Consider the following 72,089-nt stretch of genomic DNA (forward strand, 5'->3'; position numbering starts at 1 on the left):
TCGGACGGAAATTGCCGATTATTACTGGTCCTGTCTTCGTATACAGAGGAATAAGGTCAGTAATTCGGTCGAAAATGTGCTTCCGTGATGTAGTCGAAAGAAGTCCAAAATAAATAGATCCTAATTTTTCCATTTTTTTGCGCAAATTCGTGTAGAACGAGTGCTTTATTGGCACTTTTTCAATGCTAGAATACATTGTGTATGAAATGAGTATACACCCTATAGGTTACAACACACTAAATAGTTTTTCTTCTTTATTCTTTATAAAATTGACATATTTCCAATGACAGCAGCACACATCAGGACTGATCTTAAATGTCTGTAACTTACATTTTCTTGAAGAATATTGTCAGTGCTGAATAAAAATCAAAAGAAATGTGGGAGTTTGATGCAAGAAAAATATTGCCAGTCAAACACACAAACTGCAAAATCAGCTAAAGAAATGAGACCCCAAATTGTAGTGGTGTTGTATGACCTAAGTTTCCATGGCAAAATCTGTCATGTTATTATTATGAAAATGCTACCTACATGTCAAGCAGAGATCTGTCCTGTATTTCAGCAAACAATAATGCAAAGAAAATAAGGAAAATAGCTCTACAGAGCAAATAAACTGAGGACTATTTGAATCCGCCATTATGCGGCTACCATTCTTTCGCGCCATTTTCCTATTTAGTGTCTGTATGCCTAGTGATGTTCTATAAAGATATGTTAAGACGACACCACACGGTACTTAAAGACTGAAATTGTAATAGTTTATAAAATTAACAAGAATATCTTTTGATAGCTTGAAATAATAACAGACTCGGTTTGATTGAGTTTGTTTATAAGAGGTAATAAAATGGGCAACACCCTTCACGTACCCTTATGCCTATAGACCTAAACCACAATCTGTCCGGCGGCTCTCCAGCCTAATTTACCTGGTGTTATATACAGTTACTAGCAAAAACCGCATGTTATTTGACGCCATATCTCATATTTAAAGTTTCATTTTAATTTTCAATTTTTAGATTATCAAATGATGCTGAATGTGATAAATCTGTGCTGAATGTGATAAATCTGTGACATGGGACGCAAGTTCAAACTGCCAACACTCTCTTTAAATTTACATGTCTCTCGTAACCACGAGATGCACCTACAATGTAAATCGTTTGATTTTTTGAAAGCGCTGTACGAACGAGTCCACAATAACAGATACTTAGATCTATTTGTGCCTAAAATAAACACACCTTTTAATGTAACATGCAATATATACTAGTTATAAGACCGTAAACAGCTCTGTCTGTAAATCTATAAATGGGATATGTTATTTTATTATACACCTATATAAACTCTGTCAAAATCACGGTCTGTATTTTACAAGTAATTACGGTCAGGCAGAAAAAAACCCATATTTTATCTTACCGATAAACTGTTAAACAGGATAACAAAACGACAAAAAAGCAACAACAACAAAAATGTGGAGGTATAAAAAGGCTTGTGTGCCTCGTGTTATCCGACCTGACAAAATTCACTCGTACATGTATTATAATAACCCTATAATATTGTATTTGTTAAACATACCAATATACTTGCTAAATATACTGGCCGACTTGTAAACAGTGTCATTCGTGATAAAGGCTTGTCATTTCATTCAGCGTTGTTAAAGACACAGACTAAACAAATTTGCATTTCATCCAATGCATAAATGTTTTCAAGTAATCTGATTTGCCAACTTAGTCACATTGCATCGGACATTGTAGGTCATGAAAACGAGTTTAATGCGGCCACGTCGAAAAAGAGCTTTGAGATGAAATTTCGTTTCTTTAAAAGTATGCATTCAAGATATTAGTTGATTTAGGTATTACGTAACTGGTAATTGCCTTTGCATCATATCGTTGCATCATAAAGTTTCCCATTTCCCATTTTTGCGGTTGTTCAGAACTCCATTTTTGACCGTCGTAGGACGATTTTATAAAAAAAACTTTTATAACAAATATCCTAAAAACTTTCAAATAGTATATGTTACATAGCCATGTATTCTTTAAAACAATAAAATAAATGTATGCTCTATGTAGTCAATCCAATATCACAAAACAAAATTGAACACCGATATGTTTTAGTTTTATTCACGGCATAGTCCAGTTCTTTAAAGGATACTACGGTGTTCCGTTAGGGCCAGCGCCAGCTCTCACTGAACGCGAAGCGCGAAGGTACGGCGGTACGATGGCGAAGAGCGATAGTACGATGGTGACAACACGACAGCACGATGGCGAAGCGCGACAGTACGATGGTGACACTACGATGATGACGTGCGACAGTGCGATGGCGAAGCACGACAGTCTACGGATCGCGGGGTCGTGAGTTCGATCCTCCGACTGGGCGTATGTTCTCCGTGACTATTTGATAGACGACATTGTGTCTGAAATCATTAGTCCTCCACCTCTGATTCATGTGGGGAAGTTGGCGGTTACTTGCGGAGAACAGGTTTGTACTGGTACAGAATCCAGGAACACTGGTTAGGCTAACTGCCCGCCGTTAGATTACTTATAAGATCTTACTAGAACTGAGTACTTGTTTTATTTTTCTTTCTTTTTTACTTTCTTTTTGTTCTGTCTTTTCTTTTGTTTAGCACCGTCTTTCAATAGTACTTCAATTACATAATGAACAATGAACCTAACCAGTGTACCTTTATTCTGTACCAGTGCAAACGTGTTCTTCACAAGTGATTCCAACTTCTAAACATGAATCAGATGTGGGGGACGAATGGTGATTTATCAAACCGTCACGGAGAACATTAGCCCCACCCGCTCGCGATCCGTAGATCTGCGTTTTCTCTATTGAGCTAAGCGGTCGGGCAAGTACTACTTTGTATGCCAGCTGGTTTCGTAATCAGACAGTGTTATCACTGGACCATTTGTTCCGCTGTAACTTGAAACTCACCTTATTATTTCTATTTATATAGCATGAAACCACACCCTTTGCTGTACAAAAACTGGTTCTGCATGTTCCGTAATGCAGCTACGATTGGACAATAGTTATCCGCTATACTGTGTAACTATTCATGTATTTGTTGTGGAAAGACATACCTTTCAAGTGTCTCTGTATAGTGAAAATAGCTATGTGATAAAAATGAATTATTAAAACATTTGTAATTTTGTGATTGACAATATAAAGTCGAAAAAAATTTAAGAGCCATGTCTTAAATGTGTTGATATTATAACAGTTTACTACTGACTGCTGAATATCGAAAAAGTACAGTCGATACTCTTTTATTAGAGAACAGAAAATTAGAGCGTATTAATATCTGTTTATTACTATATCAAACGGGTTTCAATTCATAACCTTTTTCATTTTTCAAACGAAGATTTCTGTAATACAATAATACTTTGTCAGTACACTTCTACCGGATTTTGATATTAGACATTTGATACGTAAATCTGCTGCGCACAAAATACCCTGCTGAATGTCACCCAATGATTTTAACTTCCTCCTACTACACTGAATGGGCTCCATGAAGCGTTACATATTGAGAAGATCTACCCCATTTATGTCTTCGGTTAGCTCACGTATACCTAAACGACACTTGTAGGCATATACCTTACTTCTCCTGTTCCGTTCTGGTAGTTTCGCTTTTAAGCGCAGTTTTGGAAGTTAATATAAAAGTTGTTTCTTACCTGAATCAGCTATATTTCATTAGGAACGCCTTTAACATTTAACTGGAGAAGGTAAGTTAAATAATTATTCAACTTAAATGCGTATTTTTGAATAAACCTACGCGCTTTGAAATTAACAACACAACCAGAAATTTAATAATGTCAAAAAATGTTAATTTTAGGGAAAGCCGCATGCATTTCATTAAGCCATTTTGGTGAGGAAGCGAGTGTAATGATCAGTATTTTGTTAAATTAGTTTTACTGTATGAGTGCTTGTTTTACTTGGTTTAAAGCCGTTTTGATATGCAGATGTCAGCTAATCATTGTTCCTGGATACTTGGATACTTGGTCCCCGCAAGTAACCGACAACTTCCACTTAGGACTCAAATGTTTCACACAAGTCGTTTTGTGATAAATCGACAATGTGGTGGAATTCGCGACATTTCATTTGAAAGTAATTGACGCACGGAGATATGTTTCCAACAGCTATTGAATTGTTTAACAAAAGAAAACCATTATGCACTTATTCAATTTAAATGAATAATACTGGTTTTTGTTTCCTCTGATATTTCTTAAGGACAGACATACATAGTAAGATCCATTCCCCACTCACCCTCTAACGATTCCTTTGTGTGAAATTACATTGATTATTCATTTCATAGTCTATATACAAGCAATAACATGACTGCGAACATTACGACTTTTTACACTTATACAATTTTAGATATTTTTTAAAACATGGGTAATTAGGTTGCCGTATACAATACCAACGTAAAGATTATTCTGAATAGAACTGACACGGGCCAATGAGTTTCAAAAATGTCTTGTAATATGATACTTTTATACGATATTTTTTGTATTATCATGTGTATAAATGGTTTTTAAGTTCAAAATATTTTGTAAAGTCAGTGAAACACAATACCAAGTATAGTTCGTTTCTTTCTTTTGTACAGCTTTTTTCAGATAAGATGAAAATTTAAGGCCCAGGAAATTGTCCTGTATTAGGTACAGACAAGGTAGTGGCAGTGAGATTAGGAGTATAAGTGAATTTTCTTTCAAGGGGTGGATGTTGGGGAGGGGATTGGCTGGTATCTAACACCATTTCCACCAGTTAACAGCGTCAGATACCAGTATCAGTATTTCTTCATTATGTAACAGGATTTGGCTGTTCTCCGCAAGTAACTGCCAACATTCGAACAAGGAGGAATAACGTCAAACTGAATATTTTTGGCTAATCGTGTTACAGTACATTCCTAATTCCTTCTCCATACATCCGATTCGCCGCCAGGCGTTTAATAATGAAATGTGCCGCACCATGAGAAAACCAACAAAGTGCGTTTGCGACCTGCATGGATCCAGATAAGTCTGCGCATCCGCGAAGTCTGGTCAGGATCCGTGCTGTTCGCTTTCGAAGCCTATTGCAATTGGAGAAACCGTTAGCGAACAACATGGATCCTGACCAGACTGCGCGCAGGTTAGTCTGGATCCATGCTGCTCGCAAACGCACTATATTGGTTTTCTCATAGTGCCGCTCAAATGGTCGTCTGCCTGCTTGGCTTATCGGTGTCGAATATCAGTATATTGCAGTTAAAAGAAAAAAAGACGAAGTTATTTGTTTAATATTGTCAAACAACAAAGTCGAAAACACAATGAAATAGAGCTGGAAATATTTATAAAACAAAATCTGGCGCAAGCGTTCACAAAAGTTTCAGTTCCCCACCCCCCCCCCCTCCCTCCCTCCCTCTGTTCTGATGCATTTCACTATTCTTTCAGAACATATTTGGACATATGTACGCACATGCATCTGCATAATCGGTCAAATCTTGACATTGTGTTGAAATGTGTTTTTTTTTCAGCTGGAAAAAAAACGCAGTAAAATCATGGTATGAAGTAGCCATTTAGATTGTCCGTTATATTCAAATGTCCAAAGACGCATAAATACGATGACGTGACCAATCGGGATGGAGATGACACAATTTCTACAGGATGACCTGGCTCGCATGGACGATCTGTCCATCAACAGCATCCAGAAATGTTTGAGGGCGAGATATGAAAGAGATCTGATTTACGTAAGTAATTGCTCTACTAGTCTATATGCCTGTTATTGTAAACACACAGGGAAAGCATTAGACCAGTGTCCAAGCAACTGTTCATCGTAATATCTCACGCCGTTATATATAGCGATGCGCCTTCAGCATCTGTTACGCGTGAAAACAGTAATTGGAAGGCAAAAAGAACGTTTCAAAATAATTTGCAGGTCGAACATTAACACGCTTCCAATACCTGGCGTTAACCAAAACAGAGCAGAACATTTTGATGAACTTCCTCATGTCCAATGGCCTTTGACAAGGATTTATAAAATGCCGTTATTGTAAATACACCAGGATCGGAAGTGTTATGAATACGGAAATCCTAGCCTGATGTTTATCAATAGAATACCTAGAAGAGGAGAGAAATGACCATCCCTAATTTTAGTTGCATTAATTCAAAATATGTGTGTAGGCTAGACTTATATTTGATATAATCTACTACTGCACTGTTTAACATAAGCAAACTGACTTTCATTATTATAAATACATCTGTACTTAAACTGTTTAAACTGACCATTATGTCCGATCATTAGCTATATTAAATAAACAAGCCACTTGTTTGTTGTATGATTAACTTTCGTTTCAAATTTCATATAAATCTCAAGAAGCATAAAAATGTTTTTAATTTACTTGATTCGTTTTTTTTTTGTTTTTTTTTTTTTTGTTAACCAGTTTTGAAGAAGAAATGGGTGTGATTTAAATTCATCACTACCTGTCTTTCAAGGCATTTAAAACAGTTGCAATAATGAAAATTGTCTGTTATTGTGCATAATTAATGATGTAGTATTTAAGGAAAAAATTATTGTTGAACATGCTTGAAAAACGTGATCAGATCAGGAAGTGTTGAACAATAGTAAAATAATGTCGTCAAGGAACGCCGATCACGCGCTTTATATAACAATGACATTGTCGGTATTTAGATTTCTGGTAGTTTTCCAATACCCGACAATTGGTTTGGTATATTAAACTGCATTTTATACTACCTTAAAACCGATCATACAAGCGTTTAAACAAACTATTACAACATTAGATCAATGTTTAATCTTGAGAACTTCCTGAATCTCTGACACGATTTGGCACTGAAAATGGATATATGAGCCACACCATGAATAAATCAGCATAGTGCATTTGCGACCAGCATGGATCCAGACAAGCCTGCACATTCGCGCAGTCTCGTCAGGATCTAAGTTGTTCGCTAACGGTTTCTCTAATTGCGACCGGCTTTGAAAGCGAACAGCATGAATCCTGACAAGACTGCGCGGATGCGCAGGCTGGTCTAGATCTATGCTGGTCGCAAGCGCACTATGTTGGTTTTCTCATGGTGCGGCTCAGTTATAACTTCAAATTTACCTACCTTAGGAGATTGAAGCCAAATAACCACCGGGTTCTATGCTAAACTGTATACAACTATATATTCAAATCATATTTCATGTTTTTTTCTTTCACGCTGTTCCGGTTTTAAATTTTTTGTAAGATATGCAAATAAAATATTTCATTGTCCTTTTTAAATTAATATGTAAACTTAGACAACTTATACATAACTTTTTCTGTAACAAAATTGCTTACAAAATATGTTCATAGCAGACAAGGTTTAAGATCAGTTCTGAATGTCGTTATGTTGTTCCAAGCATTTAGCGTTAGAAGTTTTTGTTAGTTTTTTACATTTCATCATTTATATCTTTAAGGTTTGCTAAATTAAATGTACGACGCCATTGAATATGTTATTGTATAGAAGTAGGTGTTTAATCAAATTAATCAGTTTCAGTCTCATTTGATCCATTATTATCACATTTGTTATATTTTTTCAAACCTACATATGTGTTGACTATAATCGAAATTTAAATAATTCAATATAAATTTGTAAATTTTATTGTGATTCTGTGAGTAATAAAAATATATTAGTTACATAGAAATCACAGCATTTCAGAAAGTAAATGTTTCACTAGAACTATGTTAAAAAAGGCAAGGACAAAATTCAAACAGGAAAGACCACATTCAAAGAACATAACTGAGCGCCAGTAAAATATAGCCTATCGTGGCAGTGACATCAAGGTCCCGTGTTCACAAAACATTTTTCGATCTCAGCTGAGCTTGAGTTTGAAATTCTAATATCAGTTTTATTAAAATTTCAAGCTTAAATTCCAAATGAGACAGACCATCAGTACCGAATAATCACTTTAAAATAGTCACTAACTTAAAATTTAGTCTTAAACATGCTATTTGGATATAAATGAGAAATTAAAGGCGTACGCTAGAATTCCCTCTATATGAGATGGGCGAAAATTTTCCCTACAACAGAATTTCTTTAAACTTTGGATATTGAAGGACAATCATCTAAGAAACAAAAAATTGCAATAAAAATCATAGGTCACCGGATTCGAAAAAGAGTTATCTGCCCTTGAAAACGTCATTTCCCCCCATAACTCTTTTTATATTTTAAGTAATTCTTCATGTTATTAGATATGAAATTTGGATCTAAGATACCTTTAAATATGCCAAATCAAGAAAATAAAAGATGTCCGCGTCGGGAATCGAACCCGGTCTAACCGCGGCAGTAAAATCTTTTATGCTACCTCGAGTAAATTCTAAATTATTAGTAAAATACAACTAATTCTTATGCGTTTCCATAACTTATAGGATTTTATCTTAAAAGATATAGCATTAATTTCCTGATACCTAAATATTTCTTGTTGTTTTTGTTGTTGTTGACGTACGATCTGGGAGCAAGTTCATTTAAGGTATTGCCTTGTATTAGATAAAGAAATATAACTGAAATTAGCTCAATGGCCAAGCCATAGTTATTTTTTATTATTTGCTGTAAAACTTTCCTTTAAAGCAGCCGTTTTTATGACCGCACATAGATTTGTCAAATTCAAATGTTAACGTATTTTTGAGAATGAAATGCTCAATATAATCAATGAAAACGCCCACGTTAAACCTCTAAATTATATATTCATAATATTTTGCAAATGTCATGCACAGCGGGTCTTGGAAAAGATTTACAAATGTTAATTTCAAAGTACAGTTGTATTCAATTTTATGGTTTGATAGTCTGTGCATAAACCATTTAAACAAATACAATACAACCAAACAGTCCTTAATACTTATATATGATACAAGTGATTATATCAATATATAACGAGCCATTTTTGTAGAATTTTTATTCCAGTTTTGTGTCCTCGAAGCGTTAGATCGTCTGACTCAAATTCCGACAATGGCGGATTCAGATCCCAACGAGTGTAGTATCGTTTTGTGCAGCTTTCAGACTTAAAATTAATTTTCAAAAAAAAGTCCTTGATTATCGAGACATAGCGGGTAAATGTTGAGTCTCTTTATCCTCTTATTGCGGGTTAGGATTGTTTACTCTAAGAATGTACGATCGGCTTTCCGTGACGACATTATTTTACTATTGTTCAACACTTCCTGTTTAACTAAGTCATACATAAATGGTGTAAAAGATTTTGTTTATAAACAATTTAAAAATGCCTAATCCAGAAAAAAAGATTACTGCGTTGCGAATCGAACCCGGGCCACCGCGGCAATAAAGAAGTTTTCTGGGCCCAGTTGTTCGAAACTTTAACCGGCTGTTAATCTAACCGGCGGTTAACTTTTGATTCAAAAGAAAAGTCTTGGTGGGAAACATTAGTTTAATGTTTTAATTCTACGTTAAAGACTTTTCAGTGTTCATAATATTTAACTCTTACATATGTTTTATCAAGTCTTCTAAATTGTTGAAATATAACCCTAAAAGTTAATCGACCGTTAGCTTAATCACCTGTTAAAGTTTCGAACAACTGGGCCCAGGTCGTTAAAACAACAAGTTCTCGTGTGTTTTTCTAACATATAGTCTATTAGTACTTAAGTTTCAAAGCATTCTTAAGAAATATACCATTTTTTCTGAAAAAAATATATATCTTTTGTTGTCGGACGATCTGGAGGCCAATCCCTTTAAAAATCATTTGCTTTATATTTATAGGAATATTGCTCAGCACGTGAAGTTGTGAATCTTGGGTTTTATGTGGGATTTACCCCATCCCTTCCCATCCTACCACCAAAAATCTCTTTTACTTTATTTCAGCTTGTATTTCTTTATTTTAGTTTGTAGTAGACGCCCCCACTCCTCCTTCCCTCCACAACAGAATCGTTAAAATACACATCAACTTAAGGTGACATGAAGGTTTACTTAGTCATGCAGTGTCAACAAATAACGTATTACCACGCAGTAATGTGATGGAAATATGGGTACCAGCTAGTGTCCTATGAACATATATCTGGCTTTTCGGGAGACTAACGGAACCATTTTAAATTTAAGAAGAAAAAATGTGCATAACATTTTTACAATTTTAAAGATGTAGGATACATAGCGACAGATATGACGTCTTAACCAGGGCCTGTATTCATCGATGTTTTAAGTATGAAATAAAGGATAAGACCAAAATTCTCCTACCATATGGCTTTGTACACATTGCGTCAATACTGCTAAAGATCGTTCATAGATTTAAGAGGACCCTTGATTCTACAGATTGTCATGATAATCATTGCCTTTTTTCCTATATAAAACCAGGACAAACAAAAATTCGAGCTAGATCGTTGATGAATATGACACCAGATGGTTCCTAACCGCGATAAGAGGAATAGAAACTCAACATGTACCGCTATGTCTCGTAAATCAAGGACATTTTTTTATAAACTCATTTAAAGCCCGAAAGCCGCGCGAAACGATACTGCACTCATTAGTTAAACATATTTATTTCGAAAATAACATCAAATCAAACTTTTACATGTATTATACACAAACAACACTACGAAAGGAATTAGAACGCGAGAAAACTTGTATAGTTTCTCTCCCTAAATAACAGGCGGATTATCATTTCATTCAGTTAAAGAGTTAAGGATTTTTACAGATATTTTGACTTAATAAACATTCAAATAGAAAATAAATAACAACGCAAAGGATATTTGGAATTAAAATGATGAAAAATAAGACAAAGTATCATTGATATGACATTGATATTTAACAAAAAAGACAGATTTGATAAAGAGTCTTAAGAAATTTAAGTAACAAATGAAAAAAATAATAGTTACTGTACATCATGTATTGGGATTTGAACCCGCCGATTTCGGATCTTGTGTCGGATGATCTAACGCCTAGCTACTGGGCCTGTCTGATTTTCTTAACAAGAGTATCTAGGATTTCGCAAAATAAAAATTAACGAGAAGTTATATGTTATTCAATGTATAAGCTGTTTAGTTTTGATTTGAATATGTCTCAGACTTAATATATAAATGTGTCATTAATCTACAGCTGCAACATAAAATGGACTATGGGATTCTGACTTGCAAAGTCACGTAAGAATGTATTCAATTTATTGACTTACTAGTATAACGATGATATTTTAACGAAATATACACACTTTACTTACATATAAGACATGTCATGTGTTTTCATATTTATGTACGCTTCAAAACATTAATGCACGTAAATAGTAAAATGATATTTTCCTAACCTATCGCATATCAACCCTGGTCGCATGGTGTGTTAGAAGAATAAAATTTATCTTTTTTTTTTGACAAAATTAATGTATCATAATAAAGCGGTTAAAAATGAAAATGACGTTTTGTACAATAATTTTAAAATGAAATGATTCCAGTTCAAATACTATAGAACGGTACAACTGATGGGAAAACTGAAGTTTGCCTGTTGTATAGAGCTTTGAGCGGTTAATAAAGATAAATAATTCTTGTGGAGAAGAAAGCTTTTGGCCGTGGAGCTAAGCTATTTACTCTCAGGAAATGTCGTTAACATAAGGTTATGTGTAATATTTACGTAAAAACTTAATCATTAACGAAACGGTATATAGACATAGTAAATAAACAATTAGTCGCATCTCATAATTCATCAGTTCATGATATATATTTTTCTTCATGTCCTTATTAAACATATGTGTCCGACATCAATCGAATGACTATATCAAGCTATTCTGAGCAAAACTGACAATGTCCATACAGACAATCTTTTGCACCCTATTCGTCCGTCTTACAGCCGATATAAATATTTCTATTGTCCTTCCGTAAATTTAGGAAAACATGTAACACTATCAATAAACTCCGAGTGAAAGATAATTATGACTCTTTATAATGATAAAGACCACATGAAGCTAAAAAGTTATTCGAATTTTTATAATAGATCCAGACAGTATTCAAAAGTACCTCTCTTGCTTTCTGTATGACAAAATAGGATGAATATAGTTACCCTCAATACGTATACCTAATAGAAAAACAGTTCCTCTGTAACAACATACCAAAAACGTGAAAAATGGTACCGGTAGCTCCCTTGCTTAGCGCTCAGATTTAAAAGAGAAACAGGTTTCTCTTCTATCATACCCACGTGGCGGTGAGTTCTATCAGGAATGATGTGTCGAGAGTGATTAAAGACGTGTCAGGGAATAAGTTGTAGCGCAGAGAATTTTCTAAACTCCAGCTTGTATGCGCTTTAAGATATAATAAAATAAAAACAACCTTTATTAGTATCGGTTGCCGTGCTAACTATTGTACTTCGACTATTTTTGAACACTTGTATTTGGCATGTCATTTAATAAAAAAAGGCGAAACAAAATGTAAATGTAAGTTACCAAATATCATAAAACTATATATCATACTTGAAAATAGAATAGCCAAGTAATAATATTCCAAGATATTCGATAACATCTGAACGTTATTTTAAAAAAAAGTTATAATTTCAGCCGCACGTGGTCTATATGTAAAATCTGGAATAACCATATCTGTATCAGTTAGTCCAGATAAAATTTAAGTGTATAAATAAAAAATAATCCCAGCGCGGAGAAACGTACATTTTTCTTCTATATAATTATACCTCAACATATTTGACACTAGAAAATGTTAAAAACCCTATAGCTCGCCTTGCTTGTTTCCAAAATATATAACATTTAATTACCTACATTTTGAATTTTTGAAATTTTTGATATTTCTGCACATATTTTTGTTAATGATGCGATGTTTTACTCTTTGAAACACTTTCAATCTTCCCATCTCACAATATCTCAGTGAAAAGATATTTTAAACTATCAAAATTATTGCAAGTAATGAATTATTTCAAATGCTAGAGACAATGTCCGCTGCTTTCAATTGTTTCACCATTTCATCTGATAAAACATCACCTATCAAGCAACTCATATCTAGCTACAATCGAATTGTTTAATATGTGTATAAATATTTATTGATAAAGTGATCAATTCAGTGTGTCTGCTAAATTTTCCTCATTTACAATTTAACAACTGTTTGTAACATAAAAGTGAATGCACAAAAAGATGCGCATTGGCAACTCCCAGGTATGTCTTTAATGTGGGTTGTAGAACTTGCTTCACAATCGACCTAAAACAAATTAGTATAAACTGTAAACTGAACAGTAAGTGGTCAAGATTACGGTCCAAATTCCATACTGATTTAAATGTTTAATACTAGTAGTGACTTTCAAAAGACGTCAGATTATAGCCCATTTCAAACTGTTATGGGCTAACAACACTTTTTGGTCAGTAAGTAACGTAAGTGCTTTTCATCTGGCACGCTGAAGAACCGAGGAAAAATCAAATTCTTGGTCTGGAATGTCTTCTGTATCTTGCACTATACTCTCACTAGAATTACTATCAGTCTCCCTCATGTGGGTATCTGGTAGCGGCTATAAATAAGTCAATATGGGGGAAGATAACGCCATATATTAGAGACTTACCCTAAGCCTTCTTTATACAAGGGAAACAATCCGTTTATATAGTGAAATTATTGAGTGAACACCGTTTCTTAATCCTAATCCTGTCCATGTTATATCAGTGCAAAGGAAAAGTAACCTATCTATGATAAATGCCATGTATGATCACACAGTTATGCATCTAACAGTCTAGAAATTGATTTCTTCGATTTTCTCATATTTCTAGATATTTATCCCATACTTTGACGCATATGTATGGGTAGTTGAGATCGTTCTCTTTCCAGCAGTAGCCTATTCAACACATTTCACTTTGTGAAATTCTGTGGGTTTTGACTTTTTAAAAAAAATCGTCTGTTTGTTGACAAATTTCACCACAAAAAATACCCTACTTTCCCCAGGGCAATCAATTATTTATCTTTACATAGTTTTGTATTCAGGTTGCTAATCCATGTGGCAAGTATGCATGCGTTTTTCATGATTAGAGGTAAAAAGTGGGTAGTTTGCATGAGGTTCTAGGTCAATAGTCACCTAAGCCTATCATAAAGTCTTTGCGGAGTTGTCTCCATTTTTTCCAAATATTTCATCCGGGATCATTTTTTTTTCAGCTCAAATAACTCTTTTTCAGGAAATGATATTTTAATATTTTTTTCAGTCCTTGTATTTTGATGCAGTTAACTTCACATACATCTAATATAGATAGCTCCTACTTGAAGTTTGTATTTTCAGTTACAATGCCTACATATATGAAAAACAACTTAGCTAACCTTAATCACCATAGTGACTTTGGAACCGTGCTGTGTCAGCTCTTTCGTTTCTTATTTTGATATATTCAACGACAGAAATGTTTAGTTATTGTACCCGTATATGAGCGCACATACAGTCCTCTCATCTGTTTTCTTTCAGACAAACGTCAGTGACATATTGATTGCCATTAACCCACGGAAGGAACTCAAGATTTATGACGAAAAGGTACGTACTTTAATTTTGCTATATTACTCGTACAATTAGTTAAAGACATAACTCGAGAATTGTAATTGATACTAATATTGGATTCTAAAGAAAACAAATCTGCGCTCCGTCTTCCATGTGAGATGTTATTAATTAACGCTGTACATTTTGACTCTGTATTTCATATTTTGCATAGGCTAATGTTTTTACAGGTATACAACTACTTCGGATTTTGAATATGCAATTGTGTTATTTAGATACTTTGACAACGTGACTGCAGTAAGCAAACCTATCAGCAATTTTATCTTTAACAGAATCAAAACTTCCTGAATACAGTATCATATTATTCGTGTAACATGTCCTTCGAAAGTTTATTAAATTTCTTTCATTTAAAATTCGTGTTTGAAAGTATTACACCATTTATGCCTTGCCCTAAGCAATGCACAATGTATAAACATGTTTTAATAGCATATATATTACATGTAGAAAGATATAAAATAATCAGAAAAAATCATACAAAGGGTCCACCTTTATATCTAGGCAGAGTTTTGTTTCTAGTAGTGGAAGGTAAAGGTTGGAGTAAAATCAGATGTATGACTGAATCTTTAAATGCACGAATCGGTGGTGAAACCTTGAAATTCTTGTGTAAATAAGAAGAAAAAATAAATAATTACAAAGTTACAAAATGTTTTCATTCATCTTTTCTTACAAATATGACTTGCCTTGTTCTCGGTGCTTCCGAGGGATCTACATTCCAGATTTTATTCACATTTTATAGACCCACGACAAATACCATGCTGACAAATATGGGACAGAAGTGGAACCGCATATTTTTCAAATTGCATCAACAGCCTACAGGCGCATGCGTGAAAATGATGCAAATCAGGTTTATTTTTAATGTTGTTTTATAAAGCAAGTATACATGACATAGTCTACGAAGTAGCTGTGTTTCAAATTAAAAAAAAAAAAAGAAGATTGTATGCCATAATTACCTGTTTTTGTTTGCAACCTATGCATTTCTTTATTGTAAATATTTTCTCGTATATGCATGAATTAATGTATTGATATATTCAAATACTCTGTGCATTTTCATTTTATTGCGCACTGATATATTTTTTTACCAGCATCTGGCTAAAGAGAACACATTTTTCGTTTTTAACATTCATGTTATAGTTCACTATTTCGTACTTATATTTTTAATCTTATATTTTTATATTTCTTCCACTATATATGAGATTCAGTCCTTTATTTTGCTAGTATTGTTGTTGTTGTCTATATTAATCATTAGTCTTTTATCTGATACATGGCAACGTAATTAATTCAACTGTTTCTTTTGTATTGTGAATAGAGTATACTACATAGAATGATTACCTTTACAATAAAAGTATATTTGAGCCGCGCCATGAGAAAGCCAACATAGTGGGTATGCGACCAGCATGAATCCAGACCAGCCTGCGCATCCGCGCAGTCTGGTCAGGCTCCATGCTGTTCGCTTTTAAAGTCTATTGGAATTGGAGAAACTATTAGCGAACAGCATGGATCCTGACCAGACTGCGCGAATGCGCAGGCTGGTCTGGATCCATGCTGGTCGCATACCCACTATGTTGGTTTTCCCATGGCACGGCCAGTATGTGCATTAGTCTAAGCAAACACCAAAACAAATCTTGCAAACTCCGTAGTCATTGAGAAATTATTTGTAAATGGTGAATTCTCAAAGAAATTGAATTCTGTCAAAATTTCTCAATAGAGAGAAGTAACGGCTAAATTTTTCTAGGTCATTATTGTGTCTGGAGAAAGTGGAGCCGGAAAAACAGAGAGCACCAAACATATGGTGAAACATATGGTCCATATGAGCCAGAAAGCAGATATGGAACTACACGAGAAAATCGTGAAGGTAAGGCCTAACGACAGCTAGAATTGGTACTAAGACCTCGAAAAGAAAAACACAGCGGGAATTAACAAGTTACTGTATTCGTTCTTAATTGCTACGTGTATACGTAAAGAATTTTAACTTTAAAATATGAGCCTTTTGGGAATCATTCTAGTAACTTAAAAGGTATACTGTAATAAGGCTGAAGATTTATTAAGATGAATGAACACAAACTGTACAACAAGAGTCAAATCTGCATGGTTCAGATAGAACTAAATAAAGAAAAAATACATTGATTATACAAGCAATGGTTTTTGCAGATCAACTTTTGTTAAATTGTATGCGTGTTATTCATTTTAATACCTTAGAAATTTATTGTTAAATGTATGTTCGTGTTGCACGTTTCATTCACATATTGTCGAATTTCACTTCCTAAAATATCTTTTTTGCAATACATGTTGTAAATTGCGTTCTGTTTGTACAATAATTATACCGTTTTTGAACAAAGTGGAATCTGCTGAAACTTCCATTTTCATTGATAAAATTCACAAAAAATACCCAAAATATCATCGGCATGTACAGCTTTTTTAAGGTGGCTAATTTAGTACAGAACATTTCATTATGTTGCGTTTGCGCTTGCGCGGTTTACGTAGAACATTTCATAGTTTTACATTTTGTTTCATGATCTAGAACTGTATTTACTTTCATGACTTTTTAAGATGTCCAACAATTGTACCTGGTAACCGAATACGTCCAGACGAGTGACCTTCTCATTTTAGAACGTAAATGTTAGAGTTTCGACAATAAAATACGCATTATTATAGAATAAGTTTCAATGAGTAGGCTATGCATTATTACCAAAAAATATTACCGTAAAATATTGACATATATATTTCATTCTTGCACTGCCTTTTGATAAATATTTATAGTTTGAAATTAAAATATTTATTAATACAACACATACTAACACTATTTTTAGATCAACCCTCTGCTTGAAGCTTTCGGCAATGCTAAAACAATTATGAATGACAACTCAAGCAGATACGCTAAATATCTTGAGATAAGCTTTAAAGACGGTGGCGAGCTAGCTGGAGGTAAAATCTGTTTATCTTTTGATATTTTTTTTTTTCATTTTTGCTGTAAAGGAAAGAAAACATTTTAATATCAGATTGCTCAGAATTTGTACTTGAGGCCCTACAAAAGGAGTGATTTGTGCCCGCCTGTAATTAATGAAAGAACCATTTTGAAGAATAAGAAACTTACAACTTACGAAAGGTTTATGTTCAGCTCTTATTAAAACCAAAGGTGAATAAATACTGTAAAAATGACCCTCTGATCAGGTTACCTTAAGACAAAAGCATATGAAAATGCAACAGTTTCTCATTTCAATAGTTAACGAGCGTGAAATATAAAACTGTTTTTCGTAGCACTAAACAATTTTGCTTTTCGCAATTTATTCTGATACGGAGTCCAGACACTGTTTGATAAATAATTATACATTATCTGGCTTTTATCGTTCAAAGGTTGCAAAACCTGTACTTTCAAGAAATTGCAATTATAAATATTATTTACTGGCGATGGTGAGGGGGCTATGTATTTAAAGAAATCACTTGTATCACAACTTTATATCAGCTTTTTGTACGAGACTATAATTAGGACCTTAATTAACGTTTTTAATACTAATTTTCAGCGGTGGTTAGGGACTATATGTTGGAGAAATCACGTGTTGTTCATCAGAATGATGGTGAAGGAAACTTCCACATTTTCTATGCATTGTTTGCTGGATGCCATCAAGAGGCCCTTGATGACTTATTTCTCAACGAACCCGCAGACCGTTACAGGTGATCACCCTTTTAGCTCTCCTAAACTTTGATCAGCGGCGTGCTATTAGTATAGACAGATGGTCCATCGCCCACCCTTCTGCAATAAAACCTTGTCTCAAACATCTTCAGTGGCCAGAATTGTACATTGTAAAGAAACTTTAAACGACTTCTTCTTGAAGATGTGATATGTAGCATGCTTTTATAGACTTATTGCAAAAGCAGACGGCATGAACATAAGAGCTGAAAATATTTTAAACTACTTTTTCTTAGGGAAAGCATGATAGAATCTACTAAACCTAGGTCTGAAACAAAGGCCAGGTGGGCAGCTAAATTCCAATACTGTCCACTTGCTATGGACAAAGTTTAACCTTTATGATAGAAAACTGTGACAATAAAAATGCATAAATGTGCCACACCATGAGAAAACCAATATAGTGCATTTGCGACCAGCATGGATCCAGACCAGCTTACGCATCCGCACAGTCTGGTCAAGATCCATACTGTTCGCTTTCAAAGTCTATTGCAATTAGAAAAAACAGTTTGCGAACAACGTGGATCCTGACCAGATTGCGCGGTAGCGCTGACTGGTCTAGATTCATGCTAGTCGTAAACGCACTATGTTGGTTTTCTTAGGTTCGGCTCAAATGTCATACTGTGTGTCTCAAATACTTCAGTCAGTTTGATATCATGCATAGAAAACAATCTTGACCCGTAATTTCGTGGTATCTCTTTGGATTTATATATAAAAGGCTCTAACAAGCAGTACTTTTTGCAACATTGAAGACAATCAATTCTCAGATGCGTTGCTTTTTTCTTAATGCGTTTGAATTCAAAATCTGATTGAGCATAGACAGTTATATTTGAAACGCATGTAATAAAATATATAAAGAAAGAAATCTAGACAAGTATTTATTCAGTTAATTGTTCAATTCTGTAGGATTATGCAAAGTGACCCAATCAATCTCGGTGAGACTGAAAAATATAAACAGATGTATTATGAAAGTATGGACATTCTGCAAAAGATCAATGTTGTAAGTATAGCATTTTTGGTAGTCTATTGCATTATTGACACGCAATCCATCCATGTTATTCTGAAAACTATAAAAACTCAAATAAACGAGTATAAAAAAGCAACATTGGTATGTTCACACATATGGCAAGGGGAACGGTTGTTTGTTAGTTAACTCGGAGGTCGTAGGTTCCATGGGGTTACAGCCACTCCTCGCATGACAACGGTACTGATTAAAATAAGCTTTAAGCTTTCATTACAATCGGGCTAAAGTAAATAAGTATAAACTAAATTAACACAGATGTTTTCCGGTTTTGAACGGAAATGAGATTTGCAGGTGAAGCTGTTCTTCGAAGTTTATCAATATTTTTTTCCTCTAGTTTTATTCTAATAAGGAAATATATCTCTGTTCCATTTCTCTTAAACAGAACAGTGAAATACTTCAAGCGATGCTTGCCGCGGTAATTCTCATTTCTGAGATAGAATTTGATGAGGATAACAGAGGAGCTTCTCAAATAGTGGATGCAGCAACATTTGCACATGGTAAACATGTTTAAGGTGGTACCTTTTTCAATCGGCATTGTATGTATCTTACGGAAAAATAGGTCAGTTAATATTTCTATTGCATATTCCCCATGCGATTTAAGATTTCCATTATGCTACAAAACAAAATGAAAGTTATAACATAACGAATTACTCTCAAATTATCACAGAGACAAATAAGGTTTAGTTGAAATCAGTAGAGGGATCTAATTAATTTCATTTCAATAGCTCTATCAATTCAGAATCAGTAACGTTATCTTGATTTACGTTTTTATTTAAATCAATTTTACAATGTTTCTACGAAGTTGGTAATGCTCATTTTTTTTTGAATTCTTTCTTAATTCCTCCTGTCATATATTATTACTATTACGGTAAAAGTGGTCACATTTATATTTCACGTACTTTGAATTGTTTTACCCACAGTCTTAGTGTAATGAATAATTAACTAAAACGTCATTTTCAGCGGCTATACTACTTAACCTTGATGAAATCACATTCGGCGAGGCGCTCATAACCAGCAAGCGTAAAGTCCGAGGTAAACTACAAGCATTTTTTTGAAGTTCAGTTATAAGTGTTTAAATGTAAAAGTCAAAGAGTGAAAACTATATGTTTAATTACCATATGTTCTCGTGTTTTGTTGTTCTACTTTATCATCCCTAAACATATGAATAGTTTATGAGTTTTGTTTTGATTTACATTTGTTGTCATTGTTTATTTTCGTTACATAACGTGGTGACTTATATACGCAATATACTATTCTATGTTTCAGACGATTATGTTGCAACACATAAAACAGTGAAACAAGCAAATGATGGTCGTGATGCACTGGCTAAAATGTTGTATGAAAGAATATTTGGCTGGTTGGTCAGAATGATAAATCAGGATCTTCATCCAAACAGACTCGGGTACATTAAACCTAATATTGATATTCGTTAGCACCTAGAATTTATTCTTTAGCCATTTGCTTAAAACTTGCATATATTTCAGTTTGTCAAATTTGAATATCATGAAATGAAAAATTAAGAAGACGAAGCATAAGACTTTAACGAAAATATATCCAAGTTGTTTTCAAGACATTTAACAATGTCGTCGTTCTGTGATTTTGTTTTCAGATCAAGTATAGCTGCGAACATAGGGATATTAGATATTGCCGGGTTTGAGAAACTACAGAACAATAGCTTTGAACAACTATGTATAAATCTGGTCAACGAAAAGTTACAGAGCTTCATGAATAGGAAGATCTTTACGATGGAGTTAGAAATATACAAAGAGGAGGGAATTCAGTTGGATGGAATAAATTTCAAAAACAATGACGAATTATTGGCTATGTTTGAAACGGTAAGAAGTTGGACGTACAGAAATGTTTTATGTATGTGTGTGTCACAATTATACACGTTTTCCTGCATTGTCACAAGAAAATCTAAATTTGAAATGGTAATGTTTGGTGATACCTATTTGACGATACAGGTAATAATTAAAATCTGTATTTATAAATTTCAGGCTAGATCTCTCTTTTAACTTGCATGACAGACAAGATTTTCATTGATTGATTGAAGGTGCTGATTGAAATATCTGGCTCGAGGGTAACTGTTTATGCAGTAACAATACTCTGTCGAGTTAAAGGAAAAACAGTTACCCGAGAACCAGGTGCTCTGCCAGTTACATATTCTATTTCTTGTACAGCGCATTCTACATATAAGAGAAGAAATAAAATAAAACGATTATATTTGTTTTAAGCACTTTTTTATTGTAGGGGCGTATTAACTTACTCATTGATTCACAAATTACAGCACTTGAGTCATCTTACACCCCGTGGTGTAAGACGAGTTTTTTTAGCATAAGCAAACACAAACCCTATCTGGCATGCAAGAAAACTCGTCTTACAACCCGGGTGTAGTATAATTCACGTACTGTAATTTTTGAATAAATTAGTAAATACATACGTTATTAAAACATTTTTTTTAGTTAATCTCGTCTATGGTATGCAAGAAATTTATTTTATTTGTTTTGTTGGGTTCAACGTCGCACCGACACAATTATAGTAGTAGATGAGCCATAGGGTTGATTGGTACCATCTGGGCGGGGGGGGGGGAGGGGAGGGGGATTAATTCTCATAGTGATTTTTGGAATTGCATACAACCCTGGAGTAAGATAATATGTGATAGCAATGTATCGACGGTAGCTTTTGGTGTGATATCATCCTGTTATATGCCTACACTTAGATACAAGTTCAGGTGAGCTAAAAAATATATATCCAAAGTAGACATACGAATGATGGATTATATACTATTCAGTTTGAATAATTGATGTATTTGTAACAAGTATTTAAGAATAAACAAATAAAATATTTCCTTAATTTTCGACATTTTTGGGTTTGCTTCTTTGAATAAATGTAAATTAAAATAATGATTATAAAGAACATCTTAATAGCTCGGACAACTATTAAGCATAATTACAGTTCGTAATTAGATTTTCTTCAGACAGATGTTAGACCTTGAGGTACCATTTCCCCCTGCCTTTCCTAAGGAATATTCAACATTTATGACTTTCGGAAAGTACATACTGAATGTTTTTTATTCCTACAGGAACGTTACGGCTTTTGTAATTTACGGGATATTTAATATTTTTCCTAAAAACATTTAAGACGACGAAATAGTGTTATACAATGATTAAGAAAAGTGCATTCTGTAGTTTATTAACAATCTTATTTAACCATGAATTGAATTGAATGTGCTTTAAAACAAGATTTCTTTCACATACCCGCTAAGATCTAAATTGGTGTAACTTACGTAACAGTGATTTTATTACCAATATTATAGATATTTTACCCGTACTAATAACACAATGACCAAGATGTTTATGTTTATGATTCTTCAATATATTTGAAAGTACAGACTGAATAGTGTTTCTTATAGGTGTTTAAATGTAAAAGTCAATGATATTTGCAGTTAATCACCATCTCATTTCAATAGTTGTGCGAAATTTACGTGACAATAATATGTGCTACCAAAATCAGTACAAATCAATTATAAATGTTCAAGAACATAATCATACATGTATATATTGTAATACATTTAAAGGTCCAATACTAAGGAAAGTGAACATTTTGATTTCTTTTAAAAAGCACAGAAACTATTTCATTTTATTGGAAAATGAAAGTTGGTATGTAGAAATTCGAAATAAATCGCAGTATATGTACAATTATTTTTCTATGAAGTATGAAGAAAGTTAAAAAGACCTGGGGGGTCATTCTGTCGATTCATTGAAATTTCAACATAATACACATACATTTCTTTGAGTTCCAAAGACCTTCTGTAAATTTTGACCTGCCAATCTTCATTATTTAATGTCTTGCAGGCGTCTATGCACTGGCTATGAAAAAAATTGCCAACTCACTTTCCCTTAGTAATGGACCTTTAAGAAATAGGTTTTAAACAAATAAAAAACAAATAGATACTCATTGGAACTACATAGCTTCATAGGGACATAATCATTCTTAGTTAAAATGTTAGAAACCTTCTCACACCTACTTATTTACAGATGACACATATATTCAACCATAATTATTTGACCTTCAACCGATGTTTATGTAAACAAGTAAAGGAACTTGCTGACAGTTAAAGCCTTGAAAATCTGTTGAATGTCAAACAGCGTTCAAAGAGTACTTTCAAAAGTATCATCACTTCAAAAGTGTCAGAGAGACATCACGGAAAAGGACACACTTCTGTACATACTTTATTGATATAATTCATGATATACTGGCATTAATACAGGCCACAAATGTCAACGACCTGGATTTGCATATTATAGGAGTCTGGCAAAAATTGTACCCACTATAATTTGCGTCAAATCATCTGAACGATGTAATGTATTTACCTGCTTATCCGCTAGTTTATACTAATTTATTAGTCCCCTACTGGTTGAAAACCAGTTTTGGGGACTATAGGAATGCTCTTTTCCGTCATTCCGTCTTTCCGTCATTCCGTCTTTCCGTCATTCTGTCATTCCGTCATTCTGTCCGTCCGCAATTTCGTGTCCGGTCCATAACTCTGTCATCCATGAAGGGATTTTAATATTACTTGGCACAAATGTTCCCCATGATAAGACGACGTGTCATGCGCAAAACCCAGACCCCTAGCTCAAAGGTCAAGGTCACAATAGGAGGTCAAAGATCAACAGGGCTTTTTTCCTGTCCGGTCCACAACTCTCCCATCCTTGAAGGGATTTTAGTATTACTTGGCACAAATATTCCCCATGATGAGATGATGTGTCGTGCGCAAATCCCGGACCCCTAGCTCAAAGGTCAAGGTCACAATTGGAGGTCAAAGATCAACAGGGCTTTTTTCCTGTCCGGTCCATAACTCTCCCATCCATGAAGAGATTTTAATATTACTTGGCACAAATGTTCCCCATGAGGAGATGACATGTCATGCGCAAAACCTGGACCCCTAGCTTAAAGGTCAAGGTCACAATTGGAGGTCAAATGTCAACAAGGCTATTTTCCTGTCCGGTCCATAACTCTCCCATCTATGAAGGGATTTTAATATTACTTGGCACAAATGTACCTCATAATAAGACGATGTGTCATGCACAGCTTTCAGACCCCTAGCTCAAAGGTCAAGGTCACACTTAGCAGTCAAATGTTAACACAGCATGAACAGGGTCTGTTTCGTGTCCGGTCCATAACTCTGACATTCATTAAGGGATTTTAATATTACTTAGCACAAGTATTCCCCATGATGAGGCGACGTGTCATGCGCAAATTCTGGACCCCTAGCTCAAAGGTCAAGGTCACAGTTGGGGGTCAAAGGTCAACAGAGTTTTTTTCCTGTCCCATCCATAACTCTGCCATCCATGAAGGGATTTTAATATTACTTGGCACAAATGTTTCCCATGATGAGACGACGTGTCATGCGCAACACCCAGTACCCTAGCTTAAAGGTCAAGGTCACACTTTGAGATCAAAGGTCAAGAGGATTTTTTTCCTGTCCGGTCTATAACTTTGTCATGCAAAGCAGGATTTAGATATCAGTTGGCACAAATATTCCCCTGGATGAGACAACATGTCATGCGCAAGAACCAGGTCCCTAGGTCTAAGGTCAAGGTCATATTTAGAGGTCAAAGGTCAAATTCAAGAATGACTTTGTACGGAACATTTCTTCTTCATGCATGGAGGGATTTGGATGTAACTTGGACCAAATGTTCACCACCATGAGGCACCCTTGTTTTTAGAATTACGTCCCTTTGTTGTTACTATAAATAGATTTTATTGTAACTTTTTTATTACTGGCGGTAGAGAAAAATCGAGACCACTTTTCTGTGGTACAGCATGCATGTTACATCCAATTTTTAGGTGTATTTTGACCTATCTCTACCTGGTAAAGAGTTTCTTGTGGACTTATATTATTATTTTTTTTTTTTTTTTTTTTTTTTTTTTTTTTTTTTTAAAGATTAATTTCCCTTTGTTGTTACTATAAATAACTTACATGATAACATTTTTATAATCAGCCAAAAAAATTCAATATGAAAACAACTGTGGGTTTTTATATACGCACATTTTAATCCAAGTGTGTTGTTATAACAGATATTGTATATGTAGTACAATATTGTTTATACATCATTGACAGATATCAGTTCATTATGTTATACTGCAGTAGAAAAAATTAGGTGCCTTCCAGTAGGGGACTTTGTATTGCATGGCAATACTTCATTCACTTGTTTTAGCTGGATTGTGATTAAAGCTAAAATCAAGCCTATTGGTATCACTCTTGGGTCCGCTTCCTGGAAAACCAGTTCTAGTGTCATTAGAAAAGTCATTGTTGTGACCCCAGTGGGGCTCGAACCCACAACTCCTGGATTGAGCCGACACCTTATCTACTAGTCCATCGCTCCCATATCTTTTCCTAATGATGAATATTGAAGTAACCACCCTTGTGAAGAAAGCTTTAGAGGGGTCATGGCTTCAGTGTGTCTAGATCAGCCGTACCAGCATCACAGAATGCTGTAAAAGTTACTATAGAACAGACTATCAACCTTTATGCCAAGAAAAGGGAAGCATCATAAGTTTTAGCAGAAAATATTCTTCATACTACAGGTGTTGCTTGACACAGCACTTGCGAGCTAAATATGTTGAAGCTACACAACCGAAAGCAGACAAGACTTCAGAAGTCAAATCCCACACAAAGAAGTGGAACCTGCGCAGAACTGAGCCGATTATGCGGATGTAAAAAGTGATGACAGATGTAGAAAAATTCATGTATCCGTTTAAAGTAGAATTTGGAAATAACAGCCTCTACTTAGAAAAAGTCAAAGAAAGTGTCCATCTCGCAGAATAGAATTGCTCAGATAAGGGCTGAAGGAAATGTATTTGGATTATTCTTGATATCAGTTGTTGAACACGCTTGATGTAGACATAGAATTTCCTGTGTCATTGGCAATATGCTACGGAATGCCAACAAGACAGACAAAGCCAAACTATTATACTACGTTGAAGGAAGTATCGAGCTGCAACAAGCCATCCTATGGTGGCATATTTCTGCATAGTATTACGATAATCATAAAGTTTTCTTGAAAATCTTATGAACTTTCGCGAAAAAAAAAATACTTTTCACGAAAAATTGAATAAACTTTCTTGAAAGTAGGAGAAAGTGTTCGTGAAAATATTATCTTGTTAACGCGAGAATGTGTCAAAATAGTGCCCTGAACTGCATAAAGATAGTCCCCTCTACGGAATGAAGTGTGTTATATCAACCTCAATTCCAAACCACCACCCTAGGTATAACATTCATATGGGTTACAAAATCAACGTATTTTTTTAACTCTCTTTATTATTCTGTTCATTTCGTATCTGTTATCGTATGCAGTAGTTGGCACTATAGCGATTTTTTTTCGTGAAGAGTTTTAAAATTTTCACGTAAACTGTACGAACTTTCGTGAAATCTATCTGCTGAAGTGAATGCAGAAGTATGCCACCATACCATTCTATTGAAAATGTATCTCACATCATTGATGGCGATGCTTTGATAGTAGATTTCATTGCAGATACATACTTTTCCAAAACATTCTAGTCTGTCGAAAGAAAACGACGTGGAACTGCACCAACACTTCTGTTTTCTGGTCAAAAAATACCAAAACATCCGCAGAATTGGAAATATTTCACGAGCAATGATGACAAAAACACTCAATTATGTTCAGACAGCTAAACAGTTTGGACGTCAACATGTGTGCTCCGACGACGTTTTGGAGGATCAAAAGAGTCATTTGTAATTGCAGTATAATGGTCACCCAAAATATCGGAACATCAACAAGGTTAGATACGAAACGATTGTCAGGAAGAACGGCAACCAAGACGGCGTAATTAATAGTTCTGACGGCATATACATGACCCTGTTGCAACCATATCAATCCAGTCAGCTACTAGTTACTTATTCATTTATTTATATTATGTCAACCATGGAGTATTGTTGCAATGTCTGGGGACTTTGTCACAAATCGGACACTGATAAAATTACATCTTTGCAGAGATGCGCTATGAAAATAATTACAAAATAAAAGTGTAGCAACTTTGATGAAGTATTAAGAAATTCAAAACTTCTATCTTTTGAGAACAGGTGCAAATACCATTTTTCATTATTAGTGTACAAAAGTGAAACAGGAGATTGTCCTATATACATTTCAGATTTACTACATCTTGTTCATAATGATCATTACAGTCTGCGCTCAACCGAAAACATGGATCTTTCTATTGTTAAACCTAAAACGAACTACCTGAAACAAACATTTAGCTACAAAGCTGCACACATATGGAATTCACTTCCTTCTTACATTAAACTTCATAATAATAATATAACTGCTTTCAAGCATGATTTAAAGAATTTTCTCTTGTTACAATAGTTTTTAGCAATTAATTACTTGTGATTACAAGAATTTTGTTGAATTGATGTTACTGTATTCGTTTCCAATAATAATAATATTCATATTATCTTATTATTCAAATCTGGAACTATTTATTACCTTATGGGACATACTTTCTTTTTTGTACATCTTAATTGTCCTGTATAATCTTTGTGACGCATGGTAATTCTTTTAATACATAGTTATTGTTATATTACGTGTATTTAAGACTTCTTTAACTTGAGACGTGTTTGTCTAGAAAATTTAAGTAATTCTGATATGTGTATTTTTGTATAAATGTTTAATTATAAATTGACTGTATGATTGTGTGTATGTGTGAATGTATATCAGTTGAAGGCCATACTGGAAATAAGTTGTATAATATCTGTATTTGTACACTTAGTATGTTACCTTCAGAAAATAAAGTTATTATTATTATTATTATTATTATTATAATCTACAAAATGTTTAATATACGTATTTGCGTAGGTATGGTAAAAAATAATAGGAAAACTTTATCATAATAGACTCAAATTTGATACAAACTCTTAATGTTTTTTCTACATTAAATTAATATGTTTGTAGTTTTTCTCTTATTCATATCAAAATTAAACTACCTTGATATTTTCTTAAAGGTGTATATTTTGCTACATGCCCATGAGAATAGCCTTTATCTTCCTGGTGTTGATAAAAATTGCTAGGACTTTGATGACGAACAACAGTGTACAACTTGAGTGTCAAAAAGATTGTTCCTGATGAACTTGTTGACATATTGTGCAACACTGACATAAACGAAACCAGTGAAACTGATGAAGATTATATGAGCTAACCAATATTGACGATATCTTATAAGATTCAGACAGTGATAAAGAGTCATAACTAAGCATGTTATAGCATGTTGAATATATGGAAAATGTGGTTTATTGATAACAAAGAATAACCTTGACATGATACAAAGACAATGACTGAAAATAATAACGGCAGCATATTACCGATTACGGTAACATATTGTAACGTAAATTACACTTTTGCATTCAATTAATTAACATGACATTTGATATCTTACCGTAAAATAATTGTATTGATTAGTTAAAATATTTCTTTTCAAAACATAATACTAAATAACAACCACTTTATCATGTTTATATGAAATATTATGAAAATCTTGATTTTATGGTAACGTGTTTTACTGTATAATAGTACCATTTAGAATTATTCAGCAAAACGATGTTTACTGTTTAAGCATAAGAACATTGATACAGAAGTAGGCATGAGTATGCACTGACAGATCAGGTAGTAACACATCATGTTTAAACAACATAGTTTATGTTTTTCGTCTGCACGTGTATTGTCACGTAAATTACAATAACAACAAGGTAGCTTTGATATTAAAAACTAATGATCTGCGAATAACTGTCTGATTTTAGATTGAACATATCAAAACCAGTTGATTTAACGATACTCATACTTTTCTGTTCCATATCATTTATAGAAGTATTAATTAATTTCAAACAAATAGGTAACGCACATTAATAGGCCGTAAATTACAAGCGCCCCAACAGCCAATGGCAGACAACTTGATGTTTCTGTAGAATTATTCTACCTTATACTCTATGTATTTAAACATGTCATTTTAGTTCAAGAATGAGCAAAAAATCTTTCTGTATGCATATTATGAAACCATATTTGTGTTCTTTAATTATGTTTAAGCACTGGTTTATGTGTGTCTGTAATTGCAATCACTAAACGCTAAAGAGACAGTATTTCAACAACAGTTCTATAAAAAAACCATAAAATAAATAAACTGAGCTATTTTTTTTATCAATTTCCAAGCTTTTATAGTCAAAAGTAAGAGTTAGTTTAAAGTAGAAAGTCTCCTTATGTATAACGGAAGTTTGATTAAAGTCTATTTTGGGGTGGGGTTGCTGCACGGCTAATAACGGCTAATAACGCACAAAAAGCTACCACCACTGCAATGCTATCACATAGTTTCTGAATTGTCAGATGTTTACCTATCCAAAAATAGCATTGAGCTTTAATCCCCTCGGATGGTACCGCTAGCCAAAAATAATGGTTCTGGCTCATCGACTATAGGTCATATGGCAACTTTCCAGCTTTGATGGTGGAAGAAGACCCCAGGTGCACCTCTGCGCATTATTTCATCACGAGTGGGCACCTGGGTAGAACAATCGACCTTCCGTTAGCCAGCTAGATGGCTTCCTTACATCAAGAATTCAACGCCCTGAGTGAGGTTCGAACCCACATCGATGAGGGGCAAGTGATTTGAAGTCAGCAGCTTTAACGGGATGCAAGGAAAGGAAATAAGGTGCGTAGGGAAGTATCTGGCTCTTGGGTAACTATTTTTGCGGTAACTGGGTAGAGCCTTGTTACCGCCTAAAAAGTTAACCTTGTACCAGATATTGCCATCCCATCTTCAGGCACTGTAAGATTCTGTTAGTCCGTTGAATTGGGTGGTGTTAATTAGATAAAAAGGGAAAGGAAATTGAAATGGCGATATATGTGTTCATTATGTTATATCTGTTACAGCCAAAATCTGGTGTGTTGGCTATACTGGATGAGAACTCCAATACTCAGCATGCATCTGATGTAGGATTTGTCCAACAGTTGAAAACAAAGTTTGGCAAGCATGAACTGTTCATACAACCGCCAGGAGACAGACCGATTTTCTGCATCCAGCACTTTGCTGCTTTGGTATGTTCAAGTCCCTTTCATGGTTTTGAGACTGATTCGATAAAAAAAAATCATAATCTTACAGAAAAGGCTGTACACGTGAACATCATGACAAAAGTCCGAAGTAATTTCCTTACTTTTTCACCTTTCTTCCTTTCATTAATTGTGTTAATTTCTTTAATGGTTAAATACTTAGCTATGACTGCTCTTTTCTCAATGCTCATACTTTGCTTTTGTTTTAATGTTTTGTAGTTAAAAATAGATATGTTATTGTATCTCATTTCAAAAGATTGATCTCCTCTTTCAAGAAAAGATCGTGCATTTTCGTATCTGAATATTTCTTAATCATTCTATTCTCTCCTCATAATAAACTCGAAAGTATATGCAGTTAGTATAACTAGTTGTTATGTGTCTTATTATTATTCAAGGTTTCGTACAATGCAGAAGGCTTTCTAGAGAAAAATCGTGACAGATTGAACGACGAACTGGTTCAAGTGATGCGAGAGAGCTCAGATGAATTCATAGCTGACCTGTTCACCATAAAAAGGGGACCAACTGGAACTATTTCAATGTAAATGAAATAATGATTACACATTTATCATCATATCAAGTAAAAAGAGGAATGAAATTTTACAGAAAATTGTGTAACGTGAGCTAAAGTCAATTCATTTCATTTCAGACATTTAGTATCAGTTAATTATCCTGTACCTGAAATAATACAAAATGCACCTGAGTGTATAAATTTATTTTTGCAAGCATGGAGAGAATGTCATGTAAAAATCTAGTACAAAATATAAACTCAGCTACACTTTCTTTTGTCAAAGCAATCATGATCATAATTGTAAATATGATAATTACAATCTTAAGAAATATATCAAAATAAAACTGTATCCGCAAAAGCAATAAAAAACTTATGTAAATTGGTTGACATACGAATGTAAAATAGATAAAATGTCGAATCAATCTGTATGTAATTTAAGGGAGCCCAGTTTTCAGTTTCGGGCTTCACGCCGAGGAGTTCCAGTAATGTTGCCAGGTAAGCCTAAACAACTAAAACCAACACCACAAGGAGCTGCTCTAGCCGCAGAACTCGGTAAAAGTCTTAAGAAAAAGTTTGGAACCGTACAGAGACCATCCGAGATGACACAAATCACGCCAGGAAAGAAACATGGAACGCTTGTTTCCTTTTTCCAGGTAAGAAAACGCAATAAGCATAACATGTTCCCTAAACATTAGGAATTATTGACCAAAGCCTTTTATCTTTTTCAAACGTGGTCGGCCAGAAGCTAAATATGTCCCATCTTCATGTTGCAGGAAGTGTTAAAAGATGCTGATTTGCACACTGTTTTTTTTCTCAGACTTCAGGCTCTTCTCTTTATGTTTCTTTAGGAATTTTCAGATTTATTTCATCAGCTAAAGCAATGTGCAAATTGTCTTCTAGTATTTCAGACACTTTTTTTAAACAGATTCACTCTCTCAATATGTCATATGTATATTTTTCAGAACTCATTGATGCAGCTATTAGAGAAACTAGGTGACGGAGATCCATTCTTCGTAAGGTAGATATATCTCTGTTAAACGCTGTTTACTTTTACAGTTCTTTGTCCTAGATAACTGGTTAAATACATAAAGTTTCAGAGCTGGCTTTTATTGAATACATTATTATTTGTTCGGTGGTGCAAGAAGTACTATACTTAATCAGTCTTCAAGGAGCTTTAGCTTCTTGGTAAATATATAAAATAAAGGGCCAACAAGAAGCAAAATAGAATATAGCATGGTTTTTTATGGGGATGAACACACCAAACGTCTATTACGTCTATTACAATTATTATACACTAAATTCTATTGCTTTAAAACATTCATTTATCCCTTTACAAGACAATATTTAGAATCTGTTTTACTTCAATATTGAAATCCACCACATTCAATATAATGAAAGTTTTAAACGATTAAATGTTTTATGATACCTTTCTAAGTCATCCATCTATCACAGGTGTATAAAAGCCAACTCGAATCTTAGAGCAGACGACTTTGACGAAGCAGTTGTAATGGATCAGCTTCGATACAACGGTTTAGCTGAAATAGCAAAGATCAGAAAGATGGGTTTTGCAGTTAGGAAGTTATACAGCGATTTCTTTAACAGGTTGGTATTAATTATGTATTAATTAATTTTGTTATCGCCGTCATTGATATCGTGTTCGAAATAGAAACTGATTACACAAAGACCCTTATTTTGCTATAATCCTGAAAAGAACTTCATAATTCTTAATTCGCGATACATTTTATATACAGATTTAAAACATGTATTCTGATGTGAAAATTAAAGCAACATAATTTCTGGCATGTGTTATGACAGGTACCGTGGTTTATTCCCATTACCTCCGTTAGAAAGACAGTCAGATGTAAACCAAAGCCTTCTTCTTCTAGTCCCATCAGCCTATCATAGAGACTTCAGATGTGGAAAAACAAGGGTTTGTTTACTATATATATAATTTGTTGGAAAGAACACGCCATTATGCGCTACTGCTTATTAATTAAGTGGCCAAACTGCTCCTAAGCAAATCTTAAGTTAATTAGAAATGTTCATACGTAATCTCTAGTAAGATTTGTTGGAACCTTTCCGAATCGGTTAATATCAAATATATTTGTGACATTTTAAGTAAGCCAGAAGACATTGATTTCAGCAGGAAAAAATGTTTTTATCAGCATATTTATAAGAAACGTCGGTACTCATCTTATACATTTAAACGGTTGTTATCAATTAAGATAATGTTCTTTCCGTTCCTTAATATGAGTCGTTGAAAATTATATGATTATACGAAAACGGTGACACTGGGCATTTGCAGCGTTTGATCATGTATGTAATATTTGAACAGGTATTTATGACAAGCGAGTTGAATGACTGGTTTGGGCGTTTATTGCGCTGTCGTCAGAAGACTGCTGCTCAGACTGTCACGAGATGTATGCGTAAAGTAGCAGAAATCAAGAAAGAGGTAAGACGTCAAGAGGCTGAGAGGAAACGACCGGAGGAAATAGAAAGACGCCGGAGAGAGAAGGAAATGTCTCAGTCAGGCGGTCTTAAATCGACACTGGTATGATATGCGTGGTTGTTTCACTACAAAACTAAAGCACGGATAATCGTTTTCAAATATGTTGAAAAGATTTTTTATTTTTACTGGAAACGCACATATTTTCGCTGGATCAAAATTTCGAGTATGTTCACGAGGTTTAATATTCGCAACATTGTAAAATTGGTATCATACTTTTATTTAAATTACACTATTAGAGAATATTTACGCGAAATTAATTTTCGCGGGATGTGGGGCCATACAGTATGTATGTTGCGGTATCTTGCAGTACACTGTAATACCAGCCGGAACAAATATTCTTTTTTTATTAATTTTAGATATATGTATCTTGATTATGTCTGTAAATGAAATTTTTAACTAGTAACAAAGAATACAAGAGATGAAACACAATTTTCAGAGAAGCACATCAACGAAGCCCTTAGGTGCCTCATCTAGGACAGTGACAAATGGAGGTAGTGAGCCTTCTTCGTCTGGATCGTCGTCGTCGTCGTCGTCATCCGGAGGCTATGACATGGAACCACCTGCTAATCCTGTATGTTGAGTTTCAATATAACTGATGAAATTAAACTCAATTTTACATCTAAATAAAATTATGATGATATTACTTTGAGAGGAATTTCATGCAGCAATAGGGTAAACATGTGTGTTTGCAGTAAACTACTTATTATACATCTGTAAAACAGTCCAAACTGTAATTTTTCTATTACGTACGTTCAATGATAAATTACAATTGTCAGCTTTGAAACCATAATAATACCTTACAGTTTGCTTATTTGAGCCGCGCCATGAGAAAACCAACATAGTGGCTTTGCGACCAGCATGAATCCAGACCAGTCTGCGCATCCGAGCAGCCTGGTCAGGATTCATGCTGTTCGCTAACAGTTTCTCTAATTGCAATAGGCTTTGAAAGCGAACAGCATGGATCCTGACCAGGCTGCTCGGATGCCTTAACTCAGATACTGGCTTTATACTATTCAGAAAATGCCTTGTACATTTATACCCTTCTCGAATGAATATTACGAGAACCATGGTACTACGCAGTGAGAAAATACAGCTCATTCTAACAGAGCATTAATTTCTCACCTAAAACGGGCAGTTCAGCAAATTGCTTATTTGCATATTGAAACATTTGTAATTTATTTTTCATCATGCATCGGTGGTTTTCTCAGTGTTATTATCGCAGAGATCCGCATGTTTTCATTCACGTTTATATTAAAACGAAGTAAAAGCCGACTATGATTTTAAGTTACTGATGTGTAATAGTGTTTTGTCAATTTCGATTGTTTTTCTACATTCAACTTTTAAACCAAGCACTTTACTGAGATTTTTTTGCTATTCTACAATTAAATTGAAACTACACGAATAACACTTGCATGACTGACATATTACCTGGAAAATGGCATATGCAATGTCATCAATGTCATTTTACCTAATTATTTTTGTTTATGTTGCAGTATTTATTAAAAAATATCATGTTTATTCTCCCTGAACATTAGTTACATCTAAATAACTGTTTTTTTTTTTAACCAGCAGACACATAAACTGTTACTTCTACATGCCTATTATCATAGAACTTATGTAACTTTATTTGTATCGTATTTCTTGAATTGTGTATGCAAATTAATCACTTATAGAATAGTAAAATATGATAATCTCAGAACAAATTTGATAATTTACTGTAGTAAGTAAAAGATTGCATGTTAGTGAAATTAAATATTTTTTTGTTTCTGTAAATGTTATTTTTTCAATAAATGATGTCAACATTCTATATAAACAGTGGACACACGCCCTTTTGCAACAGTATTTTAGTGGCGTAATCAGTGCAACTAGTACTAGTCCTGACTTGTTCTTTGCATGTGCGTGGCAACTTCATTCGCTTGTTTGTTTGTTTGTTTGTTTTTGAGTTTAACGCCGTTTCTAAACAACATTTCAGTTATATAACGGCGAGCAGTTAACCTAACCGGTGTTCCTTGATTCTGTACCAGTACAATGCTGTTCTCGGCAAGTAACTGTCATTTCCCTACATGAATCAAAGGTGGAAGACGAATGATTTCAGACACAATGACTGGTATCAAATCGTCACGGGGAATATACGACCCGCCCGGGGATAGAACTCTCGACCCTGCGATCCGTATTTCTGAGCTGCTACTAGTCTTCAGTTTTTTTCCACTAAATTAATAGACTAGTACTGGTTCTGTCATAAAGAGAGATTCTCTTGTATTGGTGCTCTACTCAGAGCACAGTAAAGAACAAAGACAGTTTTTATCGCAAAGAACTGGGGTATCGTATCGGGACGTTTTTGAATCTGATTATTTCAGATAGTTATTAGAAAGAACTGAACACCTATCAGTAAAAATTGTTCGGGATCTCAGTATAGGACAAATGATTACCTACGGATTCACACCGACCATACTCAACTTAGTAGGCAGACACCATTTTAAATTCATATGCATATTATGATTGTTTTATTTTTAAATTAGCTTGGAAGTACTGCGCCGCGTGATGGAAGATTTGGTGGTAGTTTTCGCCCACCATCTCCAGTGTCTCATATCGACGAAGAGCATATGTATGAGGAAGAAAAAGAAGAAGAAGAAAAGAAAAAAGAAAAAGAAACAAAAAAGACTGAAACAGCGTATGTATTTGAAATATCTAAATTTTCTTCACAAATATAAATTGTACTATTTATGATGTTAGTCGTGAATTAATATAGTATACATTGTTATTAGCATGCTTAAGAACAAACATTAAATTGCGGCTGCTAAATATTGAAAGAAGAAACTTCAGTAAGAGATCTATACAACATTTATATCTTTATTAGTAGTATGTTTAGATAGGTTACTCTGTTTTATAGTTTCTGGGATGTGTGTCAGATAATTGCTAGAGAAAGGAAAATTCGGGACGTTGACGAAGACAGAGGACTCCAAGTTATCAAAGTTGTTACATACATCCTCCTGTTCTGTATTCTACTGTGGTGTGCTGTAGCTCAAAAACTCAGTCTAATGGTTCTTGTGTCACCGCAATTTGATCGTACTGAGAACCGGTCAGAGTCGAAAGTAATGGTAAGCGCAGTCTTTATATCCCTTGTAAATTCACCTTTACCTACAGCCTGATAAGAAATTTAATACTACTGAGAGGATTTATAAGTTGGTGATGGGCCTGTAAGACCTATATACAACCTCTCAATAGCAAATTCCTCTCCACAACGGCATCATGAATTCTCATAGCTTAAATTTACTATCAATTTAACCTTTATAGAGCAACAACCTCTCAACAGAGGCCAATATCTGCATCTCCCAAAGGGTGTTGCTCTGCCGAGGTTGCACTGTATTTGTTAAGCATGAATCTAATAATTTTACCATAAGGTGGATACAACGAGAACTTGAGAACTTAAAATAATTTTCTATTTTGAACATACGTTTTTAAAGAGTTTTCAGCATTTTGCAAACAAACTGTCGCCAAAATTATTCGGTCAGCAGTATTGGGTGTAGTAGGTTATCTTGAAATATGTCTTTTACAACAGGAACACAGTGCCGAAGCCGCGGCCAGACACATTCTTCTTACAATAGCTATTTTAATCCCGTACTGCCTGATCTTCCTAAGTAGCGTCTTCAAGTGGATGTTTGGAAACTTGCCTTTACCAAGCGCTTCGACATTCTTCCTGGTGAGAGATTTTATGAACCGTTTACCGACATTTTGTCTAGCTAAAAAGATAATCTGGTTTGGTGCATGTCAATGGTAAAATTTGTTTTCTTTGGACTATATTTTGCTCAGATGATTGATGTTTAACTACGGACGAAATAGCGTAAAGGTGTTTTAAACAAAAGGTGCCATAATTATGTTTAAACGTTACACACATATAACCATTCTTACAGTTTTAGAGTAATGAAATCTGTAAAAACCTTTTGAAACATAGAACGCAACCACGCAATATAATACCAAACTCGATTTGACCGAGTCTATTCATGAGAGGTTACGAAATGAAACACGGATGCTGGAAAACAGTAAAAGTCCTCGCGCAAATTTATCAAACTGGTAGATATTTCGGACATTTAATTACAAAAAAGTTCAGAGTAGGTTTAGCACAATACAAATTAAGATCAAATACATTTTATTGAATATATTCAACATAGAAAAGTAATTCATTTCAAATATATATAGAACCTTATCTTATATTTCAGTGTTTGATTGTCGAAGTAATGCATTCCATTGGACTGTGCATACTTGCTTTTATCGTGCTTCCGGAAATTGACATTGTTCGTGGAATATTTCTGCTCAGTGGCGTGGCAATTATTCCAGCCATTCTGTTTCCGGTTTGTGCATCAAATGTTAAAGTACATAAAAGCCGTGAAAGACAATCAAGTGGAAAGAAACTTGCTGTCTTTGCCTTGAATATTCTAACAGTGCTGCTGCAGTTTGGGTACATCCCTGTTGTTCTGCTTACGGACCATTTCATACGTGACAGCAAAGTGGATAATGAAGTATACGATATTGTACTTTTTGTTGTGTCTATGATTTTTGTTTCATGTACTTACTGGGAGAATTTTGTGGATGACAGATTCTGTGGTCGAACAAATCAAAGAGGATGTTGGAGAAAGTTTATACTTAAGGCAAAATTCGACCTTCAAGAGGCAAGGCCAGTAATTTCTTGCTGCACTACTTTTTTCAAGATTGGTCTGACCATTCTCTTCTCTTGGATTATCAAAACATATCATCCAGAAAATGACTCTGAAACAGGCGAAAGCAATAGGGGTATCGACAAGGTTACATTCTCTGAAGCGTTTGAGAAACTTGGAGAATTACCAATAGCAAACAGTGCTGCCATAATTACATTGACACTGTCAGCTTTTGTAGGTCATTACGTGGGGTACACTGCATGTAAGTTAAAGCTGCAAAAGTTTTCCTTTAATCTTCCCCTAATACTTTCTACTCCATTGGCTATAGTATTGGCAGCAGTTGATTGTTCTGGCATAGGTATACTTGTGCCATTCACAGAGGAGAAAATACCATGCAGAGCCGAGGAAGAATTTCAAGATACAGCGGTGCATTATGTATCCGGAATAGTTGTGTGGGTGTCCTTGTATTGGCTTTGTAGACATATATTCTACCCAGATATAGAAAGACTGGCAAAGACAGAAAGGTAAATCCACATAGTGATATTCTATTGATCTGCAAAGTATGCGAGATCATGTTTTAAAAAATGAATGTTTGAGGCTTAGTTGTTAAGCGATAAGTAAATAAAAGCGCAAATGATAGTAATAGAAAAAAATTCTGTAGTAAAATCGATTAGAATATCCTTTTTAATAATAAAATGAAACCAAGCAAAATAATAGCAGACACAGTTTAACTTAGTCCGTTTAAGACAGGTAATGGAAAGTGTAAAACCCTCACGACCCCTAGTTCCTGCATAGGCGGAATTCTGTTACATAACTATGATTTGATTGTACTCCATGATCCCAAATGACCGACATTCTATAAGACAGCTGAATGGCTTACTCACACGAAGAATATATCGCTCCAAGTGAGGCTCGAACCTACATCGTTGAGGGGCAAAGATTGCTTAAACGGTCTCTGTAGGTCAAAAGTCAAAGTAACAATTTGAGCTCGAATGTCGAATCGTTCCGTTTCGTGTCAGGAGCATATTTATTAACTATTTAAGGTATTGATTTTAAACATGGCATGCGGGTACGTAGTGCTGAGACGTTATGCAGAGAATATGAACCAGGTCTACAGATTTAAGGACAAGGTCACATTTAAACTCAGAGTCATATTTAGTTTCAGGAGCATAACTTATTAACCATTCAGTATAACAGTCTACATTACAACACTTCCAATCCCACCCCCGTTAACACACCCACCTCCCGCAACCAAAAACAGTATTCTTTTTCTATTTCGTTACTTTAGTATCCTGTCACCCCATCGCACACGCACCAACGCACACACACACACATACACACACACTCACGCAGGTACGCACGCACACAGGAGCTTTTGTTGCATGTGGCTCCAAGGCCACATGGTTGAGGTTGTTGACTTCAAAACTCATGTTGATTTCTCTTGTTGAGACCAATCTTCTGATTATTGTTTTAGAAAGGACAGATTAATACAGATGTGCCAAACTCTTCAGCACTAGTTCCTACTTTAGTGGAACAAATATCGCTGACAACTTGAATAAAACCAATAAACTGAAATTACCTTGGATATATACTAAAACATTACGATAGATTCCCCCAAAAGTTAAACGTGTTTTATATTTTCCAGGTTGTTTATGAACCCATTCTACTGTGGCATTCTTTTCGAGCAGAACATGATTCTTAACAGACGTCGTCATACAAGAAAAGTACACAAGGAGATAAAGAATGATAAGGTGTACTACAGGTACGATAAGATAAAATCACATGATTGTATAGAAACCGCGTGCGATGTAAGAATAAAAGTAAAACAATCTAGATTGTTTTACGAAATATACCATCTCGTTACCGCAAAAACAATTACCCTCAAGCTGGATATTTCAATTTGCACCTACCAAAAGTGAAAGAATATTTTACTTGTATGTCATATTCAACAAATAAAAGTAAATTTGAATTCAATCAAATGGTTTTCTCTTAGCGCATTTTTTTTATAGAAGCGTATTAACAAAGCGCGGGAATTTTACGTCCGTAAACAGGAAGTATGTCATGACGTTACAAAGGCAAAAACAACGTTATAGTTCCGTTGTTTTTCATCTACAGTTAAACGTTAGGCTTTTTTCGTAAAATGATTTTTCGAGTAATATTTTATAAGGAACAAAGAGAAATTATCAAGGAATTTGATTTTATCCCATTTTACGTAAAACATAATTATTACTACACAAATCTGTACAGATGTAGTTCGTTGTACGCCATTTTAGAGCACGAGAGTCATCTTACACCACACCGGTACGTTAAGATGAAATTACATGTTTTTATTGACACTTCCGATTTAAGAATCAAAGTAAAACAATTTCAGAGAGAATCATATTTTCAACGAGGGATATAAATTCTGGATTATGGCACTATTCCTGATGTATATGGTAAAATTACAAAATATTTCATTAAATGAGGATATGACTCGATCTGAGAAATATCGCATGTGTGGTATTCAGCCGTTTATATTTGAACGCTACTATCTTTTTTGCATCGAACAGGTTGAAGACTTCATAAAAAGCAGTTCAATGAGCGCGCTTGAACTGAACTGCTTAAGTATTTGATTTTTATTCTGTTTCCTTGGATTAACTCCCATTAAATGTTTCTTACACCGTCCTGAGCATTTAATAAAGCGTGAAGTTTGTGCAGTGTTAGTCGGCTAAAATTTTCGTCGTCTATAGTGATTTGTCACTCACTACTTCAAGGTGATGCCGTACGGTGTTCTCATTTTCTATTTGTTTACTTCATGTATTTTATACAAGCGGTTTTGACAAAAGCCATACGGATTTGTGACTGCCGTACATGAATACATTTCTGAAGTGATTTTGACATTAGATATCAAAGTAACGACTGGTGTATAAAATAGATGAATTCATTTCCTATCTTTGAAAGTAATATTCAAGGCAAGTCACTGTACTGCAGAGTAATTCATCATAAAACAGGCACATCGTGATCAAACAGCAATGGCGCAGCTTCTATTACCCGATTGTAATAGCTTACAAAAATGCAAAAAAAATATACCTTAAATTTCCTTAAATATTGAGAAGTATCTATGTAAGCATGTCATCGCATAAGACGTATTCATCATTGAAAGTATATCTTACTTTTGAATATTGTCTGCTGAAATCACGTTGTCGGTGACATTTCTTGTAAAACAAGGAAACATCTACATTTCTTAAATTCTAAAATCAAACTTTAAAGTGGCACTTACACAGGAATATTTATATATTTCTTTACAGGTTGTCTGAGTATAACTCCAAGGTAAACATAGAGGGTGAAGAGGAAGATGATGTTGCTAGCCAAACTGATAGCAAAAAGGATAACGAAGATATCTATGCATCTGATTATCAGAATCCAAAGTTCAGGGATGCGCCAATGATATATGCATGTGCAACTATGTGGCATGAGACTAAATACGAAATGTTGCAACTCATGAAGTCCCTATTTAGGTCAGTTTATATATTATTTCAACACAAAATAATGAACGCACCTGTGCTATGCATATTAATGCACAAACATATTTTTCTATATATTTCTATATGCCTGTTTGTGACCAGACAGACGTATTATTTGATGTCGCATACGTCTGTCCGTCTCTATGTCCGTCTGTCATATTTCGTGTCTAAGCATAATTTTATAATCATTCAAGGTATTGACTCTAAACATGACATATAGATAGCTGGTATGAGACAATATGCAAAGCACACACAACAGGCAGTAGGTCAAAGACCAAGTCCTCAAACTGAACATAAAGGTCAAACCTGTCGGTGATATTTTGTGTTCAGAGCACCAGTCATATTATTGCATTCAATCCTACCGCATAAGTAGTTTGCAATGAGTAGCCGTATCTGGCGCGTACACTGGGTTGGTAGCTCAAAAGTCAAGTGCCACAGCAAGGTCAAATTCATCAAAGTTCGTGTCAAGAGCCTTTGTTTTCGTATCCGGAGTCCAACTTTAAAAGGCATTCAGGGTTTTGAGTTTAAACTTGGAATATACGTAGATGATAACGGGACATATACAGATGGCATCAGTCTACATTTACATTCCCAGCCTGGCTCAACTCACTTAACCTCGTCAAACAATCCGCACTATTAGTTTCTAGTGTCCCGTCTCCCCTCCTATATACCCTATCCGACACATCACGATGAACAACCCCCGCGACACAAGCCCCCGCCCCCTCCCATCCCCTCTTTCAACTTCCCCATAACATATGTATATTTACTTCCACCTCCTCTGATCTAAAATTATGGGTGTAACTATCCCCGGTTTGCTAAAACGTAGTAATTGTTTTGTTTGACTAAATACTGTCTGTCCTGTAGGAATAAATGATATACAATGTTCGCTGAAGCTATTTTATATAATGATGTAGTATAGTTAAGAAACATTAGAGCGTTTTTGATTGTTCCTAATGTCTTCATCAGAATTATCTGTTAAACTGCAGAATGGACCGAGATCAATGTATTAGAAGACATGCTGAAGAGGTGTTTCAAAAGGAAGACAAAGATTTCTATGATTTTGAAGGTAAGATGAAATACTCGACAAAACCAAATATTTCGGAGCTAGATATGAAATGAAATGAGGAGAAGTTTCCATCTTTTAAATTTGAATACGTTAAGTATGTTATACAAATAAAAAAAGTAAGACACAATCAAACTTTTATATAAAAACTCAAGATATTTAATGAAATACATAACGTGTTTCGAATATGTAGTATCATTTACTTGCTATCAATTTGTTTGGGATTTTCCTGTCATTTATCATACCGAAAGTGTTTGTGTTTCTTCATGCCTATTCGAACCGTATACCTTTGCACCTTATGTTGTAGCGAATAATGCACTTGTGCGTACTGAAAGCCCTACGCTGCCAAGTGCTGGACATATACTCGCGATACTGCATTTCGTATATTGTTACAGTTTTTTGTACATTGCGTTAGTTGTAGCCCATTAATTTTTAATGGAGCAGTCTGTGAATCTGAACGTTTCAGCGCACATTTTGTTTGATGATGCAATGACACTAAACGATGACGAGGAAATGGTACCAAATGATTTTGTGAAGCTGCTTGTTAACATTATGGACGAAGCAGCGAGGTAAATTCAGAGATTTTATGTTAGTTATAACAATTGTTTTATCAAAATATTCTTATTCTCATCTTATATTTCTAAAGTCTGATGTTGATTATGTCTCCACACCGGTGGAAGCATATTGTTTTTGCCCTGTCCGTCCGTCTGTTTTTCCGTACGTCAGACTTCTTTTCCGATCAATACCTGATGAAGTATTTAGCGTAGAACCTACAACGAAGTAGATTTCCCCTATTGATTTTGGGATCACTCTATGAAAGGTCTAGGTCACAGAGGCCACAACATGGAAAACCATTTCCAATCAATAAATTAAGAACACTTGACCCTGAGTTTTGCATCATCATAGGATGATTGGACATGCCAAATGAACCCTATAGATTTTGTGGTAACTCGATTAATGATCGAGGACACACGTGCCGGAAAAAGGAAAAATCTTTCCGATTGAGAACCTTAAAACTTTACCATATCGAGAAGATTATCCCTTTTGCACTTCAGTCACTAGCCCATCCACCACTGTTTCAAGAAACAAAGTATTGAGGGTTTATAGGAGTCTTCTTGTTTGGTCACCCGGTCCGTAGCAAAACGTTTGTAGATGTACTACTTCTACAATTTAAATGGATTCCGATGAAATGTCATACAAGTGACATTTAGATATGAAATATTGTAGAGCGTTGCCAACATGGTATACTTATTTATGACATTAAGAGGAAAATAAACGGCAAATAACCATAATCTGCCTTAAATAATGATGTTATCTCCTCTTCAGTACTTATTTTCTCAGTAAGTGTAATATTAGACTCCACCAAAGGTAACTTAATTAAGAAATAATATATCTCATCCAGTGATTTGTCGTTGAATAAATCATTGTTTGGAGTTCAGATGCGAAGGAATTATATCACGAGGGCGCAGCCCGAGAGATATAATAATACGCATCTGAACAATGATTTATTCAAGAGCAAATCACTAAATGAGATATATTATTTCGATTCTAACACGTTACCAATGATTTTAAGTACATACTTGACGTCATTCATTAAATATTTGCCAGTTTTCAATTGGTTTCTTTTCCAGCGCGCCGCTATGCCGTTTGACGCTATGACGTAATAATTGTGACGTCAGAACAGTGATTTGTTGTATAATAATTCACTGTTTTCAGCCTTCTTTGTTTAATAGGAAAATGAATCGGATCGTGTTAAAATAGGTAATTTAATGTAACTTTACAAATTGAAATATGATATTATAAATGCTCTTCATTTTAGCTGCGTATATGAGAAAGCCACTAAAATCAAGGCGCCATACAAGGTCCCAACTCCATATGGAGGCCAGCTTATCTTTACAATGCCAGGCGACAATTTTCTCTTCATACATCTCAAAGACAAAGCAAAAATAAGACACAGGAAACGATGGTCACAGGTAAAATCTTATATTGTCATGCTTAGTAGGTAGCACAGATAATGTTATGTAATACATGAGAAATGTGCATTAATCTATTTGAAAATTGTTTCGTTATACTGTGCGATAAATGTTATCTTTTCTTTGAATTTATGAGATTAGGTTATGTTGAAGATGGATTTAATTTAGAAAAGGTAAAAACGTAAAAATGTAGGGAGCATTTCAAATTTATTTTTTTAATATCTAGAGCGAAATAGTAACATTAATTTATTCAATACATTTTGCAGTGCTTTTAATGATTAATTTATTCTTAGTTTAACATGTTATGTATTCTTATCAAGGTAATGTACATGTATTACTTGCTGGGCTTCCGAATTGTACGCATGTGTCAAGAAACTGTCTCAGCAGCCCTAAACGAAGGAAAAATTAATGAACTTATTCAGTGGGAACCAGGAACCGCCCCTGGAGCAGGAATTGGCAGGAGTCATATTTTCCAGGCTTTCGACGACCAAGTTCTGAAGAAGGTATGCTGTTCATTTAACACCTTTATATACTTTTGTAATTTTCTAGTAGACCTTGATATGATATATATTAGCACTGAAAAATGAAAACAACGTAGCTTTCTACTTAACCAGTCCACATATGGACGTACGTACGGAATTCGCTGTATGACTCTTATTTCATTTTTAGGCAAGTAATACGTTCTTGTTGGCTCTAGATGGAGATGTTGACTTTTCTCCTGGAGCTGTACGCCTTCTACTCGACAGAATGAGGAAAAGTGAAAAAGTTGGGGCCGCCTGCGGCAGAATTCATCCAATAGGAACGGGTATGTAGCATCGCAACTTAACATCACGAGTTTAATATTTTACAGACTGCAGCATTTTATTTAAAATGAATACAGTATTAAACTAGTGAACACTTTAAAATGAGGTATTTCATAATTATAGAAGAAATGAAATTCAGGAACAGTAATCTAAGTGGTATATTTTTACATGCATTGTTATCTTTTAAGGTCCGGTTGTTTGGTTCCAGAAGTTTGAGTATGCTATCGCTCACTGGTTACAGAAAGCTACAGAGCATGTCCTTGGGTGTGTTCTTTGTAGTCCAGGGTGTTTCTCAATGTTCAGAGGTTCTGCACTTATGGACGATAACGTAATGAAAAAGTATACAATCCTACCTACAGAGGCTGCCCATCACCTAATGTATGATCAAGGTATATTTGATGTTTTCAAGATTCCTTATTAAATGATAGGAATAAGGTTTACACATAATACATATCTCCATTTACAAAATTTGCATTGCCAATTTTAGTCTTATAACGCATTCTTAGCATTTTTGAAATTATATTTCTCTGACAGAACTTACCACGCAGTCCATCACGTCCTGACAAGTTGTTTCATTTGCATTCATTTCTAGGTGAAGATCGCTGGTTATGTACGCTCCTTCTCCAGCAAGGTTATAGGGTTGACTATGCAGCTGGTTCTGACGCTTTCACTTACGCTCCAGAGGGCTTTGCAGAATTCTTCAATCAGCGCCGAAGATGGATGCCATCAACAGTCTTTAATATCATTGACCTGCTTGCTGACTACAAGAACACCGTGTACGTTAATTCCAACATCAGTATGCTGTACATCCTGTACCAGGGTGCGCTGCTGATGTCTACAATTGTTGGTCCTGCGACAGTTTTGATGATGATCGCTGGAGCAAACATGGTTGTATTCAAGGTCACTGTAATCTGGGGCTATGTGATTGCACTTGCGCCTGCATTTTTCTATTTTATCACATGTTTTTACGTGAAGTCAAAGACCCAGATTCAAATAGCGGAAGTACTCACCGGTCTATATTCTTTTGTGATGATGATAGTGTTGGTTGGAACTATAGTAACAGCAGCTCAGGAGAGTCCATTTCACCCCAGCGTCATATTTCTCGGATTTCTAGTTGTAGCGTTTACATTCTCAGCCTTTTTGCATCCAAAGGAATGGTCATGCATTATTTTTGGTGCACTATACTTCCTTCTTATTCCTACCGGATTTTTGTTGTTGAACATATACTCACTTTGTAATCTGCATGTTGTTTCCTGGGGCACTCGAGAAGTTCCGAAGAAGAAGACAAAAGCCGAACAAGAAGAAGAGAAAAGGCAAGCTGAAGAAAAGAAAAAGAAAAAGAAAGAAAGAGGTTTTTTCGGCAAGTTTTTTCCAACATTTCCGACTAAAGAATTTAAAGACATGATCAGCAAACTTACAGAGAGTCAGAACACAAAGAAAGAAGATCTAAGTTCGAGTGAAACTAATAAACTTTTAAAGGAAATGAATGAACATTTAAAGGACCTTGTTGAACAAAAGAATAAGCCGATACAATCAACGAGACAGGTAATGCCGGATGAGGAAACCAAAACAGTACACATATCTGCAGATGAGCCAGTAGAGTTTAAACCTAAGGGCATATTGAAACATCCACATACTGATCATCAGTCTAAGAAACACGCACAAATATCAGAAAGTGTGAGAAATATTGACGATGATTCAGAAGAAACAATTTATGACAGGGTTAAAAGGAGGAGAAATGACCTAGTTAATCCGGCATGGGCAGAATGCAAAGAACTCGGAAATGGAAAAGTTATTCCACTTGCATCGGAAGAACTGAAGTTCTGGGATAGTTTTGTGAAGAAGTAAGAAATTGAATAACGTTTAATAGGCGAACACATTTGTTACTCAATATGAAAGATCAAAGATCTGCTTAAATATTAATGTGCACGGCATTTACCATCTATTATCTCAGTACAAACATAATACGTTTAATGTCATGACTGTGCAATTAAGTTAAGTTTTACAAAATATATAACGAAGACATGTAATGCGGTCAATTATTTGTAATACAAGAAGCCTGTTTTTAACTTTCATATCAAGCATGTAAATCTTTCTAAGTTACTATGAATTGCAACGGATACAAATGTTCCTAGAAAATTATGTATTTTATTTACACATTATAGGTACCTGGAACCTCTTACACTTACGGATGATCAAAAAAAGAACACTGCAAAAGGTCTGATAGAGTTAAGAAATAACATTGCTCTTGGCATGGCGATGATAAACTTGCTTTGGATCGCCATCAACTTTATGTTTCAGTTCGAAAGTCCAACAACAATACCGTTGACATTCACCGTGAGTATATCATTTTGCAAAACACTATTGGTTAATTTATAGGAAAGATTTATGATCTAAGTTTCAACGATACATTACTACGACATATAATCATTATACAGCCATAATGATGATAGTAGTCCGAGATTTTTATCCGAATATTATTTCAAACACCGGTCAGCATTTTGATACAACCAAAGTTTATACAAGCCAGTCTGATTTCTTTGTTATATTAATTTATCTAGATTCTGATTGTGCTTTTAACTACAACGTAACGATACAATGATACAAATATATTGGGTAAGGAAACCCCTGTGACATGTTTTTGATATTTTTGTTATATAAAATATTACAAACGTATGCAATTGTCAGTGATACTGGTCAGTTTTAACCAGCCGCATACTGGTTACTAATATTAACGAGCATATTTCAGGGATCAGATAATAACCCTGATAGTCCTGACTATCTGGAGGAGAATCAAGAAGATTCTGACAAATCTGAAACAGCTGATAACATTATAGAAGTTGACGTTTTGGGATTGTTGTTTATATTCTTCTACCTTACAATTTTGCTGCTGCAATTTGTCGGCATGATTATTCATCGTTGGGGAACCTTCCAGCATTTAGTCTCTGTGACAAAACTAAAGAATCCTTTCCCGATGGTAACTACTTCTCTAAATTTGATATTTTCAAAATATAAATCTATGTATTTTACATCTTCAGAAAGATGTTTTATCTGTCTGTTCATCAGTCATTTATCTCGCAAGTTCTCTTAATTCTTAAATACTATCGTGTTTCCATATATATATTTTCTTCAAATTAATTCATTTTCCTCGTACAACAGTGTGAAACGTTTACAGAACTCAAATAAATTATTACTTCAGTTTGATGATTCCAGCTGATCAGTGCTTTGAAAAACTGAAGGATTTAAAATTTTGTGACATGGTACACTATTGAGATATTCATCTACCTACAGGCATTTCTAAAATTTTGCCGTAATAAGTGCAATTAAGCATGTATTTATATTGAACATCAGTTTCACCGGCACCAGACCAGAAAAAAATACACTTGACACATTTTATCTCACCCCTAGTTATACTATGAGAACCATTGTCACGAACGGGCTAATATACGAACTCATTTCAATTGCGCATACCTCACCTTAAACGCGCAGTTCGATAAATTGGTACTATGCATATTGGACAAGTGCTAATGTATCTTCCACCGTACACCAGTTACTTTGCTTCAGTATTTGATATCCCGGAGACACTCCGTTTTCAAAGTTTAGTATAAAATGGTTCTATTTATTGTTACACTAGCTGTTGCCTTTGTGCTTTCTGCAATTGTGCAAAACATCATATATGATTTCATTTGTTTTAAGGCTGATAGGAGAGCAAGACAACGGTCTAGTTCTGAGGAAGGAACAAAGGATATCGATGCAAAGGAAGCTAGAGAAATAATAGATAATATATTGAAGGAACCTTTACCCGACTATTCTGATGACAGTGGAGCTGAAGAGGAATTTGAAAAGGAAGTTGAGGAAGAACTTCAAGTTTTACAGAAAACAGGGTCAAGGTGGGTATAGTTTTTATGATGTTGTGTAAAGGATATTTGTTTATTTCATAAGAAGAATGAAGGGATTGAAGAAAAAAAGATTTTAACCGGTATTTTGGGTACATCAGTTTGCCGCTCGAACTACTACTGCACATTTGAAAAAAGTTCATACACACGATAATTAGTGGTGTAGTTCTAAGGTGGGCGGAGACGGCATACATATCGAGAAACCTTCTTCCACAGTTTAAAAGCATTCCAATGAAAATTCATACATGTGATCACCATGTTATGAAGTGATCATGTACATGACATATCTATGGTGGGGGAGACATGCCGTACACCATACCCTCTATTTCCTCTCCAAGACTTGTATATAAATTCATCTGTCTAAAGTCGTTTAGTTTTACCTTTCTCTTCAAATCAGTTTTTGGACCCTTTTGTTACCACCCTTAAAGTTAATTAGGTATACCGCCTCCACTTTAGAACTTTTCAACAATGAAAACAAAGAGCAATCTTCTTCCACAGATAAAAGAGAGTTTTAGTTAATATTTATACACGTGATTTTTAATGTGAATTACGTATATTTTGTGGGTTGGGGAGAACCAATTTATTTTAAGTTTTAGCATTTAGTTTACGTGCATACAAATATATTTTGATAATGTTGAGATTATTTATTGACAAATAAATCAGATATTGTATAATATATACAAAAAATCAATGTCATGTTTATATCATACAGACAGCATTAGTTAAAACGTTGTGAATCAAAATGTAAACCTGACAGTTCAATATCATACTGATACAGAAAACGCAATATTTTCAAAGAATATCTGTTGTCTATTACATTCATTTACTCATTCTGAGTTTTAGCTCACCATAGCCAAAGGCTCAGGGTGAGCTATTAGGATCACTCACCGTCCGGCGTCCGTCGTCCGGTGTCCGTCGTCCGTCCGTAAACTTTTACTTTAAACGACATCTCCTCATAAACCGCTAGGCCAATTTTATCCAAACTTCACAAGAATGTTCCCTGGGTGAAGCTCTACAAAATTTTTCCAAAGAATTGAATTCCATATAGAACTCTGGTTGCTATGGCAACCGAAAGGAAAAACTTTAAAAATCTTCTTCTCAAAAACCAGAAGCTCTAGAGCTTAGATATTTGGTGTGAAGCATTGCCTAGTAGACCTCTATCAAATTTGTTCAAATCATGACCCCGGAGTCAAAATTGACCCCGCCCCAGGGGTCCCTTGGTTTTACATAGGAAAAATCTTAAAAAATCTTCTTCTCAAAAACCAGAAGGCCTAGAGCTTAGATATTTGACATGTAGCATTGCCTAGTGAACCTCTACTAAAGTTGTTCAAATTATGACCCCGGGGTCAAAATTGACCCCACCCCAGGGGTCACTTGATTTTACGTAGATTTCTATAGGAAAATCTTCAAATTTAAAAAAAAAATAAACCAAAAGGCCTAGAGCTTAGATATTTGACAGGTAGCATTGCCTGGAAGACCTCTACAAAATGTGTTCAAACCATGACCCCCGGGGTCAAAATTGACCCCGCCCCAGGGGTCACTTGATTTTACATAGGAAAATCTTCAAAAAATTTCTAAAAATAAACCAGAAGCCCTAGAACTTAGATATTTCACATGTAGCATTGCCTAGTGGACGTCTACAAAATTTATTCAAATCATGACCCCCGGAGTCAAATTGACCCCGCCCCATAAAAAAATCTTCAAAATTTTCTAAAAATAAACCAGAAGGCCTAGAGCTCTACAAAATTTGTTCAAATCATGACTCTTAGGGTCAAAATTGACCCCACCCCAGGGGTTACTTGATTTTACATAGGAAAATCTTCAAAACATTTCTAAAAATAAACAAGAAGGCCTAGAGCTTAGATATTTGACATGTAGCATTGCCTAGTAGACTTCTACAAAATTTGTTCAAATCATGACCCCCGGGGTGAAAATTGACCCCACCCCAGGGGTCACTTGATTTTACATAGGAAAATCTTCAACAATTTTCTAAAAATAAACATGAAGGCCTAGATCTTAGGTATTTGACATGTAGCATTGCCTAGTAGACTTCTACAAACCTTGTTCAGATCATGACCCTCGGGGTCAAATTGACCCCGCCCCATGGGGTTACCTGATTATACATAGAAAAATCTTCAAAAATTTCTAAAAATAAACCAGAAGGCCTAGAGCTTAGATATTTGACATATAGCATTGCCTAGTCGACCTCTACAAAATTTGTTTAAATCTTGATCACCCAGGGTCAAATTGACCCAGTCCCAGGGGTTACTTGATTGTACATAGGGAAAACTTCATAAATTTGCTAATAATAAACCAGGTGGCCTAGATCTTAGATATTTGATATGTAACATTGCCTAGTAGACTTCTACAAACCTTGTCTAAATCATGACTCCCGAGATAAAATTGGCCCCGCCCCAGGGGTTACTTGATTGTACATCGGAAAATCTTCCAATTTTTTTTCTAAAAATCATCAGTTTGACATTTGATACATGTAGCTCATATTTCTCAGGTGAGCGATCCAGGGTCATCATGACCCTCTTGTTTTTCAAACGCATCATGTAGTTTTTACTGATGTTTGAGCTGTAGAAGTGTTCATATGTACACAATGGTATAGTTGAATTTTATTATTAATGTGAAATACATTACCAGTATTGACAGAATGTGTTTGCATGCTGAATTTCTTTGAACAGGTATCGTGTTACGGTTACCCAAAAAGGCATCGGTGCGACATCTCGGCGTCTAGGTGATACAGTGCCTGACTTGGGCAGATCAGGAAATAATGCTTTGTCAAAAAGCGCTAGATACATCAAAGACGGTTTACAAGCAACAATGAGAAAGTATGTCAGCGCTCCGAAAAGTGATGCGTTGAAGAGGGGAATGCAACATGAAGCTTACAAGGCAAAGGATAAATACGTTGATAGACCTCTTCCACCAGTTAGGCAAAGAAGACTGAATCTTGGGCCCGGAAGATCGGAGCTAGCGACACGGTTGCAAGAGAAAAATCCTGGAGTTTCAAGATATTTCAAAGAGTAAATAACACTACTCAAATATTAATCACATGTACTTTCTAAACAAACTGCGTTTTTTGTTTTGTATTGTTTTAAATGGAGTAATTTATGTTATTATACTAGATAATTCGGTAATTTTAAAAGTTTTACATATTAAAATAATGTTTTAGTTCAACAAAAAACAAACAAATATAAATATCAAACAGAAAATGTCAAGTTTAAACATCCTGTCTGTATTATGTTCTTTGTGACACTTAATATCTTATTTCTAAAGTTCAAATTCCGATGGACCTTTGATTCCTGAAGACGACAATATTTATGACAAGATAGGGTCAAAAGGTAAGCAGGATATAACATTTCGTAAGATTAAGATTTGAATATGTTTAGTGGTTTTTCTTAATAAAAGTATAGGTATTGCTTTCACATGTTTTATATTAAAGCTAAAGTTACAAACATAAATATTTCCTCTTGATTTATTCAATTGGATGATACTATGTCGCCGTTGAATATCATGAAATAAGAACTGTATAAAACAACGGTAACGGGAAAAGGTGTTTACCGGGATGAAAATTGCTTATTAGTTATTTTCTATGCAATTCTACAACATACATCCGAATGTAATTTCAATGACACATATAATATTAATAGGAACAGTAAGTCGACAAATTGGAAAGAGGCTGAAGCTGTGTGCCAAATCGTACGAATCAATGGAATCACATTCGAATGGACCTGGTCATCGCGTCGTATCTTTTGAAAACTCGGGACGCCCAACATCTACGGTATGTGATTTATTTTTTAACTTTTTGTAGTAAATGATTAACCTTGTCTAATTCAGGTAAACGTATAAAGAAATAAGCTTAATATACAGGGCGGAAAGTTTACATAACATAGAAAAATAGATTAACGATTTTTGAAAAACTTTCAAATTATAACCAACAAGAATTGGTCTGTTTTTATTTAAAATTTAAGGGTCTTTCTGTATTTTGTGCTTGGTAAAAAAACTGAAGCTAACAACATAAGTTTTCTGCTGAAATTAACGTCTTATGACAGAAAGATCACTTTTCATACAATGTTTAGCTCACTTTGGTTGTGGTTTTTTGAACATGAACACATAACATTGATTCACTGTGAAATAGAAGAGCACATGAAATCAATGAAGAAAAAACATTTACAAGACACACATCTTGAGAGATTCTGCGTATTTTGCGTTATTGTGCTTATGTTAACTGATTTCAGCCGGGGCAAATGCAAACCCACCACAGACACCATCATCATTATCGTAGATATGATAGATACTGAAATGGTAAAATACAAGTTCACAATGTAAATAGCCTGTAGAATATAAAATCCCATGTATCATACATAACCAATATATATATAGTTATTGATATGAACGTTTCTAACAGATTTTAGATTAAGCGGATATTTGTTTGTTTCAGTGCAAGATGAAACTTTCACGAGTGAACAGCAGATGCAATTTTTTCACGAGTGGCATAGCCACAAGTGAAATTGTAAAATATGGTGTTTATAAGTGAAAGATATTTTGATCTTACATGTAAAACAAACACACTTTCAATTAATTTCACGTTTTGACTAAATTTACCCTGTCCAGTTAAAAGGTATTTTTGATATTATCACTGTGAAAATACTAGATAAATTTCACTCCAATATTCTGATAATTCACTGAAAAATCATGTAATAAATTAATAATGTAGTGATATGGGACGTCAGTACTGAAGGGTCACAATTTTAGTGAGATCCTGTTATCTATTTATGTAAAGAATGAAAGAACTTCATCAGTAAGAGTAGGTAAGTTCTATTTCAAGTCAATGCACTTATCCACTGATAAGTGCTATGTCGACGATTTCGAACTACATTTCATCGTATTGTATTACAAAATAACAGGTGTGACAAAGTGGATAATTTGTTTTATCAATTATTGTGTATTCATTCAAACGATACCGTGTTGATCCAAGTGCAATGACAATGTCTTGAGTTATTGTTCCGATGTGATCGTATGCCACAGTAATTTGAATGTATGGACAATTTCTTACTCAAATTATGGTTACTGATCATAAGCTATGCACAGAATAAAAATTCAAAGGCAATAGTACTGTCTATTGAAACCTCACTAATCTTACAATCATGACTTTTTATTAAGAGTAAAAAGAAACATGCAATTCTAAGTTTTGGCATCTTTGACTTTTAAAGTGACATCCATTGTATAAGTAATGCATAATACTTTCAAACAAACATACATGTCGTTGGTTTGTGTTTAAAAGAAACTATAAAGTTGCACTCGTGTTCCCATGTTTTACCCAGGTTTAATGTCTGTCTGTCTGTCTGTCTGTAATGCTGAATGTTTTCCACTGATTAAACTGTCAGAATTGTCTGTTTTTCAATATTTACGTCTTTAAATATATTTCGTAGCAACTAGTTATAGCATAGTTAGTAATTTTATTACAGTTCTATGTTTGGAAGTGGTGTATTTATGCAATTTTGTGTTTGGTTAACATTTTTGTAGCTTTTCTTTCAGGTGTTCTTTACAATAAATAATACGATTTTCTGTAAAATGAATAAAAGACATTTCAGGTTTCAGTTATAATTGATAGTTGAATGTGATAGCTAAAATCTCTTTTGATTGGGGTACATTTTACGTTTGATAACAAAGTTTGCATATCATTGTCATAAAACCTGTGGCTTTATACACTGATAGCAATTAAACAGAATCTCTGATAATATATACATAATTATACCTGCCAGTTCTGTTAATATGATTTCACCATATTGATGGTGAAAAAGGTTTTATATGATTTCCCTATTTAACCCTTATCATGTTCTGCCTTTGTGACCAGTCTGATCATGATCTACACTACTTGCCATTCAGTCAGTATATTGTTGGTACGCACCCCTATTAACAGTCAATGACACTGTCAAAATTTCAAGATGGATAAGTTCATTGTAGAAATTTAGCAGGGTAAGGGTTAATATCAAATAAAATATTATGCTGGCGACTTACAACGAAAAGTAACGACACTTTATTTGGGAACATTTTGACCACCGACTCTCAAACCCCCGAAGTATAGTATCCTGGTTTCAGGAGAGTGTGCATCTTCTAATCTATTTCCTGGTCTGACTGTACAATTTTCCAGCTACGTTAAATATACTTTGATACTTTCATACCCGTAACGGACTATTTGATATAAATGGCAGGCGCATATTTTGTTCCATAAATTTACGAAAATGCACAAAAGTTGAGAAAATAAATCTACCAAGCCATTTATTATATAAGAAGGAAATCTAAATTTTGGTTTGAGTGATGTCAAAAACTGTCATAAGAAACTTGATTTTGGACAGATCCACAACTTTTGTTAGTTATGATTATTCATCTCTCACGTACCGTACTTTAAAGCAGCTTAGTTTTAGATATTAGGTAAATGTATATAATATACTTATACATATATATAACTGAAATCATAAAAACGCACTGATTAAATCGCAATGATACTATGACGTTTACATTAAGTTTGTTCAGACTGTACCTACCCATGTGCAGTTGCCAAATATTAAGCTATATTCATTGAAAATAAAAAAGGAATGCTAGCATTGTGTATGCAGTCGGAGACAAACGTCGTAAATCTGACCACCCGTAAATGAAACTACAATGAAAAGAGTGCCTTATTGTCATTAAATGACATTGTTTTAATTAACAGACTCATAACAAAAATTTAAATAAATTTAAATTCCTTGTTATTTGTTTTAACGTATGTCCCGGTATTTAAACTGAGGTTAAAATTTATATTTTTATTTAATATCTCAGTGTGCTCTGGATGAAGATGGCACGAATTACAGGAATCACTTTAGGTTAGGTTCGTTGCCATGTCTGTAACATATTTAATAACTTTAATTTACAGTTAAAACTTGGTATTCCGAATTTCAAGCATCACTTTACTTCATAAATTTGAGTGAAAAACACAGATTGGTGCAAATTGTTTCACTACTTCTTTATACTTCTTGCATTATGGATTGTGTGAAATTTGAGACAAAGAGCCGCGCCATGAGAAAATACATAGTGGACTTTGCGACCAGAAGGATCAAAGCACCTGCGCATTCCGCGCAGTTGATCAGGATCTGCTATTCGTTTCAGAGCCTATCAATTAGAGAAACCTTTAGTGAACAGCATGGACCTGATAGACGCGCTGGATGACAGCTGGTCTGGATCCATGCTGGTCACAAAGCCACTATGTTGTTTTTTTCATGGCGAGGCTCAAACGAATTTGAGATACCGAGTTTTAGCTTGATTTGTTTTACCGTTTATAACTTAACTAAACTGAGTGTTTTGCGAAAGACCCATGACGATTCATATAAATTCATGTGCTCACTTTTATATTGACAGTCAAAATGGGGATGCATAAAACAAGATACAAGAGACTCAAGATATTTTCTTTAGGCAGAATCATACAATATGTTCATTGCCGAACATGAAATATAACATTGTAATACGTCGGTACAAAACAAAGTTTCTAAAGGTAATATACAAGAAAAGTATGAAAAAAATGAATTACAGGGTACCTGTTACGTACTACAAATTTATGACAAAATACTATGAAGATGAACGTATAATGAAATAACACTAATATCTTTGGTCTGCTTAATTTTATATACAGGTATTACATAAAATTCACTAGCCTAAGTACCTATTCGAACTTATGTAACAGTTGTAGGATATATTCTAATTTATATAGTAAATAATGTAAACACGATAATAATAAAGACTTTAAGCATGGGTACAATCTGACTAAAGACTTGATCTTCTAACGAGATTGAGAATGACCCTTCACATTCGTCTTCTGTATATTTTGATTTCCAATATTGCTATTTTATTTTCGCAAATCATTTTTATTTGAACCAATCAGACAACTTTTCGATGTCAAAGAGTAAGAAAAATTTGCAGTCGTCAGGTTTCGAACCGGGACCCTCCTTACAGAGCAAGTGCCCTACGACTGATGCTAACCGGCTATACTGACATCGTTACGACTAGAATTGTAGATATCAAAACATGGCTTGCAGAATTGTAAGTTAGCTTTTGATTGCTAGGAAGGGTCGTCGAACGAGGTATCAATAGTTCGTGTTCAGATCCTTAAGCGTAGCGTAATAGGATATGTACTTTAGTCAGATTGAGCATGGGTGAGCACGTAATGTTCGTGTTGTTTGCTGATAATTTATAATCAAATAATGGTTGATGTTTCAAGTTAGTACTGAAAATTAAAAAAAACAAAAAAAGAAAAATTAATATAAAAAAACAGACACACAAAAGACTTTAAAGACGCACTACAAAATAACTATATCCTTTTGTATATCCATGATGGTAAATATACATGATTTGCATGAAAAATATGAGATATACAAGTAGAGAGTGATATACATTAGGCGGCAGACTATGACAGTTATTCACCAATATTCTTAAAACTATGATGAAAAGAGATTGACGGAATAACTTTGCAAATGACGTTGTGAAATCACATTTATTCGTCTTTCCGTCCGTCCGTCCATAACAATTGTGTCCTATCCATATGACTTAAACCCCTTGAAGAATTTTCATGAAATTTGGGTCAAATAATCACCTCTTTAAGTCAGTGTGCAGAATTTATGAGTCAGCCATGTCGACTTAAGGTCAAGGTCAGAACTGAGGTCAAAGTATTGAGCCTTCCATTTTCTTAAAAGATTTTCATGAAAGTTGGGTCAAATTGTCACCATATCAAGATAATGTGCAGAACCTATGAGTCAGCCATGTCAACTCAAAGTCAAGGACACAACTTAATGTCAAAGGATTGAGCCTTCCATTTTCTGTCCGCTCTGTATCTCCTAAATCACTTGAAGGGTTTTCATGTTACCTCGGTCAAATGATTACCTCATCCAGATAATGTGCAGAACTCATGAGTCAGCCATGTTGGCTCAAAGTCAAGGTCACAACTTAGGGTCAAAGGTTTGATTTAGCGAATTCATTTAAGTCTTCATACATAGACCTTGAAATACTTAACAACGTCAATGCTTAAAGCCAGATCTTCAGCACATTCACTATCCATAAAAGCGGCGGGGGATATAACTGTCTTTCAGACTGCCTTGTTAAAACAGAAATGCCCATATGGTTACTGTATATCCAGATGGTTTCAAATTGTTTCCATTTATCAAAATCATAGGCATTAAAGATGTAGAAATCTTCCTAAACACCTTGTCATTTTGAAAACAACTTCACTAAAATGTTCTTTGTGTGAACGTCTACATACGTGGCTTCAAGGGAAAGGTTGGTAGTCTGTACATGGCCTTTTGGGAAACTTAAAAAAATATTCTCCGAATCTGCAGGCCAGTTTTCAAAGTCCTGTAACAGTAATGATTCTTGGACGATTCTACCGAAAGTTTTAACCACTGGAGGTATGAAGCTCTGTTGAGCCATCTAGGACTGTCATGACCTACTTGTACACTATAAGAGGGTCAAAATATTCAGGAATCTTGCCAAACTAGTAAGATAGCCACGGTGAATATTTGTAACAAATTCCCTTTTCTTTGGAAATCTGGTAAAGATTCAGATATACTCCCCTTAGATTAGAAGACGACATTAGGCAAAAATTCAAAATTGCTGCTTAAAAATAACTCTTGACACATTCTCTGAAAAATGCTTATTGTAGATGTTGATATTCAGCAGATTGATTGCATGATTTCACTGTTTAGTTTCTTTAAGAGGATAACAAGTTTTTCAACACTGTTTCATATTCTTTAAAGATGTGGAGATAAACATTTGGGAAGACTAAATCAAATACCGTAATGCATTTCGGGGGCAGTTTTTTCCGTTGAAACAACTGCCTCTTTCGACAGTCTTTGAAATTTTCATTAAATATTACACGTTAATGAATAATTATTTGGCCTCTGCACAGTACACACAACCTACGTGTTATACGGCGTCAGTTACTCATTCGACAAGCTGCTTCAAGACAGACATGTTTTTAAAGTACATAATGTATTGCAAGCGCAAACATAAGAAAACATACTATTAATCAAGAAATTACATTTATTTCGCACAGATATATAGCAGAGCAAATATATATGTAGTATTTATCAGGAAGTTTCAGTTTTTGAATATGATGACAAAATGGACAATGATGATTTAAATCTTAAGTGTCTCTGTTAATTTCTCATGTATGTAAATAACATTGAATTGCTTTCACAAGTGTAGACTATATAAGAATTTACATAAAGTTTATTGCATATCAAATATCTTTCGCTTTCCGTTGACTCACACGTCATTCAGAATATTTCAGAACTGATTATATCTTGCTTTATATTACAGCTTTACTGAGGTCACAACACTGTGAGAAGGAGACATAGACTATGAATAATCTACATATACTCTTATCCGATGTAGACCATATTCCTTTGACTACTGAGAACATTTATTATCAGAGGAAAAGTACAGTACACTGTTCTACACTGGTATCCATCACTTCTGAAACTATCCGTAGATGATAGGAACTAGACCGGTTTTCCATTGCCTTCAATATTCATGATATGACCGTTCTGTCCGCAACAGATTTCGTGCAGAACAGACAAAACACGCTGTAAAAATTCCAGAACACTAATATTTTTCACTCCATTGACTCTAAAAGTGTACTGAATGTCCGTATTAAACATGAACTTGGTTATCATGTTCGGAAGTTTTGATTAAACTAGAAAGCTGGACCCAAATGCTTTAGTGAGATAGATGCAACATTAGATGAGAAAGATAACTCCTATGCATGAGATATGCCTTAATTAATCAAAAATGTAATTGAAATCAAAATATTGATTTGAACGACTAAGATGCTGTGTACTAGTATTTAATGAAAATGTTGGCAATGTTTGGTATAAATGGATAAAATATATTCGTTTTGCAATTGAGAATATGTTTCGACGCCAATGGTGTAGGTTGCACTACCATTGTATATCTCGGGGAACGTGCAGGGTCAGTGATGTGGAACTTTACTGTGATAGTTTTTTGTTTTTACTATATAACCTAATCAATATCATTTTATATCATCCATTTTGATGTAATGTTGTTAACATATCTTCTAAATATGTATATATGTGTTGTAAAAATAACATGTAATTTTACCACAACGATATTTTTATCGTTTAATTATGTGAATATTGTTTTGTAAATTATCTTCGTTTCTTTTTACAAGGTTAAGTTTGTCCTTTATTGACATAAAAAACCCACTAAAATCCATTCTGTTTGAAAACATACGATATAGCTTAATTAACGTGTTTTAGAATATATGAACTTTCCTGTTCCTCAATTTGTGTGTTTTATTCTATTCATTTTGTTATTGATTTTAAACTTGACTTTATTTCTTATGCGAAATACAATCTTATGAATATTTACATGGATTAAGGAACATTTGTTTAAACGTTGACATACTTCTTGTGCTTAGATGAAAGCTAATTTATATGTTTACTAATTCATTTTTTTAAATTTGTATAGCAACTGTTTTTCTTGATGTTTCGTTCCTGTGTCAGAAAATGACAGTAAAGGATGAAAAGTACATTTTGATTTTAATGAAGCAATATGTCTGTATTGCGCTTACTTTCAGGGTATTTTTCAAAACAAAACAAAAATAGGTGTAAGAGATCAGACTCGGAGTTAAGCAAAATAATCTAATTTAATCAATTTGATGTAGCCTGAATCAGTGTTCGTTAAGTTCTAAGCTTGTTTTTTCTTCACATGCACTTTTCAATAATATTGCTTGTATCTTATGCACTTAACATTTAAGACATAATAAAGAATACAGTTTTCTAGCGTTTAGTTTTTTACGCCCGTTTGAAAAACGGACGTATTATGGGAACGCCCATGCGGGCGGGCGGCGTCCACAGACTTTGTCCGAGCATATCTTCACATGCATAAGGGATTTTGATGAAACTTGCACAGTTTTCACCATCATAGACGGGTGTATGCGCAAGACAAGTCCTAGGTCTAAGGTCAAGGTACACTTAGAGTCAAGGTCAAATTCAAGATGACTTTGTCGGACATTTCTTCTTCATGCATAGAGGGATTTGTATATCTTGCACAAATGTTCCCACTATCGTGCGTAGTGTCATGCGCAAGAACCGGTTCCCTAGCCTAGGTCAAGGTCACACTTAGAGGCCAAAGGTCAGATAAAGAATGACTTTGTCCGAAGCATTTCTTCTTCATGCATGGAGGGATTTTGATGTAACTGCACATTATAACATCATGAGACGAAGTGTCATGCGCGTTCCCTTCTTTAGATTACTTCCCTTTGTTGTTACTAAAATCTTATGTAACTTTTCATTAAGTCGTAGGGAAAAATCGAGACACTTTTCGTAGTACAACATCATGCTACATCAATTGGGATGTTTTGACAGCCACTGGAAAAGATTTGTGTGACTTACATTTTGTTTTTAGATTTTATTTTTTGATTTTTTTTTTAAGATTAATTCCCTTAGTTGTTACTAAATACTTATATTGTAATTTTTTATAATTGACCGTAGAAACCAACACTTTTCTGTGGTACAGCATAGATGTACTTTCCAATTTAGGTGTTTTTAAGGTATCTTACGGTAAGGGTTTTTTTGTGACCTTAGAAACAAACACTTAACAGTGATTCTAACAAACAAAAAAAAAAAAATAATTCCATTCGCAAAAACAGGTGCTAGAGTAAAGAAATTTGCTGTGTCGGGCGTATATTGTGACATTCTTGCACTCTTGTTAAAGTTATATATACATGCATACATATATGTAATCGTATGACAGAATGCGTCTACTGACCGAGCAATGTACGTGTGCGTTTCTTGTCTTTAGCATGAAAGCGTCCATATATTTGTATGTCCTGCAACAGAAACAAAGATAGCAAATGTCATTTTACGTCAATCACCCTATTTAAATTGATCCCAGGAAATGCTTAATGGGATTGTCACTTGCCTTAATCCCTATAAGTTGAAACCATAAGAATACCTGAGACTTCCGTCGTGTACGTTGTCTCACTGGCACCAGATCAGAATGTAAAAGTCATTGTAAATGATTTACAAAAGTATAACCGCTGTTACTCTTGGCAGTTTTATCAGCAACAGCAGTATTACCGCTGCTACTGTATGAAGCTATAGCAGTAACAACATAAGTTGGAAGTTGCACGAGCAATTATGCATCATTTGCCGTCGAAAAATCTTTATGTGTTATAAATAGTATTTTTGCTTTATTTTATGTCTGTGGAAACGGCCGCGAAACCATCTTACACATGTACTTCACAATTTTATGGGGGCTTCAGGATGTATTGCATGGTATCAATATATTGTTGGTATGTTTATTCTCAATAGAGAACATATTACATTGCCGACGGATTTTCAGGATATCAACGGCTTCTAATTTTTTTCTAAGATTTATTTTTCATGTTCGAAAATTGGCTCGAATCCTTTTTAATGCTGTTTTTCACAGCGTCCAGAAGAATTTGAGGGTGGATCAAGCCTTGTGGATGTAAAGATGGCATGTATGTCCGAATAATAATTACACAGCCAACGGCAGACGTACCAAACATACCAAAGAAAGCCTCGTCACATGTTTTGGTTGGTGCTCAAGTTACTGCTGTATTTTTCGCCGTAACGATGCACTCGAGCAAAGATATGCTCCCCTCAGGTCATCGTTGGGGTCTCTGTGAGATATGAAATGAAATTAGTTTTAGCAATTTATGCACAATGTGCCGTCGAAGAACTGTGAAATGTGTTGAACATATCTTTTTGGAATTTTTCGGTTGTCCGAAAATGGGCTCAAATACTTTTTACTACTGTAATTTACAGGGAGGAGTTGAGAATGAATAAAATATGTTGATTCATTGGTGTAGCGTCTATGTACATACCACATTGCGTTGCCAGCGGATCTTCAGGATGCCGACAACATACATCTTAAGAAAGTTTCATCATGATGTTGGAATATGTTTTGTGTTTAAATACTGCTGTATTTTTGCGACGAAACGATGGACTTGAGCAAAGATTTGGTCTCCCTGCGTAATCGTTGGAATCTTGATAAATAAAATAAAATTAGTTTTAGCAGTTTATGCATTATATGCATCAAAGAACGGTAATATCTGTTGAAAATCGTAAGCAATTTTCATGTGTCCGAAAATAGACACGAATGCGTCTTACTACTGTAATAAACAGCGTTCTGGAGGGCTTGAGGATGCATTGAACCATACCAATATATTGTTGGGATATATGTCCAAAAATCGTTCATATTGCCTTGCCGACATATTTTCAAGATGCTTATGGAATACTTCAAAGGATGGCTTCATTACGAAATTTGAACATGTTTTCTTGTTTGGTTACTGCTGTATTCTGCACCCAGACGATGAACTTCAGTCATGATTTGGCCACTGTTGGAGTCTTTATGACATGCAAAATGTAGTTAGTTTTAGCAGTTTATACATTATGTGCCGGCAAGAAACAGTGAAATGTATTGAAAATCGTAATTTTAGTCATTTTTCCGTTGTCCAAAGATGGACTTGAATCTTTGTTACTGCTGTAATTCACTGCGTCCATGACGATCTGAGGATCTGAGATTAAACCATCTGTATATATTGCTAGTACAGGTGGTATATATGTCCAAATTATTGTACATATTACAATGCCGACGCATTTTCAGGATGCCGACGGCATACGTCCAAAAAAGCCTCCTTACAAAATTGGAATATGTTTTGGTGCTCATTACTGCTGTATTCAGCTCCGAACTGATGCACTAGAGCCAAGATTTAGACACCTTAGGTCATCGAAGGGGTCTTTATGAGTTAAGAAATTAAATTAGTTTCAGTAAGTTTTGCATTACGTGCCGATAACGAACGCTAAAATATACTAAAATAGAATTATGTTTTGCATTTTTAGGTGCCCGAAAATGGGATAAACCTTGTAACTGCTGTAATTTACAGTGTCCAGGACAACTTTAAGACGCTCGAATATGGGCTCGAATCCTTGTCCTGCTGTAATGCACAGCGTCCGGGATGATGCATTAAATAATGTGGATATGTTGGCATTTATGTCCAAATAAACGTACATTTTGCATTGTCTATGGACTTCAGTATGCCAACGGCATACGTCCAAAGAAAATCGAAATTGGAACATGTTTAATTGCATTGACAGTGATGTTTTTTTGCGCCGAAACGATGGACTTTAGCCACGATTTGCTCAACGAGTCTTTATGACATACAAAATGAAATAAGATGTAGCAACTTATGCACTATATGCCTAGAAAGAACGGTTAAATCTAGACTCGAGCTAAGCTTTTGTCATCACAAGTCATCGTCATAATGTAAAATCAGATTTAGCGATTTATGCATTAGGCGACGACGGACACTAGTCTAATCTTGTATGCAAAATCTTAATTTTGGGCATCTTGTTGTGTCTGAAAATGGAATATTTGCTACTGATATGATTCACATCATTCAAGAGGATGTGCAGATGCACTGAACCACTTTGATAGATTGCGTGTTTAGTTTAATAGTGTTTTATTGTATTTATTATTAAGCAATCAATATGGACAAATATGGATTACTCTATTTATCTTGCGACACGTCTTCCACGTCCGTTTATTTGTTGTGTAGAATAAGGCGTCATAACTGGGTGTCGGTTAGGGTAGATTTTGTCCAAGTAAAACGCATGAACCCTGAAACGGAAGTTGGTCACCACCGATTTCTATCAGAACGTCGAATTGCTGCGCATCATTGAGATTGCCCGGGAACCCGGCTCAGTGTGAATAACATTACCACCTGTATCTACAACAATTTTTGTATGTATGGCATGGAAGTGTCGGTACCCAGAATAAGACTGTTCTTGTGGCTCATTCATAGGGCGCAGCGGGGGGATACAATTTGCCCCAGTCGCCACGTTTTCTAAGCAACAGATTCACAGAAGGCCACGTGAAATAATGTGTAATTTTTTGTCAGAAAAAAAGCTTGCATAGTACAAACCTCAACACGTACGCACGAGGTGCAGACATTGGACAAGTTAGCCAGTGTTGCAAAGATTTGGTAATACCTTCTCAATATCATAATCAACAGAATATTGTGAGTTCTATTAATTTTTAAGTTCAGGGCGGAAATTAAACCTATTAAACGATCTGGGGTTTTATTTTAAAAAAATTCTGGTAAAAAATCCGAAATAGGTTTCTTCCAGTTTAAATGATAGTATTGTTTAAAAACAATTGATGACGAACGTGTAGCATTGGGTCTGGGAGTGGCAATGTCAAGGTTACTAAACATAATCTCAGACAGTTGATATATTCTGTCACATCTTGTGGGCCCGAAGAGTTGCCAAAAGTATTCGTCGGGTTCTAGCGTTTATTTTAAAACTGTAAATGGGAGAAAACATTGCAATTTATTTACTACAATACAAATAGTGCAAATGTTAACAACTTTATCACATAAAACAATTATTGCTAAAACAAAATGACTATTGAAATGTGAAATTAGTCAAGTCAAATCTGCTATCAACGACGTGCATCTTCCAGTCGATAAGTTTGTACTTACAGTCTCTTTCCTGTAATTTGACGGAAGACAGAATCATGTACATAGTATTTTGACTCACTGTTGTAACATCAGCTGAAGGGCTATCCTGTTGTTTAGAAATGGATGAAGGAAAAGGTGAAAGTACATTTTCATATATATAAAAAAAAGCATTATGTATTTAATCAATCTTACCTCTTTGATATATCATTGTGGAGCTGTTCCGAAACACTCTCTGAAATTCTGAAACCTCAGCATATGATTCAACGGTTTTCTTATCCAATGAATGTGACCTTTATGCTATAATTATAAGGCGAAATGATTTTATTCGAGAAAAACCACGATAACTTTGGTATTAAGTTTTGGATATTAAAGTAATAAAAGATTTTGCAAACACTGAAACAACGTATCTGTAAGAAATGTTAGCATTCATCTCGTTTTTTAGCACCGTCAAATTACCCGTTAGTGTATTTTGTGACTTTACAATCCATTTCATGTAAACTGAGTTATCTTGTAATATCTTAACAGATTCGACGTCATAAATTTTTCCTCGCCTACTGTTCAAACCGTTTAGTCCCGCAGACCGAACTGTAATGTCTGATCTTGTTTTCTTCGGGAAAGTTACTAAAATATACATATGTGATGAAAAACAATATCCTCAACATGTATTATGTTGTAACGTTTTTCTGTTCATACATTTTTGTAACGTTTTAACCCAATCGCGAAAAGCAAAAATATGGTCTTATTTTTGTATTTGTATCTGAGACACTGATAAATGGCGCTGCCAATAGAACCTCTGGACTTATATTTCTCTCCAGAAAGTATTTTCTTAAGACTTAGAAATAAAAAAGTCACAGGGACTCAGACTAGAAAAAAGGGGATGTTTTTTTAATTGGTAAAAGGGTTACAAAAATGTGTTCGGTAAAGGGGAATACTTTGAAGTTTTGTAATCAAAAATATTTCGATTAAACGTAGCTCTTAAGAAATCCTAACCCAATCACATAACTTTTTGCATGACCCTGGTATGTCTTTGTGTAGATTGTGCATGCCTGCACGACACATTTAGCAATACATTTTTCCTTATTTTGTTTCGTTTCGCTCCACAGCGCAATTGTCGAGATTAAAATAAAGTTCTTTTTCATCAGGTTATTCATTTTATTTCATGAGGAACATTTAACTGGAGATTAAGGTAAGTTTAAGAGTTATTAAATATACTTCGTTATTTTAAATAAATATACACGTTTTGAAATTAATACTTAAATGTGAAACTTATTCCTTTTGCGAGAACTTGCTTAATGTAAGAGGACTTTAGTGGTAGATATCCTTAAATACTTATAAAACTTGGTCTTACATACGATAAACTACGGAGATGTAGTTTATAAAATTCGAAAAATTAAACATAATGATTATTTTAATCAAATATTTGTAAAATGTGTCAAAATTATCAAAAGAGGATACAATGCGGAACTTGTTAAGCCCAGTGCATGTTTGGTGATTTACTCCTCCGCATTTAATCGCTACGCTTTCCTTATTGATGGTGCGAATACTAATAAAGTGTAAGAATCCTTGATGCTTTTCTCCTAAATCCTACAAAAATGGACAGAGGGAGTGGAATTTTGTCTTGCCCTAAAAGTTAGGCTCTGGGTGCTCTGACTCAGACAAGTTGTTGAGTACATTAGTTTATTATACCTAGATTGACACTATTTTTATGTTTTGATTTATATGATCTTGTATTTTGTCACTAATGTTAGAGCCTTTCTCAGCGGGGAGTGATTTTATTTACACTGTCTTGTGTAACTTGTTGTAAAAGTGTAAGTTCGAGTATGACATGCCCTAAACGCGTTGAAAACCCCCCAATTTCCTTTGTATAGGTTACTGACCGTTCCGTGGCGGTGCCCATATTTCAAATTGTTTTCTGTCCGTCCTGTACTGTGTTGTGTATATTGTCTCGTTTGTTATTAGCGTTTCTCTCCTCTTTCTCCTCACTACCCCTTTCACCCCCATCGCTCCATCCCATCCCCTTCCCTTGCATTGACGCTTCGTTGCACTTTCTGCCTCTCTCCTTTAACCATGAGTAAGTTATCGCCCGACAGTTGTTTTCTCTGCTTATGTGTGCATGTATGTGTATCTGTGCGCGTTTGTCATGGGCGATGCCACACAGTGTTGCTTTTCTTACTTGTTTCTTTCTTTATCTGTATATGTTAGTTGTGTGTGTGTGTGCGGTGGCGGGTTGTCTTTTGTACGTGCGTGTCTGCGACGTTGTAGGAATACTGCGTTTAAGAAACCTGGCCTTCCCTGTTAAATATTCATCCTTGCTCATCCTTCCTCTAAAAGCTCACCCTTTTATCTACCCCTTACCACCCACCCCTAGTTGTCTGTATTTACGCATATATTTATAATGTTGTTGTTGTTGGATTTTTAACCAACGCGTATACGATACTTTTTGTTGTTGGTCTACTATGCGATGCATGTCTCTAAGGCTGTGTTTGGGGTGCTCTTTGCTTCCGTGAAATCTACCCTTACCTTTTATCATTTAACAATGTCAACAAGGTTAATTTTAGGGAAAGCTGTATGTATTTCACTAAGACATTTAACTGATAAATAGGGTATAATTATAAGCATTTTACTTGGTTTAATGCGGTTTTTGACAAATGAACTGCCTTAATTTAAAAGACTTGTGCCAGGAAGAATGCTACATTTCTCGCTTGCAATTTTGATCAAGCATTTTTAATAGCAGTATTATTAAACATTATACAATATGGACCTGTAACGAAGTTTGTAAAACCATTTCTTTTTATTGAACAACATTTACATCATATTTGGGAATGCAGTTTTCAGGCAACTAATTGGTATTCTCATGGAAACAAATTGTTCACCCCTTGCCGCAAATTTGTTTTTAGTTTGCTACGAAAGAGACTTTATGCTGAGCCTTTTTCCAGATACTTAGGCAAACATTATAATTGCATTTGATAATTTAATACATCACAGTTATGTAATATTATATATTATATTTGACATATATTAAATGGTTATGTAATATGGTTAATCCGTTCTTTTTGTCAATAGGTGGGTTTTATTTATCCTAGGGATCTTCAGCTAAATGAAATTAACAATTCGGATACTGATACTTCGTTTTTAGATTTGCATCTCTCTGTATATGACAATATTATAAATACCAAACATTATGAGAAGAGGAATGATTTTAATTTTAGTATTGTTTTCCCGTATTTAGATGGAGACGTTTACCTCGGGCTAAATATTATGAGGAATATATTTCTCAATAAATTCTGTTTGTCAGAGCGTGTAGTCATGTCGAGGATTTCAATGAACATAATCAAATTAAATGTAAGACAAGTAAACTTCTTCAGCAAGGCTACTGTTATTTCAAAGTGCGTGAATATTTTGCTAAAGTTTCCTATCGCTATTCTGATTTGTTTTTAAAGTCCAGTAGTAATTTAAAGACACTTCGGTGAGAATGTATTTCAAAACCCGTTTTTCATGGCGATGTGATTTACAAACTTCTTAAGATCTCGGATCATGGTAATTTACCAACTGTTTTTACGGGGATTACCTTTATTTTCAATGTCTCGTGTATTGTAACATGGTGGGGGTAACAAAGAGGTTGAGTGCGCATCATAAACCGGTTAAAGTTCCCCAGTAGGGATTTTTTTTTGGCCACTGACCGTTCCAAGGCGGTGCCCCGCTGTGTTCATTTATTTGTTCGTTTTGTCATCGTGTGCTTGCCTTGAATACGAGTGTGTGTGTTGGTTTTTGTGAAAGTTTGCGTGCTGTTGGTTTTGTTTTGGGGAGGATGCGTTTCAGGAACATGACATTTACTGTTTAATATCTATCCATGTTTTTTGAAATGCAACGTCATCAGCTAAACTAATCAGTAATCCTGATACTTTATTTCCGCAAGTACATGAAACTGTCAACTTCCGCATAAAATTCATCGGTGGAGGACGAACAACTTCACACTCAAGTTGTCTTCTGATAAATCGCCGTGCTGATCGAATTCCTGATTTCTCATTTCAAAATAATTGACATATGTTAAAAGATAATATGCTTCTAAGAGCTATTTGTTTAACAAAAGAAAACAGTTATATATGCACTTTTTCAATCTAAATGAATAATACTGGGTTTTTATTTCCTTTGTTATTTTTCAAGGCTAGGCAAACACGTAAAGATTTTCCTCCTAACGCTTCGTTTGGGTGAAATGACATTTATTATACACTTGATAACCTGTGTGCGAGTAATTATATTATTGTGAATATATGCCATTTTTACAATTTTTAAAATTTAAAAAAGCATGGGTAACAGGGTAGCCGTATACAATACCACTAAATAGATTATTCTGAATAGAACTGTCGCGGACCAAAGACTTTCAAAAGTGTCTTGTAATCTGAAATCTTTGTTCAATATTTTTGTATAACCATATGTACAGAGGTATTAAGTCCGAAATTATTTGTAAAGTCACTGAAACACAAACCCAGTGCAGTTCTTTTATTTCTTTTGTATTGTTTCTTTTTCACAATAAATTAAAATTCAAGTTACGAAATTGTCCTCTGTTAGGTACAAGGTAGTAGTAGTGAGTGAATTTTCCTTCAAGGGGCATGGTGTTATGATGATTTGGCTAGTGTTAAACGCCATTTCCATCAGTGTTTTTACCAGTATCAGTTTTGCTCCATCATGTAATAGGCTTAAATTTCATGAAGAAAACTTAAGTAATGACTTCGTTAAGTCTGTTATTTCAAATGCTCGTTTTTGGCTTTGATGCGTCTTCAATGCTGATCTTTTTCATATATGAATATTTCGTAGACCAAAACACAACTATTTTGAAATTTACAGCAAATGAAGTATAAAAATGAGAAATGTACTTAAGCAAATATAAATTCCTTATATCTTGATTAAATAGAAATTTCATTGCGTGACTGAAAATAGTACTACAGACAAATACTGTAAATCATAGTATGATTTAGCTATAAATATCTTTTTTTGGAAAACAATTCAACATTGAATAACAGTAACTTGAGCAATAGAATGATTTGCAAATGACACACCATGTCCAACGTATACGTCGCATTTATGTTGGGTACGCTAAATACATGGTCTCTTGTACGTTCCATTACCGGCATTTCCTGTTGATTTTGACAACATTCTGCATGGCGAAGTAAGAAAACCTACTTATTTCCATTGAATTTTAACGTGTTTAAAGGAGCGATATATTCATATATTCACTCGATATAAATATATTTCATGGCATAAATTGATGATGCAGTGGCACTATATTCCAAACTTGGTGCTGTACGTCCAATAAAACGGCGCATCTTTAGAAATACGTCATATAAAAAGGTTGTTCTATTGTATATAACTGTTATTGATTATATATTTTTTCATTCGCATATATCTTTTACTTTTTTACATTTTGAACGTTAACAACCAGTCACAGAATTACATTATGAAGTAACAAACATATTATGAAGTATTGCGTTATGTAACATTTACTCGTATTGACAAAAACATGTTTTTTAAAAAAAAATACGAAGAAAAACTACGTACACTAGTAACAAAATATTACATATAAAAATGTATGTATGTAACGACATACTGTATATGTATAAGTTACTAAAATAGAATATTGTTCTGATCTGTTCTGTTCCTCTGAGATTGGTTAGTCAAGAAACCTTCCCAATAAGATTAACAAAAAGGACTTTCGCAACGGCAACACCATATAAAAACCAAAAAGTATCTCTCTTCAATTTTTTATTGACAAAGCAAGACGAAAGGAAACCATAGAAAACCAATGTCGGTGATTTTCTATACTTAAAGTTTATATCTTAAAAGAAACTATTTTAGTGATATATTTGATTTCAGGCAAGTAGCTAGGACTTTGTCATAGTAGGCAGGGGTGGTCTGGGCATAGCGCTTACTTGAAGTCAAGACAGGCAACGACAATCTTGTCTTTTTACGCTGCTTATAATAAAACATATTTTATTATATCTATCGCTCATGTGAGGTATGTAGCAAATCTGCATATAGGGTTATGTGTCAGTTTTTACAATTGATCATTTTTTCATAACTTTCAACGGGACTATTCGTTTACACCTTAAGCACTGTTCACATGCGCAGGATTTGTACCCCACGCAAATTTTGCTACTACGATACAAAAGGGTTATTATACTAGTAGCCCGATCTGGAATGCTGTATTCGGCTCGAGTGGCTTTTTGCTAGATCGGATCTAACGAGGCGCCCATGAAATCGTCAATGTTTATCGATGTTACAATGGAACTTAGTGAATTTTTTTTGCTCGCAATTTGTAGGGCTGTGTCAGGTCATGCATATCAATGAAAGTAGTCCGATATCATTCAAATCAAAAGGTGTAATACG

At 34.6% G+C, this 72,089-nt stretch overlaps 1 protein-coding gene across 5 annotated transcripts; it reads left to right on the forward strand.

The window, feature by feature from the left end:
* Nucleotides 1–3,535: 3,535 nt before the first annotated feature.
* Nucleotides 3,536–60,431, forward strand: LOC123560719 (uncharacterized). 5 transcript variants are annotated; one of them, XM_053553122.1, is made up of 42 exons: nt 3,536–3,704; nt 5,489–5,701; nt 14,349–14,414; nt 15,172–15,279; nt 16,168–16,287; nt 17,243–17,357; nt 17,954–18,104; nt 19,024–19,117; nt 19,524–19,638; nt 20,102–20,173; nt 20,408–20,543; nt 20,751–20,976; nt 30,079–30,243; nt 30,651–30,793; nt 31,203–31,416; nt 31,726–31,781; nt 32,216–32,365; nt 32,579–32,693; nt 33,099–33,314; nt 33,709–33,843; nt 35,792–35,943; nt 36,163–36,370; nt 36,832–36,972; nt 37,490–38,448; nt 39,570–39,686; nt 41,212–41,421; nt 42,414–42,493; nt 42,957–43,059; nt 44,310–44,463; nt 44,784–44,966; nt 45,133–45,268; nt 45,455–45,655; nt 45,859–47,110; nt 47,432–47,603; nt 48,016–48,243; nt 48,963–49,156; nt 51,853–52,191; nt 52,445–52,509; nt 52,819–52,949; nt 53,407–53,473; nt 55,991–56,034; nt 59,516–60,431. In XM_053553122.1, exons 2-40 carry the CDS (start codon nt 5,594–5,596, stop codon nt 53,467–53,469), a joined length of 7,593 nt encoding a protein of 2,530 aa, XP_053409097.1. In that variant the 5' UTR covers nt 3,536–3,704; nt 5,489–5,593; the 3' UTR covers nt 53,470–53,473; nt 55,991–56,034; nt 59,516–60,431. The 5 variants fall into 5 exon arrangements, with proteins under 5 accessions (XP_053409097.1, XP_053409096.1, XP_053409095.1 ...); XM_053553121.1 differs by lacking the exon at nt 55,991–56,034; XM_053553120.1 differs by lacking the exon at nt 53,407–53,473.
* Nucleotides 60,432–72,089: the final 11,658 nt, after the last annotated feature.

Source organism: Mercenaria mercenaria, chromosome 10, assembly GCF_021730395.1.
Source record: "Mercenaria mercenaria strain notata chromosome 10, MADL_Memer_1, whole genome shotgun sequence".
NCBI classification, from domain to species: Eukaryota; Metazoa; Mollusca; class Bivalvia; order Venerida; family Veneridae; genus Mercenaria; species Mercenaria mercenaria.

What these genes read in the sequence shown, in the direction of transcription:
- LOC123560719 (XM_053553120.1), top strand. Translation starts at nt 5,594, where the DNA reads ATGGAGATGACACAATTTCTACAGGATGACCTGGCTCGCATGGACGAT. An exon ending in AATGATAAGGTGTACTACAG is followed by an intron (nt 39,687 to 41,211) that starts GTACGATAAGAT and finishes ATTTCTTTACAG; the next exon opens with GTTGTCTGAGTATAACTCCA. An exon ending in AATTCATCCAATAGGAACGG is followed by an intron (nt 45,269 to 45,454) that starts GTATGTAGCATC and finishes TTATCTTTTAAG; the next exon opens with GTCCGGTTGTTTGGTTCCAG.